Source organism: Camellia sinensis, chromosome 2 (genome assembly GCF_055761805.1).
Source record: "Camellia sinensis isolate YWXY chromosome 2, ASM5576180v1, whole genome shotgun sequence".
NCBI lineage: Eukaryota > Viridiplantae > Streptophyta > Magnoliopsida > Ericales > Theaceae > Camellia > Camellia sinensis.
Genome location: NC_138962.1, coordinates 203789422 through 203861510, shown reverse-complemented (window position 1 = coordinate 203861510; position 72089 = coordinate 203789422). Strand labels below are relative to the sequence as shown.

Sequence of the window (72089 nt, the reverse complement as noted above, 5' to 3'; positions counted from 1 at the left end):
ACACATTCCATTGATTAGTTTTCGTTTGCCTAATCATCACGCATTGTCTACAACAATTACGACTATCCTCCACCGATAGCCCAAAGCAGTTATTTCTAAACAAAAAATAAATGCACAAATGGATATTCAATCAACATTTCATTCCGGTGAGTGATAAATAATTCAACTACACCCTTTAACCCTTTGCATTCCCAATCTCAACAATCTCATTTCATTTCCTCATTTTTCACAGTTAATTATCCCAATTAACCAAACAATATAATTAGGTCATTTTCCATAATTAACATTTCTACCCTTAGGTCCCATTTTCATCAATGATTCAACATTTATTCCAATTCTCTATGCCAAACATACATCTAGGTTTATTATGAATAAAACCCCAATTTTTGTAAAATAACACAAAAGCCCCAAACTTTCACCAAATTACCAAACCAACCTCAACATCTCAAAATACTAAAATTTAAAGACAAAATCCATAGAGAGGAGTAGGATATCCCTACCTCGAAGTTTGAGCCACAAAGGAGATGAAGACTCGAAGATCAACATGCTCCAAATCCAAACTTTTTCAGATTAAGTCGGAGCTCTCAACGCCCTCTATCTTTTTAACAAAGGCCCTAGGCTAGATTCACACTCTAGAGAGATCAAATCTTAGAGAGAGTGTAAGTTTAGAGAGAGAGGGTCTCGGATCTAGGGTTGGAAAGAAAAAGAAAGTGAAAAACTGATGTTCAAAAACGCTACTGTCCGCTGATATAAAACACGCTCGCTCGAGCGAAGACTTTGTCGCTCGAGCGACCAGACACAGAAAACTCTCGCTCGAGCCGAAAACTCAGAAGTGCGCTCGAGCCAACAACTCAAACCCTCAGGTCTGCAACCAGAAGCACACTCGAGTGACAGACTTCTCGCTCGAGCGAAGAACAAACCAGACCGCTCGAGCGAAGAAAGCTCGCTCGAGCCAAGAAATGCAGTTCTCAGGTCCAGAACCAGATGCAATCGCTCGCTCGAGCAAAGCCACTCTGGCTCGATCCACCAGACACGAACTCAACTCTCGCTCGAGCGACCAACTCCTCGCTCGAGCGAAGGTCCAAAAATCTGGACAGCAGCACTAGGCTCCCAAACACAACCAACCTGTAACAAACCTGCCCAGCACATCCTATAACTCAATATACAAAGTAAAAAGGATGCAAACAAGATAATAAACAACTACCAACATCCGCGGACACATGTCCGGATCACTGTACAACAAGGGTAAACTCGAGATCGCTATAACCTCCCCCCCTTAAAGAATTTCGTCCCCGAAATTAAGCACAAGTTTTCAAAAACAGGTTTTCCTCCATTTTAAACAATGTTACATTTTAACATTCAACAATTCGACCCATTACCGGTCATCCCATCCCTTTAACAAGAGGCATCTCACAATATGTAAACAACATATGTACTTTTAACATGCATCAACATTACGCATTATCTTTCCAATTTCAACAATATATTCAACATATATAGTGTTACATTCAACTTCCATATGAGGCAAGTTCCAAAACATACTTCCAATAAACCAAAACATTTTCAATGTTTCACAACTTAAGACATATATAAAAGCTCTTAAGTTCAACAATAGTTCAAAATTTAAATACAAGATTACATATCAACAAACAAGTCCGGATATTTCTCACGGACTTCCAACTCACGTTCCCAAGTGGCTTCCTCCACTCCGTGATGTTTCCACAAGACTTTCACCAAAGGAATGGTCTTGCCACGCAGGACCTGATCCCGCCTATCCAAGACCCGAACCGGTCTCTCCTCATACGAGGCATCCTCATCTACCTCTAAATCGGTCCAATCCAATACATGTGATGGATCTGGCTCGTACTTCCGAAGCATACTCACATCAAACACGTCATGTACTCCGGACAACTGCGGCGGTAAGGCTAACCGATAAGCAACCTCGCCAATCCTCTCAAGGATCTCAAAAGGACCAATAAACCGAGGGGATAACTTCCCACTCTTCCCAAACCTCATCAAGCCTCGCCTAGGTGATATCTTCAGAAAGACATGATCACCTACCTCAAACGCCAAAGGCCTCCTTCTACGGTCAGCATACGATTTCTGACGACTCTGGGCTGTAACAAGCCTTCTACGGATAAGTTCAACCTTCTCCGTCGTCTCCCTAACCAACTCCGGACCCAACAAAGGTGCATCACCCACCTCGGCCCAACATACTGGAGACCTACACGGTCGGCCATACAAGGCCTCAAACGGTGCCATACCGATGCTAGACTGAAAACTGTTGTTATAGGCAAACTCTACCAATGGCAAGTGCCTCTCCCACGTCCCGCTAAAGTCAAGGACACAACCCCGAAGCATATCCTCAAGGATCTGAATAGTACGCTCGGACTGCCCATCAGTCTGAGGATGATAAGCCGTACTAAAGGTCAACTTAGTGCCCAAGGCACTCTGCAAACTCTGCCACAACCTAGCAGTAAAACGAGGATCTCTATCTGAGACGATCGTCACTGGGACCCCGTGCAATCTCACTATGTCCCGAATATACAAGTCGGCAAGATGATCTACCGAATCTCTCACGCGCATAGGAATAAAGTGCGCCGACTTAGTCAACCGGTCTACAACCACCCAAATAGCATCACTACCCCGTTGAGTCCTCGGAAGACCTACAACGAAGTCCATAGTGACATACTCCCACTTCCACTCGGCAATAGGCAAGGGTTGCAACAAACCCGCTGGCCTCTGATGCTCAGCCTTCACTTGCTGGCAAGTAAGGCACTTCGATACGAAAACAGCCACATCTCTCTTCATACCTCGCCACCAAAACTGGAGACCCAAATCCTAATACATCTTAGTACCTCCCGGATGCACCGCAAGGCGCGAATGGTGAAACTCTCGGAGTACTTCCTCTCGGCAAGACTCCGGTACAAACAAACGGTCTCGGTATCTCACACTCGAGTCGGGATACACCGTCAAACCCTTCTCAACTTTCCCACTGGAGATCTTCTCTCGAAGGGATTCTACCTCAAGGTCACCTCTCTGTGCCTCTAACACTCTAGTCACAAGTGTAGGCTGCGCAACAACAGAAAACAAGGCCGCAGCCTCAACAGATTCGCCCAGTAGCAAATCAAACTCGCCAAGTGCAGCCAACATCTCCCATTCCCAGATGGCTATACAAGCTACATCACTCATGGATTTCCTACTAAGGGCATCGGCCACAACATTGGCCTTTCCCGGATGATAATGCAACTCAAAATCATAATCCTCGATGAACTCCATCCACCTCCTCTGCCTCAAATTCAAGTCTCTCTGTGTAAACAGATACTTCAAACTCTTGTGGTCCGAGAATACCTCGAACCTCTCACCATAAAGGTAGTGCCTCCAAATCTTCAAGGCAAAGATCACTGCTGCTAACTCTAGGTCGTGTGTGGGGTAATTCTTCTCGTGTATTTTCAACTGACGTGAGCCATAAGCTACCACTTTCCCCTCTTGCATCAACACACAACCCAAACCCTCTCGTGAGGCATCACAATAAACCGCATAACCCAACCCTCTCTCCGGAATAATCAACACCGGAGCAGTGGTCAATCTAACCTTCAGCTCTTGGAACGACTTTTCACAAGTCTCACTCCACACAAACTTGACTCCCTTCCGAGTCAGTCGAGTCAACGGTGACGCTAACCTGGAGAAATCTTTCACAAACCGACGGTAATACCCAGCTAATCCCAGAAAACTGCGGATCTCAAACACACTCTTAGGCTGTGCCCAATCTTGCACTGCCTCAACCTTGGATGTATCAACAGACACCCCTTCCCCGGATACCACGTGGCCTAAGAATTTGACTCCCCTCAGCGAGAACTCACACTTTCCAAACTTGGCATACAGCCTATGGGCTCTAAGTAACTCAAGCACCACTCTCAAGTGTGTCTTGTGCTCCTCCTCAGAAGGCGAATAGATAAGGATGTCGTCCACAAAAATGACTACAAACCGATCCAAGAATTCCCGGAAGATCCGGTTCATCAAGTCCATAAAGACTGCCGGTGCATTGGTAAGCCCAAATGGCATCACCAGAAACTCGTAATGGCCATACCGCGTACGGAATGCCATCTTAGGAATATCCTCCTCCCTGACCCTCAACTGGTGGTAACCCGATCTCAAGTCTATCTTAGAGAAACAATGGGAACCCTTCAACTGGTCAAACAAATCATCTATACGGGGCATAGGGTACTTATTCTTGACCGTAGCCCGATTCAACTTCCAGTAGTCTATACACAATCTCAAGGCACCATCTTTCTTTTTAACAAAGAGGGTCGATGCTCCCCACGGCGAAACACTAGGGCGAACAAAGCCCTTATCTAGCAATTCCTGGAGCTGAACTTTCAACTCAACCAACTCTGCTGGAGCAAAACGGTAACGTGCCATAGAAATCGGCGCCGTGCCGGGCACTAGATCAATAGAGAACTCTATCTCTCGGTGAGGTGGCAAACTAACAAGATCTTCGGGGAAGACATCCGAATACTCACAAACCACCCTCGGCAACACAAGCTGGGTCTCACCACTCTCACCACTCTCAAAGCTGGCAAGTAGACTACTAAGCTCATTTCGCCCTCGCGAATCATACCCCGGTGGCAACACACAACCAACCCGGTCTCCCAAGAAATGGAACCACTCCCCGCTCAAGGTACATAACGTGACCCTCTGGCGGTAGCAATCGATAACAGCCCGGTATGACGATAGCCAGTCCATACCCAAAATAACATCAAAGCCCTTCATGGGCATGACAACAAACGGAAAAGGAAGCCTATAGTCGGCGACCTCTATATCACAACCTCTAACACCTTGTTTCAAGATCAACTCACCACCCAAAGGCGATACCACACAAATAGGGGATGCTAACTGTGCCAACTCCAATTCCAAAACAGATGCAAATGCAGTAGATACAAAAGAATGAGATGCACCCGTGTCTATCAACACATTAGCAACCGAGTTGCAAAACAGAAAAGTACCTCTCACTACCGATGGAGCCGGTACTAAATCCTGCGCGGTAACAGCATACACGCGCCCTGTAGGCCCTTGGTCTACCTGCTCACCTCTCGGAACAAAAGACTGCTGCACAGACTGGGATGACGAAGCTCCCGGATTGGCCCTCGAGGCCTGCACAGACTGAGCTGGCTGAAAACCCTGCGTCTGCCTAGAACCAGACGCTCCCGAAGTGGCACTCAACTGCGGGAAAAACCTCTTCAGGTGCCCAGGCTGTCCACACTGATAACAAGACAAGGGCTGCCCCCTGCCCAAACTCTGACTCTGCGGTCTAGCTGAAGAAGAAGCAGCTCTCTGACCCCCACCCTTCTGCGGGCAAACTGAAACCTTGTGACCCAGCTGGCCACACTTGTAACAAGCAAACTCCCCCTGATTGCCTCTCCCCGAGCCTGCACTCGGCACTGGAAAGGTTGATCTAGAAACTGCTCCCTGAGGCTGCTGAGGGTTATAACCCCTCTGCCTCCTGCCATCACTCTGACCATCCTGACTCCTCTTGGAGCCCCTCTGTTCTTCCTCCTCTTCCTGCATCATAATTTCCATATGAGCAGCAGCATCTACCAGGTGTCTATACTCTCGGATATAAGACCCACCAACTCTCAACTTGAGGCCCCGCCTCAACTTCCGCTCAAACTCATAGCAACGGCGTTCCTCAGACGCCACTAGTTCCGGTGCAAACCTGGACAGACTGGTAAAAGTAGCCTCAAACTCGGCCACTGACAAGCCCTGCTGTTTAAGCCGGCTAAACTGATCCCTCAACTTCTCCTTAGCTGCTGCAGACAAAAACCTCTCCTGAAAAGCATTCACAAACGCCTCCCAAGTACCACCAACACGAGCCTTCTCGTACTTCCACCATTGACCCGCATCTCCCTTCAGTTGGAAGGATGCCAAGGTCACTTTCAGTGCTCCGTCCTCGATGCCAAGCATCTCGAACGTCTTACTCATTTGCTGTAACCACTCATCAGCCTTCAGTGGCTCCTTCGGATCCTCGATAAACTCATCCGGATTAGACCGGAAAAACTCCCTCTTCAAGAAAGAAGGCCCTGCCTCAGCTGCCTAATTCCCAGCTCTAAGAATACCCAAAGCTCCAGCTATCTCTCTGGCCAAGGCACCCATAGCCTGCTGACCTGCTGGCTCGGCCACATTGGCCTGGCCAACTCCCTCCTGTACTGCCGGAATCTCACCCTGTAACGGTACTTCCTGCCTCGCAGGTCTACCACGCCTAGCACCTCTTCCTCGTCCTGACATCCTAATAAAGGTAACACAGAACATTAGCACATTCACAAATGTGCCAAAACTAAACACTCACGTCCTAATGCATGGACAACTGTAATTCACTCCACGTAAGCACGTACACATAAGCACTTACGAATTTCATTTCCGGATAAGGATAGTCCCGAGGCGTTACTAGAGTTCCGGTTAGAAACAGCATTGATCAAGTGCTTTTCCAACAAGACTCCCAGAAACCCAAGGATTCAATCAACATCCTAGAAATTAAATCTCATACCCACATAGTCACATAAGCATGTTATCAATTAAGCACAAAGCATAAGACACTACTTCTAAGTCTCTACCAAGCAAGACAAACCCATTGTGATACTAATCACTTCCCACGTACCCAAAGTATTCGAACCCGGTACGCTCTGATACCAAGTTGTAACGCCCTCAAAATAATAACATTAAACCCATCAAATAAGACATTCGTTGACATATGAAATAACCACATTCTTTTATTCATCAGAGTTTCATTACAAAAGTATTACATGTTAACAACAAAAGCAAAATGCCCTACAGGCTTACAGCTTTCCAAGTTAACACTTGGTTACAACAAAAGAGTACTAACTCGTTTACACATTAAGCCCTTGGCTTGAATTTACATATAATACATCAAAAATAAAACGACAAAAGTATGCCCGCCTCTAGCCTCCTAAGCTATGTCCTTGGAGGTGGCATGCTACCTGTACCTGAAAATGATATTCCCATATAGGGTGAGCCACAGCCCAGTAGAAATACACTAAACCAACCATGAACATTGACTAAAAGATTAGCAATTGATAGATGGCCAACACTAATACATTCACATAAATCACATATTTATGTCATCCGACTTATGAGTCCAAGATACTTTTTATTTTCCCTTTTTCAACAGATAAGCATGTTAGCTCTATCATCATTTCAACAGATATGTATAAAACTATATCCCACATTCACAGATAAGCATATAAGCTGTATCCACACTTCACAAAGATAAGCATATAAGCTCTATCTTCACTTCTCTAGACAAGCATATGAGCTGTATCTACGGAGTTCATCCCCTATCTTCTCCCAACACTATCCGGTTTAAAGGTACATCCCCTATCTTTCCCTAAACCGCGGAGTACATCCCTCATCTCCTCCTCTACACATAACGTATACAAACACATTGGTTCTATATACAATCACTCAATACATACAGTTAATGTATTCTATCAACCGTCAAATTCCATGGCACATTCCATTGATTAGTTTTCGTTTGCCTAATCATCACGCATTGTCTACAACAATTACGACTATCCTCCACCGATAGCCCAAAGCAGTTATTTCTAAACAGAAAATAAATGCACAAATGGATATTCAATCAACATTTCATTCCGGTGAGTGATAAATAATTCAACTACACCCTTTAACCCTTTGCATTCCCAATCTCAACAATCTCATTTCATTTCCTCATTTTTCACAGTTAATTATCCCAATTAACCAAACAATGTAATTAGGTCATTTTCCATAATTAACATTTCATCCCTTAGGTCCCATTTTCATCAATGATTCAACATTTATTCCAATTCTCTATGCCAAACATGCATCTAGGTTTATTATGAATAAAACCCTAATTTTTGTAAAATAACACAAAAGCCCCAAACTTTCACCAAATTACCAGACCAACCCCAACATCTCAAAATACTAAAATTTAAAGACAAAATCCATAGAGAGGAGTAGGATATCCCTACCTCGAAGTTTGAGCCACAAAGGAGATGAAGACTCGAAGATCAACGTGCTCCAAATCCAAACTTTTTCAGATCAAGTCGAAGCTCTCAACGCCCTCTATCTTTTTAACAAAAGCCCTAGGCTAGATTCACACTCTAGGGAGATCAAATCTTAGAGAGAGTGTAAGTTTAGAGAGAGAGGGTCTCGGATCTAGGGTTGGAAAGAAAAAGAAAGTGAAAAAACTGATGTTCAAAAACGCTATTGTCCGCTGATATAAAACACGCTCGCTCGAGCGAAGACTTTGTCGCTCAAGCGACCAGACACAGAAAACTCTCGCTCGAGCCAAGAAGTTCTCGCTCGAGCCGAAAACTCAGAAGTGCGCTCGAGCCAACAACTCAAACCCTCAGGTCTGCAACCAGAAGCACGCTCGAGCGACAGACTTCTCGCTCGAGCGAAGAACAAACCAGACCGCTCGAGCAAAGAAAGCTCGCTCGAGCCAAGAAATGCAGTTCTCAGGTCCAGAACCAGATGCAATCGCTCGCTCGAGCGAAGCCACTCTGGCTCGATCCACCAGACACGAACTCAACTCTCGCTCGATCGACCAACTCCTCACTCGAGCGAAGGTCCAAAAATCTGGGCAGCAGCACTAGGCTCCCAAACACAACCAACCTGTAACAAACCTTCCCAACACATCCTATAACTCAATATACAAAGTAAAAAGGATGCAAACAAGATAATAAACAACTACCAACATCCGCGGACACATGTCCGGATCACTGTACAACAAGGGTAAACCCGGGATCGCTATATTTTCTCTCTAGAACCTTGCCTTCTCTCTAGGTATTGATCTAGTTGGAGTTGTTTCCTCACCTTTGGCTTTTACATAAAAGTCGTTGATCGTCGAAGGCTATCTTTTGATCCGAGAAACTTGTGATTTGGAGCAACTTCGTTTTTTATCATCTTCTTCGTTGGGTGTCAACTTTTGAGGTAGGGATTCCTACTCACTCTTATGAGTTTTAACATAGATTTTGAGCTTATTGTTTAAATGGTTGATTTTGGGACTTAGGGTTTCAAAATGTGTTAAAGAGGGTTTTGTGATTTTGGGCTTGTAATATGTATTTTGGGTTTCAAAATGGTGTTATTGTCGTTGGTTGTTGAAATATAGACCATTGGGTCAATATTGGGAAATGGAGTAGAAAACCCTAATTGGTTGTATAAATTAATTGATATGACTAATTTGAGAAAATGGTGGTTGTACGGAATTAAGTTGGAAATAATGAAATTGACTCGTCATATGGTTGAATAGTGGAGTTAGATTTATTAATCGCTCACTTTTGAAAACATTGATATTTTATCTGTTGGAGCTTTTATTATCTATTTAGAAATAATTGCTTGGGCTACCGGTGTAGGGTAGTTTTGATTGTTGTAGACAATGTATGATGATTAGGCAAACTAAAACTAATCAATTGGATATGTCATAGAGTATGACAGTTGATGGAATACCTTAACATTATGTATTGATTGATTGTGTATATGACCCTTGTGTATATATGTTGTATGTGTGGGAGGAGATAGGGGATGTACTCCACGGTTTAGGGGAAGATAGGGGTGGACCTCTAAACCGGATGTTGTTTGGGAGGAGATAGGGAATGGACTCCACTGATACAGCTCATATGCTTGTCAGATAATGTGTTGATATAGCTCATATGCTTATCTTTGGAAGTGTTGATACAGCTCATATGCTTATCTATGGAAGTGTTCATATAGCTAATATGCATATCTGTTGAATTAAGGATACAGCTTGTATGCTTATCTGTTGAGATGTTGAGACAACTAATATGTTTATCTATTGTAAAATGGGAAGTGTTTAATATGAGTCATTGTCTCATATAAGTGGTTGGCCAGGTTCTGAGCCGTTGATGTAAATTGTGAAATTGATAAGATATGGAAATTGAAATGAAATGGAAATGGGTTATGAATTGATTTATGGAAATTGAACATTTATCAATTGCTAATGTCTTGGTTATTGCTCATACTGTGTTTAGCATACCTCTACTGGGCGTTGGCTCACCCTTTATGGGACATTATTTTCAAGTACAGGTAGTATGCCACCTCCAAGGACATAGCTTGGATGATGATGAGAGTGGAAGACTCTCTTTTTTTGTTTATTTTGATGTATTACATGTAAATTCAAGCCAAGGGCTTAATATGTATTTAGTTAGTACTCTTCTTTTGTGTAACCAAGTGTTAACTTGGAAAGCTGTAAGCCCATAGGGCATTTCCTTTTGTTGTTAACATGTAATACAGTTGTAAGAATTACTCTGATGAATAGAAATGGTTGATTTCTTTTATATCAATGCATGTCTAAAGTGATGGGTTTTGTGTATTATTTTGAGGGTGTTACAACTTGGTATCAAAGCGTACCGGGTTCGAATACTTTGGGTACGTGGGAAGTGATTAGGATCATAATGGGTTTGTCTCGCTTGATAGAGACTTAGATGTAGTGTCATATGCTATGTGCTTAATTGATAACATGCTTATGTGACTATGTGGGTATGGAATTTAGTTTCTAGGATGTTGATTGGATCCTTGGGTTTCTAGGAGTCTTGTTGGAAAAGCACCTGATCAATGCTGTTTCTAACCAGAACTCTAGTAACGCCTCGGGACTATCATTATCCAAAAATGAAATTCGTAAGTGTTTATGTGTTTATGTGCCTACGTGAAGTGAATTACAGTTGTCCATGCATTAGGATGCGAGTGTTTTAGATTCGGCACATTTGTGAATGTGCTAATAGTCTTGGTTACCTTTATTAGGATGTGAGGACGAAGGCGTGGTATACGTGGTAGGCAGGAGGTACCTTTACCGGAAGACGTTCCGACAATGCAGGAGGGAGTTGGTCAGGCCAACGTGGCTGAGCCAGCGGGTCAACAGGCTATGGGCGCCTTGGCCCGAGAGATAGCGGGAGCCTTGGGTATTCTCAGAGTTGAGAATCAGGTTGCTAAGGCAGGGCCTTCTTTCTTGAAAAGGGAATTCTTCCGGTCCAATCCGGACGAGTTTGTTGGGGATCCGAAAGAGCCACTTAAGGCTGACGAGTGGTTGGAACAAATGGAGAAGACGTTCGAGATGCTTGGCATCGAGGATGGGGCTTTAAAGGTGACCTCGACATCCTTCCAGCGGAAGGGAGATGCGGGTCAATGGTGGAAGTACGAGAAAGGCAGTGCTGGTGGTGCATGGGAGGCGTTTGTGAATGCTTTCCAGGAGAAGTTTCTATCTTCAGCTGTAAGGGAAAAGTTGAGGGAACAGTTTTGCCAGCTTAAATAGCAGGGCTTGTCAGTGGCCAAGTTTGAGGCTACTTTTACTAGTCTATCCAGGTTTGCACCTGAACTGGTGGCGTCCAAGGAACGCCGTTGCTTTGAGTTTGAGCGGAAGTTGAGGCGTGGACTCAAGCTGAGGATTGGAGGGTCGTTTATCTGGGAGTATAGACGTTTGGTGGATACTGCAGCTCATATGGAGCTCATGATGCAGGAGGAGGATGAAGGGCAGAGAGGCTCCAAGAGGAGCCAAGATGGTCAGGGTGACGGCAGGAGACAGAGGGGTTCTAACCCTCAGCAGTCTCAGGGTGGTGTGGCTAAATCGATCTTTCCAGTGCCGAGTACGGGCTCTGGGAGAGGTAGTCAGGGAGGCTTGACTTGTTTTGCGTGTGGCCAGCTGGGTCATAAGTCTTCGGTTTGCCCGCAGAAGGGAGGGGGTCAGCGAGCTGCTTCTTCTTCAACTAGACCTCAGGGCCAGAGTCAGGGCAGGGCCTTTGTCTTGCTATCAGTGTGATCAGCCTGGGCACATGAAGAGGTTTTGCCCACGGTTGAGTGCCACTTCGGGCACGTTTGGTTCCAGGCAGACGCAGGGTTATCAGCCAGCTCAGTCTATGCAGGCCTCGAGGGCCAATCAGGGAGCTTCGTTTTCCCAGTCAGTGCAGCAGTCTCTTGCTCCTAGAGGTGAGCAGGTGGCTCAGGGGCCTACAGGGCGCGTGTATGCTGTTACCGCGCAGGACCTAGTACCGGCTCCATCAGTAGTGAGAGGTACCTTTCTGTTTTGCAACTCGGTTGCTAGTGTATTGATTGATACGGGTGCATCTCATTCTTTTGTGTCTGCTGCATTTGCATCTGTTTTGGAATTGGAGTTGGCACAGTTAGCATCCCCCATATGTGTGGTATCGTCTGTTGGTGGTGAGTTGATCTTGAAACAAGGTGTTAGAGGTTGTGATATAGAGGTCGCCGACCATACGCTTTCTTTTCCTTTTGTTGTCATGTCCATGAAGGGTTTTGATGTTATTTTGGGTATGGACTAACTATCGTCATACCGGGCTGTTATTGATTGCTACCGCCAGAGGGTCACGGTTTGTACCTTGAGCGGGGAGTGTTTCTATTTCTTGGGAGATCGGGTTAGTAGTGTGTTGCCACCGATGTATGATCCGCAAGGGCGGAGTGAGCTTAGTGGTCTACTTGCTAGCGTTATGAGTGGTGAGTGTGATGAGACCCAGATTGTTTTGCCGAGGGTGGTTTACGAGTATTCGGATGTTTTTCCCGAGGATCTCGTTAGTTTTCCACCTCACCGAGAGATAGAGTTCTCTATTGATTTAGTGCCCGGCACAGCGCCGATTTCTATGGCACCTTATCGTTTTGCCCTAGCCAAATTGAGTGAGTTGAAGATCCAGCTCCAGGAATTGCTAGATAAAGGTTTTGTTCGCCCTAGTGTTTCGCCGTGGGGAGCACCGGCCCTCTTTGCTAAAAAGAAAGATGGTGCCTTGAGATTGTGTATAGACTACCGGAAGTTGAATCGGGCTACGGTCAAGAATAAGTACCCTATGCCTCGTATAGATGATCTGTTTGACCAGTTGAAGGGTTCCCGTTGTTTCTCTAAGATAGACTTGAGATCGGGTTACCACCAGTTGAGGGTCAGGGAGGAGGATATTCCTAAGACGGCATTCCGTACGCTGTATGGCCATTATGAGTTTCTGGTGATGCCATTCGGGCTTACCAATGCACCGGCAGTCTTTATGGATTTGATGAACCAGATCTTCTGGGAATTCTTAGACCGTTTTGTAGGCGTTTTCATGGACGAAATTCTTATCTATTCGCCTTCTGAGGAGGAGCACGAGGAACACTTGAGAGTGGTGCTTGAGTTGCTTAGAGCCCATAGGCTGTATGCCAAGTTTGGGAAGTGTGAGTTCTGGCTAGAAGAAGTGAAATTCTTAGGCCATGTGGTATCCGGGGAAGGGGTGTATGTTGATACATCCAAGGTTGAGGCAGTGTAAGATTGGGCACAGCCTAAGAGTGTGTTTGAGATCCGCAGTTTTCTGGGATTAGCTGGGTATTACCGTCGGTTTGTGAAAGATTTCTCCAGGCTAGCTTCGCCGTTGACTAGGTTGACGCGGAAAGGGGTCAAGTTTGTATGGAGTGAGACTTGTGAAAAGTCGTTCTAAAAGTTGAAGGTTAGATTGACCACCGCTCCGGTTTTGATTATTCCGGAGAGAGGGTTGGGTTACGCGGTTTATTGTGATGCCTCACGAGAGGGTTTGGGTTGTGTGATGATGCAAGGGGGAAAAGTGGTAGCTTATGGCTCACGTCAGTTGAAATTACATGAGAGAATTACCCTACACACGACCTAGAGTTAGCAGTAGTGATCTTTGCCTTGAAGATTTGAAGGCACTACCTTTATGGTGAGAGGTTCGAGGTGTTCTCGGACCACAAGAGTTTGAAGTATCTGTTTACACAGAGAGACTTGAATTTGAGGCAGAGGAGATGGATGGAGTTCATTGAGGACTATGATTTTGAGTTGCGCTATCACCCGGGAAGGGCCAATGTTGTGGCCGATGCCCTTAGTAGGAAATCCATTAGTGATGTAGCTTATATAGCCATCCAGGAATGGGAGATGTTGGGTGCGCTTGGCGAGTTTGATTTGCTTCTAGGCGAATCCGTTGGGGCTGCGGTCTTGTTTTCTGTTGTTGCGCAGCCTACACTTGTGACTCGAGTGTTAGAGGCACAGAGAGGTGACCTTGAGGTGGAGTCCTTCCGAGAGAAGATCTCCAGTGGAAAAGTTGAGAAGGGTTTGACGTTGTATCCCGACTAGAGTGTGAGATACCGAGACCGTTTATTTGTGCTGGAGTCTTGCCGAGAGGAAGTACTCCGAGAGTTCCATCATTCACGTCTTCCGGTGCATCCGGGAGGCACTAAGATGTATCAGGATTTGGGTCGCCAGTTTTGGTGGCGAGGTATGAAGAGAGATGTGGCTGTTTTCGTATCAAAGTGCCTTACTTGCCAGCAAGTGAAGGCCGAGCATCAGAGGCCAGCGGGTTTGTTGCAACCCTTGCCTATTGCCGAGTGGAAGTGGGAGCACGTCACTATGGACTTCGTTGTAGGTCTTCCGAGGACTCAGCGGGGTAGTGATGCCATTTGGGTGGTTGTAGACCGGTTGACTAAGTCGGCGCACTTCATTCCTATGCGCGTGAGAGATTCGGTAGATCATCTTGCCGACTTGTACATTCGGGACATAGTGAGATTGCACGGGGTCCCAGTGACGATCGTCTCAGATAGAGATCCTCGTTTTACTGCTAGGTGGTGGCAGAGTTTGCAGGGTGCCTTGGGCACTAAGTTGACATTTAGTACGGCTTATCATCCTCAGACTGACAGGCAGTCCGAGCGTACTATTCAAATCCTTGAGGATATGCTTCGAGGTTGTGTCCTTGACTTTAGTGGGACGTGGGAGAGGCACTTGCCCTTGGTGGAGTTTGCCTACAACAACAGTTTTCAGTCTAATATCGGTATGGCACCGTTTGAGGCCTTGTATGGCCGACCGTGTAGGTCTCCAGTGTGTTGGGCCGAGGTGGGTGATACACTTTTGTTGGGTCCAGAGTTGGTTAGGGAGACGACGGAAAAAGTTGAGCTTATCCGTAGGAGGCTTGTTACAGCCCAGAGTCGCCAAAAGAGTTATGCCGACCATAGGAGGAGGCCTTTGGCGTTTGAGGTAGATGATCATGTCTTCTTGAAAATATCACCTACGTGAGGTTTGATGAGGTTCGGGAAGAGTGGGAAGTTATCCCCTCGGTTTATTGGTCCCTTTGAAATCCTTAAGAGGGTAGGCGAGGTTGCTTATCGTTTAGCTTTACCGCCGCAGTTGTCCAGAGTGCATGACGTGTTTCATGTGAGTATGCTTCGGAAGTATGAGCCGGATCCATCCCATGTGTTAGATTGGACCGACTTGGAGGTAGATGAGGATGCCTCGTACGAGGAGAGACTGGTTCGGGTCTTGGATAGGCGGGATCAAGTCCTGCGTGGCAAGACCATTCCTTTGGTGAAGGTTTTGTGAAAACATCACGGAGTGGAGGAAGCCACTTAGGAACGTGAGGCGGATGTCCGTGAGAATTATTCGGACTTGTTTGTTGATGTGTAATTTTGTAATGAAATTCAGTAATATTGTTGAACTTTAAGAGCATTGTATATGTCTTAAGTTGTAAAACATTGTGAATGTTTTGGTTAATGGAAGTTTGTTTTAACATTGCGTATGTTAAGTATATTGTGGAAATGCAAGCATAATATTAATGTTGCATGTGTTAAGAAATTGTGAGAAACAGGTTGAAATTGGTAGATTTCAAAGGAATGCATGTTGATAATGCAGGTTGTTACGTGTAATGTGAAATGCCTCTTGAAAAGAGATGGGATTGACCGGTAATGGGTCGGGTTGTTTAATATTATGTTGTAATATTGTTGAGAATGGAGAAAACCTGTTTTTGAAAAACTTGTGTTTAATTTTGGGGACGAAATTCTTTAAGGGGGGAGGTCATAGCGATCCCGGTTGTCCCTTACTATTCTGTTGTATTCCGAACTCGGTTCCGTGAAGTTGGTAGTTGTATCTATCTTGTTGTCGTCCTTTAATTCCGCTTGATTGAGTTTTAGGATGTTTTGGGCAGGGTTGTTACAGGTTGGTTAGGCCTTGGTTTCAATTCCTTGTTGCCCAGTTTTTAGGCGGTCTGCTCGAACGGGTCTTCTTGCACTCGAGCGGGGATTGCACACCCCCAGTATTTCGTGTCCCTGCAAAACTTCTGCAGGTGTGATTTCTACGCTCGAGCAGGTTTCTTTACGCTCGAGCTGTGGCGCTCGAGCGGGTACTCTGGCGCTCGAGCGGGTAGTACCTTTTCAGTGTAAGTTCTGGGAGGGGGAAATCTACGCTCGAGCAGGCCGGTTTTCGTGCTCGAGCAGATGTGCTTTATTCTTGTGTCTTGGAGCTCAAGCGGGTCTTTTTGCACTCGAGCGTACCTAGTTTTTGTTCTTGACGCTCGAGCGTTGTGTTCTCCGCTCGAGCGGGAGTGTCGTATATCAGTTGGCAGCTGGGCATTTTAAAATCACTTTTTACATTCACACTCTCTCTCTTACTTTTCCAAAACGCCATTTGAGAGCTTCTCTCTCTAGAACCTTGCCTTCTCTCTAGGTATTGATCTAGTTGGAGTTGTTTCCTCACCTTTGGCCTTTACAAAAAAGTCGTTGATCGTCGAGGGCTATCTTTTGATCCGAGAAACTTGTGATTTGGAGCAACTTCGTTTTTTATCATCTTCTTCGTTGGGTGTCAACTTTTGAGGTAGGGATTCCTACTCACTCTTATGAGTTTTAACCTAGAATTTGAGCTTATTGTTTAAATGGTTGATTTTGAGACTTAGGGTTTCAAAATGTGTTAAAGAGGGTTTTGTGATTTTGGGCTCGTAATATGTATTTTGGGTTTCAAAATGGTGTTATTGTAGTTGGTTGTTGAAATATAGACCATTGGGTCAATATTGGGAAATAGGGTAGAAAACCCTAATTGGTTGTATAAATTAATTGGTATGATTAATTTGAGAAAATGGTGGTTGTACGGAATTGAGTTGGAAATAATGAAATTGACTCGTTACATGGTTGAATAGTGGAGTTAGATTTATTAATCGCTCACTTTTGAAAACATTGATATTTTATCTATTGGAGCTTTTATTATCTATTTAGAAATAATTGCTTGGGCTACCGGTGGAGGGTAGTTTTGATTATTGTAGACAATGCATGATAGTTAGGCAAACTAAAACTAATCAATTGGATATGTCATAGAGTATGACGGTTGATGGAATACATTAACATTATGTATTGATTGATTGTGTATATGACCCTTGTGTATATACGTTGTGTGTGTGGGAGGAGATAGGGGATGTACTCCACGGTTTAGGGGAAGATAGGGGATGGACCTCTAAACCGGATGTTGTTTGGGAGGAGATAGGGGATGGACTCCACTGATACAACTCATATGCTTATCTTTGGAAGTGTTGATACAGCTCATATGCTTATCTATGGAAGTGTTGATATAGCTAATATGCATATCTGTTGAATTGTGGATACCGCTTGTATGCTTATCTGTTGAGATGTTGAGACAACTAATATGTTTATCTATTGTAAAATGGGAAGTGTTTAATATGAGTCATTGTCTCATATAAGTGGTTGGCCAGGTTCTGAGTCGTTGATGTAAATTGTGAAATTGATAAGATATGGAAATTGAAATGAAATGGAAATGGGTTATGAATTGATTTATGGAAATTGAACATTTATCAATTGCTACTGTCTTAGTTATTGCTCATACTGTGTTTAGCATACCTCTACTGGGCGTTGGCTCACCCTTTATGGGACATTATTTTCAGGTACAGGTAGTATGCCACCTCCAAGAACATAGCTTGGATGATAATGAGAGTGGAAGACTCTCTTTTTTTGTTTATTTTGATGTATTACATATAAATTCAAGCCAAGGGCTTAATATGTATTGAGTTAGTACTCTTCTTTTGTGTAACCAAGTGTTAACTTGGAAAGCTATAAGCCCATAGGGCATTTCCTTTTGTTGTTAACATGTAATACAGTTGTAAGAATTACTCTGATGAATAGAAATGGTTGATTTCTTTTACATCAATGCATGTCTAAAGTGATGGTTTTTGTGTATTATTTTGAGGGCGTTACACTGAACCTATGGGCCGAACAGAAAATAGGCCGAGCCCATACAAAGATAGCCGAAGGGATCAGCCCATCTCCATGAATGATCCTGTAAAAGGCCGAGACAAGGCATAATGGTGCCGAGCTGAGGCACGGTGGTATCGAACTGAGGAAACCTCGCAAGGAAACGTGGAAGTTGTGAATGTGTGCATGTGCAAGTTGCCACCTCAGCTAGTCCCCTACACCTAGAATCACGGAAGTTGTTGAATCAAAGAAATGTGGTTTGTTATCAGCATGACTACAATGAATATATGCATTCAATGACAACTACCAGGTAATCCCCCACCTTGAGCAATGCTAAAAGGACACCTGGCAGCATCCAAGCTCCATGAACCCACCTTAAGAAGCAAGCAAGGAACACTATATATACAACATGAACTTCACATTGAAAGTAACTGAACTATTCCAAGCAAAATCACGCATAGAGATAGATTCAACTCCATATACACTTCTTCTCCGATCACTAATTCTCACACCGGAGGGGTTATCTGACCAACCCCGGCCGGGCAGCTCTAACGGTGCTTCTTGTGGCAGGAACCTCAGTCCCTGGATAGTCCAACCGAGTACGGGGCCCCGATCCACTTTCATCTAGTGCGAAATCCAGTATGCACAGGTCGCTACAAAAATGCTCTAACTTGTAATCACTTTTTGACTTTTTAATTAAAATCTTTAGTTCCCAAACATTGTCATATTATATTATTGTATTGCAATACATTGTAATTATAAAAATAAAAAAAAAATTAAAAAAAAAATTTCTAAGCAATAATTTGCTGTATAGGACAAATCCAAAGAGATGAAATTGTAAAAACTATCAAGAATTTTAATTTTTTATTTTTTTTCTGGATAAGTAAATTCAACAATTAATTAGTAATCATTACCATACTTATTCAATATGACACTTCAATTTACACAAAAATAAATCACAATTTTTTTAAAATAGGGTGAGTAGCATTCTCATATGACTTATCATCTGTAAGTGTTCCATGAATTATTTTGGGACTGTGCTACTTTCCAACTGGAGAGGGCTGTTTGATATTAGTAGGCCCTAATTTCAGCCTATGTCAATAATTTAAGGGGAACTTACTGATAAGTCTCATGTACCAAGTTTAAGATCCAGCTAATCCCAAAATAAAATACTTGCACCAATTAGTCCAATACATTTTTAATTGTTACCAAAAAATTCTTTTTTTTTTTTTTAATTTACAGACACTGTTCATATCTTACTACCGTCGGACTTCCATTTAACAGTCGCCGAAGACTCACCAGAATGTCTAGAATATTGCCGGGAAAAAAAATTAAAAAACATGTTATGAAACTGTAAAATTTTACAGTTCTAAAGAATGTTATAAAACTGCAAAATTTTACAGTTTTAAACCATGATTCATTCCAGCACCAAAAAAAATTTTTGAAACTGCAAAATTTTACAATTTTCACCGCCTGTAACTAAAACTCGAAAACTACTTGTTCAGAATTCGAAAATTTTCTCTATTAGAACAGAAAACAGAAGTGTATAGTAGAGGAAAAAAAAAGAGATCGAAGGAGAAAGGCGGATGTAGAGAGAGGATTATACTCCAACAACTATTTTTTGTTTGATGTAGATCTACTCAGATCTGATAGATCTGAGTAGATCTACATCAGATCTAAGTAGATCCACTCATCTTCTTCGTCAGAAATATATATCTTCGCTATCAGTGAGAGTGAAATCACGAGTTGATTTCGATGGTTGGCGGTTATCAGTGAACCCCGATCAATGGAGAAAGACATGAACACTTGCACCATCGTCTATGACGAAGAAGATGAGAGAAAAATGTAGAAAAAAAAGAGAAAGAAGAAAACGTAAAAAGGGAGGAAAAAACCAGAGAGATGGAGGAAAGGACTTTTGGGTGTATCCAAAAAGTTATGGGATTAAATGGTGTCCACATGTTCCACATGGGACCTGTGGGTAATTTCCCCATAATTTAAATTGTTCAATGTGTAAAATCCGTCAAGTACATCGTCTCTGTAAAAAATTACATTGATTTAATATCGATAGTCACTTAATCAGATTGCATTTTTGTTGCAATTTACTTTGAAAATTATATTTAAAAATTATTTTGAAAATGTGATCTAATCAAGTAGTTATCGATATTCAATCAACGTGATTTTTCACAGAAATAATATACTTAATGAGTTTTACATATTAACGGTTTAGATTATCGACATGAGCCTAGATTAGGGCCCACTAATGTCAAACAGCCATATGGAGAGAAGCCATGTCCATTATTTTGTGATTTATTTCTATCCAAGTATCTTTTTCCTATTCAACAACATAGCTAACAATTGTCTTCAACCACTCTCGAGACTTGCTATTGTCTTAATCCACACATTTTAAGAAAGCTTTCTGTCTATAAATTATTTATGTCAAAACCTGCCCAAAACGATGACACTAAAAAGGAAAATAAAACTTCCACAAACATTACAAACCCCATGCTTCTTTTGTTGGTTAAGAATCCATCCTAACATGGACTAAAGGAAACCCTTTTCTTTGCAACATAGAAATGCTTCATCAAACATTTCATCAAGACCATACTTGAACTTGAATCCAGAATCCAAGAGCTTCTTTGATGAGAGACTTGGGGTTTTAAATCCTTCAATTTTGTCTAAAACACTTCAAGAAGAAGAAAAGTTTTAGCCACTTCCCTGCTTGAACCAACAAAAAGCGCTCCATTTATTCCGGCAAAACATATATTTTGAAAAGTGTTTTTTTCCCCTTTTTTAACTTTTACCATTTGATACAATCAAAAAAAGAAAGTCACACAGTTTGTGTGGTCAATGGAAAATAAGTAATTTTGACAAAACAAGCTTTTATTTCTAAAAAGTAAAAGATATTTTTAAAACTTAATGAGACATACCAATTTTACCAACTACCATCACATGACCATTACTACTCCCACTCACCATGCCAGCCACCCCTTATTGTCTCCACCTTCACTACACAACCACCATCTTTCATCACTACCCTACAACCACCACCACTTCACCATGCCACCTTTGTGTCCGTCACCAATGTCATTGCCACTACCACACCACCATTGATTGTTGTTGCCATCACAACACAATCATCACATGTCATCCTCGCCCAACAACCATCAATATTAGTGACGGAGCTACTAAGCGATTAAGAGCACTGGCAGAGCTAGTGTATAGTGAGTGGTGTTACTTGACACCACTCAACTTTGAATTTTTTTAAAAATAACTATGAATTTATTCAAAATATTTCAGATTTTACAAATTGAACCCAGAGAAAAAATGGAGAATTGTTATTTCTTTTTAACTTTATTATAAATACACTCTAAAAATTTGTTTTTAGTGTTTAAAATTACACATATATGATTCTTAATTCACATTAGAATACAATTTTTGGAGAAAATTTATAAATAATTGTAGTGAAAATAACAACTATAATTGTCATAATCATCAATTCTAGCAATTACAACTACAATTGTGCAAAGATCTTTTGCTTAATGCGGAGTGATAATTTTTTAATTTATTCAAAGTGATGATTGAATCAATGATTATTTGGCCATATATTTGATACCATAAGTAATAAGGTTATTATATAGCAATTTTAAAAAATGAAAACTTGTGAACAATTATGCTAATGAAGATCTTTGCTTGATTTTGTTGATGAATTAATTTCTCAACTTTTGTTTTATATGTAATTTATTAAATTTGAATTATTTTGTCGATATGATTGAAAATATATAAGATTATAGAATAGAATTTGATTTTGATATAAGTTGTGTAGAAGATATATTGACATAATGATACTGATGATAGTCGTTAATGACTCCACTGACCTAAAATCCTAACTATGCCACTGATTAAGAGGGGCATGTGTCTCTCCTCAACTTTTAAGAAATTACATTTTATGCTAGAATTTTGAAAATAATTTCAATTTTTTTCTTCTAAAATTTATAGAGAGAGGGATCGACTAGACTCACTCAGCCTTTGGTATGGGAAATTCTGGGTAGTTAGCCGACAAAAATTCGGACAAACTATGGATTCCTGTCTCGTTTGATGAACAAATATACCTCCCTTTGGCATTAGGATGCTCAAATAGGAAGATATATGCATTCGCCACGTCATCAACATGCACCAAATTTGGTTTGGCGAGAGCCTTATACATCTCTTGTTTACCTGCATGGAGAGAGAATTAAAAATCAAAATTAATTATTTTCGAAATTAATATTGATGCATAAAAAATTACAACAAGTGTTAGTATAATTCACCCAAAATAAAAATATTACAAGATGTTGAAAGTTCCTTCCACTGTAAGGGTGGGTGTCGTCAAAATTACATTAATACTAATTTAGTTTATGTGATTTTCAATTCGTATTCGATTCGTATTGTGTTAATGTCAAAAAAATTCACCATTTAATAAAAATATCAAATTAATAAAAAAAATTAAAAAGAATTCTTCATAGGTTAAATTTAATGAGACTGGATGAAATTATTCATAATAATATTTGATTTCAATTCAATTTTATTTTCTTAATTTATAAAAAATTATATCCTATTATTAATGGAATAATTATAAATTTCAGCTATCGTTTCTGAAGTTGTGTTATTTTAATCTCTACATTTTTAATTTTATTAATTTTCTCTGTCAATATTATAAGTTTATGTTTTATCTTCTTCATCAATGTTTCGGGACTAAACTAATCATAAATGTAATTTATCCCAAATGAAATATCAAGGATGAAAATCAAATGTAAAAATACTTTGAGAACCGACAATATATTTAGAGCTGTTTGAGAACAAATAAAAAAGGCACATTTTTTTTTTCAATTTTTTAGTTTTTGTTTTTAGTGATCTTTTTTTTCAAATTATGCCAATTTTTTTTAATTTTTGTGCACTCTTGTGTAGATGAATCTAAAAAGTAAACTTATTTTTGAAAAATTCTAAAAAAAATTGAAAAAGTCAAAAAAATCCCACTATTTTTTTTTTACTTACTTTTGTCTTTTTTGGACATTTTTTAAAAATTTTTAATTCATCTTGTCAAGTAAAATCTAAAAGCCTAAAGTGTTTTGAAAAAAAAAAAAGCGAGGTCACTAGGGTGTTTGGGAACACTTTAAAAAAACTACCACTTTTCACTAAAAGAAATTTGAAAATTTCCAAAAAAACTGAAAATATAAAAAAAATGCAGTATACTATTTTTTGATTTTTTTCTTGCATATTTTTTGAATTATTTAGTTCGTTTCGTCAAGCAAAATCTAATGCCTAAAACCCATTTAATTTTTTTAAAAAAATTCACTAAAAACAACAAAAACAAGCTTTTAAAAAAATCACCAAATAATAAATAAACCTCAAACATCCACTAAAGACCAAATAAAAGCGAACAGAAAACCATAAAAAATAAAAAAATAAAAAGAGAAAATACAGGTGGGTGATACTTTGAAAAAAAATTAAAATTATTAATATTTATAAAATTTATAATTAATTTGCAACAAATTTTTAAAAATACCAATCCTGTGATATATTTTTCCAAAAAACAATCCAGAGAAAAATGAATTAAAAAATTAAATTTTTTAAAGGCACATTTTTTTTCAATTTTTTAATTTTTGTTTTTGTTTTTAGTGATCTTTTTTTTTTTAAATTCTGCCAATTTTTTTACTTTTTCTACACTCGTGTAGATGAATCTAAAAAGTAACATGTTTTTCAAAAATTCTATAAAAAATCGAAAAAGTCAAAAAATGCCCACTAATTTTTTTTTTAAAACTTATTTTTGTCTTTTTTGGACTTTTTTTTTAAAAAAAATTAAATTTTTTAATTCATCTTGTCAAGTAATATCTAAAAGCCTAAGTGTTTTGAAAAATTTTAAAAATAAAAAATAAAAGTTCATTAGGGTGTTTGGGAACACTTTAAAAAAACTACCACTTTTCACTAAAAGAAATTTGAAATTTTCCAAAAAAACTGAAAACATAAAAAAGCAGTATACTATTTTTTGATTTTTTTTTTCTTGTATATTTTTTGAATTTTTTAGTTCGTCTCATCGAGGAAAATCTAATGCCTAAAACCCATTTAATTTTTTTTAAAAAAAATTCACTAAAAACAACAAAAGTAAGCTTTAAAAAAAATCACCAAATAAATAAACCTCAAACATCCACTAAAGACAAGAATAAGCATAAAAAAACCATCAAAATAAGGAGAAAATACAGGTGGGTGATACTTTGAAAAGAAATTACAAATTCATGAAAAAAAATAAAATTATTAATATTTATAAAGTTTATAATTAATTTGAAATAAATTTTTAAAAATAGCAATCCCGTGATATATTTTCCGAAAGAGCTGTGATTAGGATCCCCTTATATTCCCACCTCCACCACCCCCCACACACGTGGGAGTTGGTGAGTGGGGGAGAAGGAAAAAAAAAAAAAAAAAAAAAAAAACAATTTCAACCAATCAAAAGGTAAAAAGGGTAAAGGTAAAGAGGTCGTGGGGTTCATTGGAAAGGGTCCCACTCTTTTTTGTTTCCCAAAAAACAATCCAGAGAAAAATGATTGTACGTACCGAAGATCATAGCCATGCCCATGAAAACCGAGCTAGGCAAATTAGGGCAAATGAATGGACCAACTACCAGAGAAGGAATCACACTCACAACATCCAATCCATGCTTGTCCGCGAATTCCAGCACCGCCATTTCCTTCTTCGTCTTCGAAATCACATACGAAGACAACATAAGCTTCTTCTCCTTATAAAACTCAACATCGCTCCAGAATCTCTCATCCGTCAATCCTTGATCCGTACCTCTGAACATGACTGTGGCGGCACTGGAAGTGTAAACCACGCGCTGCACTGTCTTCTAATCCACGCAGGCTTGCAAAATGCCTAGGGTTCCTTCCATGGCTCTTTTTGTGATGACTTCGTCGGATTCGAGGCCGCCGAGGTCGATTGGATGGGCCAAGTGGAAGACGCCGGAGCAGCCGGAGATGGCGGCTGAGAAGGTGTCGCGTTTGTTGAGGTCGGCGTTTATGATTTGGAGGTTTTTTGAAGCTCCTGGTAGGGTTATGAGGTAGCTGAGGTCTTTCTTATTTTCTGTTATCATGTGTTCATAATGAAAGTTGAGAGGGTGATTTATGATCCGGTGTTGGGCCGAGGTATCGACCGAGTAAGTTGAGGGCCCAGCAGTGCATTGGGCCGAGATGATCGACTGTTCACCCAGAGATGGGCTACCAGAACTTGGGCCGGGCAGAGTTTGGACTGAGCGTGTGCCGCCCCGGACCGTGCGGAAGCTGCTCGGCCAGGAAGTGACCAGTCAGACCAGGATGCTCGGTCCAATGATGGTCGAAACCAGACAGACCGAGAGATCGGCGCTCGGAAAGGCGCGGTCAGCCGAGGTAGTTGATTGACCGGCGAGAAGGCCGACCAAAGGAGGAGCCCGGGCTAGGCTTTGCCGAAATGCCGCCTAGCCCGGTCCTTCATGTGTTTGTCCGGCTAGGCGCATGGGTTTGAAGCATGACATGGCCGAGGTAGAACAGCTCGGCTGCCGAGCTCCAGCTGTGAAGTCAAGCAGTTGAGGTTAGGTGGTGAATGGCATGGTTTATGCTGACAGATGGGATAGCAGAGCCACGTGTCAGGAGATGACTGGGAGTGGATATGGGGTTCAGAAGGTATAAAAGCATGCCTGCGCCCCCCATACGCGGGACACGAACACATCTGTAAGGATTTCTTACACTAAAAGACTCTCCCCCTTCTCTCTATCCCCTCTAAGGTGTGTGCTAACTTGACCGTCGGAGGGTTTTTCCGGCCACACACCGCCGGGTAGCTCACCGTTATTTGCTCGCAGGTGATCGGACATCGACGGAGCTCGGAAGAAAGGAATACGGGCACGCTGAAATATTTGCTCCCCGTACAAAAGTGATCATTCACAAATAAATTTTTTATATTTTATGTAGTGACTAACAAATGTTCAATATTTCTTCATAAGTTTAAATTTTGAATGTTCATTAAAATGTAACTTTCAATAACAGTTTTTTGTGTAACTTCATATGGTTGTGTGTCCAATTAATGTAGTGTTTTATGATTTTTTAATTTCTCAATTATTATTTTTATTTTTCAGATCATGTGAGTATATAATTCTTGCTATTGGGTATGATTTAGAAAAGCTCAAGATTTGAGTTAATCAAGAATCATTAAACACCGCTTAGTAGTAATTTTATATACTAACCATGGAGAATCATTGAACACCCTTTAGTACTAATTTAATTTAACAGGTTAATCTCTCTATGTTTTTGTCACCATTAATATTGTAAATATATTTGTATGTATATATTCACACAAGATAGGGGTTAGTATGTTAATAATCAGATTACAATGTAAATTAATGTCTCGAATTTAAAATCTCTTTCACCTTGACACTTAAGTAGTCATTTCTCAGGATCATAAGAGATATAATTTATAAAGAGAATTTTCAAACATAAAATTTATCTAAATGAGGTGGGTTTAAAATATGAGATTAAAAAAATGGGCATTCTAATTTGAAATGAAAATAAATTACAAGAGAGATCACATCATTCAGCAGAAAAATTACATGGGTCTATCATTACTCATACAACAAACACAATAAATTTTTTATTTTAAATAAAAAAATGCATAGAATTGCATTACATACTCATTCATCATATTATTAAAGATATATATGGGTTTGTGAAAGGAGGGTAGTCTTGCCTGTCTCAAGTCTTACAGTGGCTCGGACAGTGTAACCTTGTTGAAGGAGATTCATGATCAGCCATGAAGCTATGTATCCTGTTCCACCTGTTACACATACTGTTCCTTTATCTCCTCCTCCTCCTTCCACCTCTCTCTCTCTCTCTCCTCCAAGAATTTGTGAGATTAATTAATCCTATATTAGTGAGACAAGAGGCTCTTAAATATATGTGCTTATGAGCGGCAAATACAAGAGTAATACATATACACCTCCATTAAATTTGACACTAATGATTTTTTGTGATTGTCCTCTTTAACATACTTTTGATTCTTTAAAGATTGTTTTTACGGTTCCTTTCATGCTTCATTATTGTTTTTTGTGATTGTGCTCTCATTTCTGTTTTGTATCTGAAGGTAAAGGTAAGAGAATACGGTAATTCCATTTTTATATATTATAATTTCTGTCAGTTCATGAATTTGTTTTTGATATAATTTTGTCTTGAGAAAAAATACCACAATACTCATATTTTCTTCGATCCAAATTATAATTCTAAAACACCACAACCATTCTTCATTGCCATATTCACTTTTCACCCAAAAAAATCCTCCATCGCCAATGATACGCCGCTCCCATCACATCTTTATCCCTCCGCCTTCAACCACTTTCCATAATAAATCATACATTCTCACAAACCTTCCACCACGAATTATACCGATTTTCAAGGTTAGCTGTGCCTAGGATGGAACGGGATAAGTTAGTGGTGGCGATGGAAGGCTGAGAGTGGCATACGGTGGCGAATAAGAGGTGGGTGAATGGAAAAAAAGAAAATTAAAATTTTAAAATTAAAGATAAGGGTATTATTAAATTAAAGATGTGTATTGAATTTTTACTTTTATTTTTTTAATATGTGTATTAAGAAGGTATTCATCAAGTATATGCATTGAAAAAAATTGGTGTGTGAAAATAGAGTTACATAAAAAAATTATTATATGTAATAATTTTTTAAATTTTAAGAAAAATAAATGTAATTATATTAAATTTGTGAAATTATATATATATATATATATATATATATGTTGGCTACATATTTTGTATAAGCTAATTACAATTCGACGCGTGGCAGAATAAGGGTAATACAGGAAGACTATTCAAGTCTTCGATCATGATCGTACACGTAGTAGTTAGTATTGGTTATTACGAGATCTGAATAGCATTGGATCAGCAAAGAGATGCAAAGTGATGTGGCTTCAACGGTTACTCACATTCAAATTCAAAATTATGAGGGAAACCTAACTGCAAGTGATGGCATAGTAGAGCTAATTATAAGGCAGCATGATCAGCGATCATGGAGGAGCAGTTCGACGGTTGGAAATGCAATTCGATGGTCATCCTTGAGAAGTATAAATAGCAGAGAAGGCCCCAGAAAAAAGCTCAGACTTATATCCAAAAAATCAGTCTTATTCTACTTATTTCCTTTCCAGTTTTACATTTCCTGTTCTTTACATTTCTGTACTTTAAAATTCATGCACTGCACTTCGTTCATAGGAGTAGTTTCAAGTAGATTGTTGCTGTAAACCTTTACGAAGCTGAGTTTGGATCATTATAAGTTTTTCATTTTAATGAAATGCTTCAATTGTTCTTCATTTAATTGTTATTTGCTTAATTCTCCTAAATCAAGCCACCAGTAAAAGTTCTCTTCATTGAGGCTGAAAGAACTAAAACACAATCGTCTGATAATTGGTTGGCAATTAATTTTCTGTAAGGACTGATTGATCCTTGCTGGCACACTCATAATTACAAAAGTAACCTTCGAAAGCCAAAAAGCCAACACATATTTTTGGCACGCCCAGTGGGACTAATTGAAATGGCTAGACGTAGGAGATAAGGAGAAAATGAACGCTTGGAAGAAGGCGTAGAAGGAGAGGTAGAAATACCTAATCTAGAGGATAATGTGATAACACATCCTGTGGAGACACCAATTCTATCAGAACCTATGGTTGAACAGACCAGCACTTCGGAACAAGTACCATATGTTCATAATATTGGACGAGACCAAGGAATTGGACTATCCACTGTTCCATCTACTCAGCCAATAAATCCATGGGGTGGCCTAGTAGATGCCATGGGACAGCAGTTAATGAACACGATGGAATGGTGGGCAACATCCTTTTTGGATCGAATGAATAACCACCAAACTAACAAACGCAAGACACATGGAGGAGGTTTCAAATGTCTCTCAGCGAAGATTGGCTAGAGATAAGCAGCCTATGCAAATTAATGGATATTCTAATGGTCAAACTAGTAATCAAAACTATGAAAGACCATCACCTCAGTCTTGGTACGAACCTATTTCAAGGCCTATAGCAGGTCAAAATGCTTCAGTACTTAACAGTAAAGCCATGCAAATTGGTGGATCTGGCCCAGTACAAGAAAATGGCATAAAAATGGCTCCAAATCCCATGTTTGAAGCCATACCCAGCACGAAGGGGTTCACTAATCCCTTATTCGAATTTATACCCGGGGGTTTGGAAGATTTTCCTACAAATGGAAGAGACACAATACCTGTTCCAGCACCTTTCGCAGGTCCTTGCGCAAGACAGGCTCAAAGGGGTTACCCACACCCCCAACAGCAACCTGCACCACAGGGACAACCAGTCCCAAATATACCACCTTATGGACCAAGAGGACTATAGGCACAAGGTTGTCCACCAAATCATGTGTTTGTCCCTCCAATAGCGGTTCAGCAGGCACAAAATATGGTCCCTAAGGACCAAATTGCTGATATTGTTAGAAAAATGTGTGGACCGATAGCTCAAGGGGTCCAGACTCCTGTGTATAGGAAACCGTACCTAAAATGGGTAGATAGGGTACATGAATACCCAAGAGGTTTCAGGATACCAGATTTTACCCTTTTTTATGGGAATGGAAACCAATCAACAGTGGAGCATATTGCTAGGTTTGCTACTCAATGCGGTGAATTCACTAATAATGACTATATGAAGTTAAGATTATTCCCAAATTCTCTAACTGGGGGAGTATTTGTATGGTATATTAACCTTACACTTGGCTCTATCCAAACTTGGCAACAAATGGAAGAGGCATTTCATGCCCAATTCTTCCAATCAGTGCTAGAGGTTTCCATGGCAGACTTGGTAAGATTGAGCCAAAGGCCTGATGAGAAGACTACTCAGTTTATTGTTAGATTTAAAAGAGCACAAAACAAATGTAGGGTCATCCTACCAGAGCCAGAATTCGTGAGATTGGCTCAAAATGGCTTAGAGTTTAGGCTTCGAAAAAAGTTTGACTCGACTGAGTTCAGAGACTTAGTGGAACTAACTTATAAGGTGTCTAGGTATGAAACATTACTAGAGGAAGAACAAGATCAAAATAATGCATCGTACAAGACATATTATAGAGATCCTAATTATGAGATTGATGCAGCAGAGATTGTAGAGAAAGAACCTGTGATCTGTGAGGCATTAATTCATAAGGATACGATAATTGACCAGCAGTTTAAAAAGAAAGACCTTCATAGAAAATACTCTTTCGATTTAACTAAGGCAGATGACATTTTTTATCATTTGCTTACGGCCAACTTCCTTAAGTTACCAAAAGGAGTCAAAATTTCATCTCCAAATGAACTTAAAGGAAAAGTGTATTGTAAATGGCATAATTCTTGGTCTCACTTGACTAAAAACTGTATTGTTTTTTGAGACAAGATCTAAGAACAAATTCTGAAAGGAAGTTTAAAATTCTCAACTAAAGCAGATAAAGCCATGGGGATCGACATAAATCCATTTCCAAAAATTGGAGAGGTGGCAGCCAATGTCATTATGCCAGACTTCCAGAACTTGTCCTTAAAAGAATTGGAAGAAGTCAATGTGCAGATGAATGTTGCCAACCAGACAACTATCAAGAAAGACACTGGAAATCTACCAGCTCACACCAGAGGGAAAACTCTAATGAAGAAGCACTGGATAACGATTCTTTAGAGGCAACTATAATGCAAAGGATGTGTCCCAGGTGCAGATTGAGCTACAAGTGGTTGAAAGTGCTTCCAATTGATGGGAAGCAGTATTACAAGGATGTGCAGAGGCGTCCTAAACCAACCAATGCTTATAACAAAAGGTCATACCCAACTAGTGTTAGGCAGCAGCCATTAATGGTTGAGCCAACAGCCGATAGAATGCATTCTAAAGGCAAGAGGCCTTTATATGAGTCCAGGCCACCTAATTATTACAGAATGGAGAGCAGTCATCCTGAAAGGAGACTGCAGAAGGGTTCAGTTTATGGGATCAAAGCCAGAGATTGGCCCTCTAGACCAGCCTCACGCAGGACAGAAAGTGGCTACCTTCATCAAAGGCCTGAGTTAGGCCCAAAACATGAAGTCAGGGCCAAGCAGTGGCCTTCATAGCCAGCTTTGAAGATGGCTTTGAAATAGGAAAAAAAACAGTTCAACAGCTGAGTCAGTAAGTTCGTGGGTACCTGGAGTTCCAAATTAATTTGTGATGCAGAACAAACCTAGGGAAGTGTCTACCCAAAGAGATGTTGTTGGAAACCAAGGTAAGATGGTCAAACCTCCTTTGGTGGCTCCAAACAATTGGGTATTTCTTAAACACCCAAAAATAAAGGAACCAGATATGGTCCCCGTAATTTCTAGATCACAAAGAAAGAAGATTCAGCATAGGTACACTCAGTACCAGAAAGACCTGAAAGAAAGTGGAAAAAGCTCTTCATTGGTCCAGACATAAGGAAAGAAGAATCCAAAGTTAGACCATACTCCAAAACCAACTCTACAAGACAAAATGGGTTATAGCAAAGAACAATTGGCCAAAGTTCACTCTGAACTAAAAGCTAGAGAGAAGTCCAGTCTAGCAGGATTGAAGAAGGCTTTGATGGAGAGTGATAGCGAGACAGAAGAAGAAGTTGGCTTAGGCCAAAAGAAAGAAATGGTTGAGGAAGAAATGTTCGAAGCTTTCATGGCTAAACAGACGTTTTTGGTTAAAAAGCCAGTCAAAAAAGACTATTCGAAGGAATTGGTTAGTAATGAAGTGCCAGAATGCAGCATGGAAGATGCTTCTGAAGTAACTGAACAAGGTGGCCAAGAGGAGAAACAGACACAACCAGCCATCCAATTTGGCTCGTTTCCTCCAGTATCAGTGAATATGGTACACATACTACCGCATGAATTCCAAGCTGAAGATGAGAACCAAGAGAGTCAAGAAATTGACCCAATTCCAGTCTCTAGTGAAGACTCACAAGTGAGTATGGTGCAAGATGAATTCGGAATGGCTAACCCAATGGAAACTGAATACGAGAGTGAAGAAGAGGTGAGTATTAACCTCTCATATCCTTTTGAGTATCCCTTGAACTCTATGACACAGCATGTCAAACCTTTGTATATCAAGGCCTTCTTCGATGGGATACAATTGAACTGAGTCTTGGTGGATAATGGGGCAGCAGTGAACTTACTACCGAAATCTTCCTTGAAGAGACTAGGGAAAAGGAACCCCAGGTTAATCCCAATCAGCACAACCATTGCTGGCTTTGCTGGAGACAAACAGATAGCTCAGGGAATTCTGCCCATCAACCTAAGTGTAGGAACCAGGGACTGCATGATGGCATTGTTCGTTATCGACAGCAATGCTAAGTACAATGCTTTACTTGGTAGAGATTGGATTCACGCTAACAAGTGTGTGCCTTCCTCTTTGCATCAGAAAATAATGATGGCCTTGGGCAATGGAGAGATAGAGGAAATTGATGCAGATCCTCAACCCTTCATAGCCTGTGCAGACTTTGCAGAGGCCAAATTGTATATTGAGGGAGTGACACCACTCAGTATACTGAGAAAACCTGATGGCTCAGCCGAAGTGATGGCTGATGGGGAAGTGACACACCTGAAGCACTTACTCCATGAGAGTGCTGATGAAGAGGTTGTCGTTAAGGATGACAATGATACCTGGTTGTAGGCAAAGAAATGAAGCCCAAGAAGCCAAGTCTTTAGCTCTAATTAAGTTCTCAATATTTGATGTAAAATCAATAGTCCAGAAAGTGCAAGAGCAAGAGAAAGAAACCATGATAATTGGCTACAAACAGGAGCAGCAACAAGCCAGAGTTTTGGTCTTTGATAAATACTGTGCATTGGACATTGAAACAAAAGTCCAGGAGATATAGGAAGAAGAAGCCTTATGGACAGACTTTTTCTATGAGGAGGAGGGTAAAGATGTTGAATCAAAGAACTTGGGAGCAGAACAAAGCAAGGAGATTGTTTCGAAGGTAGAAAGAATCAAAGAAGGAGCTTCAGTAAGTTCTCAGATACAAGACCCCTTAGAAAAAGTAAATTTAGGGGAAGGTTCTATACAACAACCCATCTGTATAAGTGCTTGGTTGAATGCTCTTGACAGGAACCAGTTGTTGGTTGTTCTGAAGAAATATAAAGATTGTTTTGCATGGTCTTATAATGAACTACCAGGATTGAATAGGTCATTAGTAGAACATAAGCTCCCTATGAGGCCTATTTTCAAGCCATACAAGCAAAAATCAAGAAGAATGAGTCCAGAAGTGATTCAGAAAGTTAAAGAGGAAATTCTTAGACTACTCAAGGCAGGTTTTATTAGGACAGCCAGGTATGTTGAATGGCTATCCAATATTGTGCTTGCAGTTAAGAAAAATGGTAAAATGAGGGTATGCATTGATTTCAAAAACTTAAATCTAGCAACTCTAAAAGATGAGTATCCTATGCCTATAGTAGATTTGTTGGTAGACAGTTCAGCAGGGCATCAAATTTTATCAATGATGGATGGGCACTCTGGTTATAACCAAATCTGCATTGCAGAGGAGGATGTTCACAAGACAACATTCAGATGTCCTGGGAATATTGGCACATTCGAATGAGTTAAAATGCCGTTTGGCCTGAAGAATGTTGGGGCTACATATTAGAGGGCTATGAATACTATCTTTCATGACCTTATTGGAAGGTATTTAGAGTGTTATATTGATGATATTATAGTGAAATTCCAATCCATGGAGGAGCATTTGTTTCACTTAGAAGCAACTTTTGAAAGAATAAGAAAGTTCAAGTTGAAACTCAATCCTCTTAAGTGTGCTTTTGGCGTATCATCTGGAAATTTCTTGGGCTATGTAGTACACAAGAAAGGAATACAGATTGACCAGAATAAAGCCAAAGCCATCATTGAAACCAGACCTCCATCAAGTAAGAAAGAATTACAAAAGTTCCTTGGACAGGTTAATTTTCTTCAAAGATTCATTTCTAATACTGCAGGGAAAACTAAAGTATTTTCTTCCTTGTTAAGGCTAAAAGATGAAGAGAAACTTGTGTGGACAACAAAGCATCAAATTGCTTTCGAAGGAATCAAAGCCTACTTGGCCAACCCTCTAATGCTGATGCCACCAAAGGGTGATAAGCCCTTAAAGTTGTACATAGCTGCAGAAGAAGATTCATTGAGAGCTTTCTTAGCCCAAGACAGTGAAGAAGGCAAGGAGCAAGCTGTTTATTACCTTAGTAGGTTTCTAAATTCTTGTGAATGTAAATACTCAGCTGTTGAAAAGTTGTTCCTTGCATTGTATTTTGCTGCAATGAAATTAAGATACTATCTTTTGCCTACAACTGTCTTGGTAATTGCAACCAAAGATTTTGTTAAGTATATGTTATCTAAACCTATGTTGAGGGGAAGAATTGGCAAATGGATACTAGCCTTATCAGAATTTCATTTAGAATATGTTCCCCAAAAGACAGTAAAAGGACAAGTTTTAGCTAATTTTTTGGCAAACCATCCATCTCAAACAGAAAGCCAAGAGATAATGGAACTTGGTATGGCTAGTGTTGAACCATGGCAAATGTGGTTCGATGGATCAAAAGCCAATGGTCCAATTGGAATTAGTATGGTAATTAAGTCACCACAAGGAATAGAAACCACACATGGTTTCAGAGTGGATGAAATTACTTGCTCTAATAATCAAGCTGAATATGAAGCCTTAATAATGGGACTGAAAATTCTTATTGGATTACAAGTTCATGCAGTTGACATATTTGGAGATTCTCAATTGGTGGTTAACCAAGTGAAAGGGATTTTCAAATGTCAAAGTATAAGCATGTTGTCATACTATGTTGTTGCATTACATCTGCTTTCTCAATTTCAAATAGCAAATAGAACTCATGTCCCAAGATTCTTGAATAATAGAGCTAATGATGTGGCTCAGAAAGCTTCGAATTTCAAGAGAAGGGATAATGCTCAAAGGGACATAAGCCAAACAGCATATCAGAAATTAATACCACCCTTAAATAAAAGGAATGTGATCCTGGAAGTCAATCATAATGACTTGCAAGAACAAGATTGGAGGCATCCAATAATGCAGTATCTGGCTGGCCCATATTCAAAGGCCAGCAAAAAAATTAAATTGCAATATATGCAATACATGATGTATGGTAATGCTCTCTACAAAAGAGAGGGAGATGGTTTATTGCTGGAATGTTTAGGCCCAAAAGAAGCATTCACAGCTATGGCTAAGGTTCATGAAGACATCTGTGGTGCTCATCAGCCTGGTGTGAAGATGAGATGGTTATTTCGAAGGCATTCCTACTATTGGTCAATTATCCTTAAAGACTGCATAGAATATGCAAGAGGTTGCCAGGCATGTCAAAAGCATAGCACAATAAGGCATGTGCCTATAACTGACCTGCATACAGTAGTGAAGCCTTGGCCATTTAGAGGATGGGCCATGGATATGATGGGAAAAATACACACACCCTCTTCGAAGCATCATTGTTTCATTTTAGTGGCCACTGATTACTTCACTAAATGGGTCGAAGCTAAGCCATACAAGGCTGTAGACCAGACTGAGGTCATTGGATTCATTAAGGATTTAATCCATAGATTTGGTATCCCGCAGACTATAACTGTTGATAATGGGACTGTATTTGATGGGAAAATGGTAAAGTCTTTTGTGGCAGAGTTTGAAATTAGCCTTGTTAATTCCACCCCCTATTATGCACAAGCCAATGGTCAAGCTGAATCATCCAATAAGTCCTTGAAAAAAGGAATACAAAAGGTTGTGGAAGACAATCCTAGGGATTGGCATAACTTATTGCTGGATGTATTGTGGGCTTATAGAACTTTCCCAAGGTCAAGCACAGGAGTCACTCCTTATGCCTTAGTAGATGGGCATGATGCAGTGTTACCTGTGAAAATTAATGTTAAGTCCTTGAGGGTAAGATGCCAAGACCAGTTAGATCTTGAGCAATACCATCAGAGTATATGCTTGGACTTAGAAAGCATAGATGAAGCTAGAATTCTGGCATTTAATAGCATTCTTTTCCAAAAGAAGAAAGCAGCCAAAAACTATAATAAAAAAGTCAAACACATTGGCTTTGATGAAGGTGATTTGGTATGGAAAACAATACTCCCAATAGGGATTAAAAGCCATAAGTTTGGCAAATGGTCACTTAACTGGGAAGGACCATATCAAGTTCATAGAGTCCTGCCTTTTGGAGCATACCATTTGAGAAATTTGAATGGATATGTACATTACAAAAAAAATTAATGGCGGATATTTGAAGCCTTATTTTCCAACTATATGGGAAACACAAGGAATAGAATAAATGTTAAGTAAAAGAACATGAGAATATTCAAATGATAAATAAGAATTTGTTTTTCATAAAGAGTTGAATACATTCTTCCATAAATTGGCCCAAAAGTCATTACAATGTCTCAGTTGTTCTTTTACAATAGATGTTCTATTCTTAAATGATGAGAACAACTAGATAGTTGTGGTCATTTCTTGCTTTCGGTCAGCCAATCCTTGATTGGTAATCTGCAACTTGGTGTTAGTTCGGATTAAAGCCTGGTTAACTACAGATAGCTCCTCCTCAAGTTGAGCTTTCTTCTCCAGTAGTTGAGTTTGAAAATGGGAGACAGAGGAATGTTGTTCCTTTAACTCTGATACTTCAGTATGTACTGTGGAAACAAAGTTCTGGTCTCTAACCAATTTTTCCTCTGCAACCTTGGCAACATGGCAAATGTTGATGTAAAAGTTAATAGTGGCTGCTGCCTGAGATAAATGACTTGAGACAGTCATGCCGAATTGCTCAACGATTTTGCAGCTCTGAAGGAAGCCATTTCTTATTATAGGCCTCTGTAAGGCCTTAAAAGGGATCCTCAAAAAGGATGCCAACAGCTCCAGGTAGCTGTCCAAGTCTATCAGAGGCGAAGAAAGTTTACTACTGGTGGAAGAGCTATAAAAAATTTCTAGCAAGGAATCATCCAGAACTAATGGCTCAGTCTCATCATTAGCTATTGGAGAGGTGGAAGGTATGTCGAAAAGACTAGCTAGTCTCGCTTCGAAGATGCTTACCTCATCCATGGACATGAAAGGTGTAGAAAGAGCTTTAGTGGAAGGCACAAAGGACCGCATAGGGATAGGAGAAATGGGTGGAGCATCTTCAGCAGTTTCTATAGTTCTAGCCACCAATAGGTCGAGGGAAGAGGGGCTGGAACTAGGCAGAGATAATAAACTATAAGTTGGAGAGTTGCCAGAACCCTCTATTGGGGAATCAGCTACCATCAGAGAAGGAGCAACAGCTAGAATTCCTTCAGGAGGAAGAGGAAAAGCAAGGCTCGAAAGAGAATTAAATTGCGATAAATCAAAAGTCAAATGAAGGAGATATGGAGTTAAGCCAGAAGGGAAAGGAGCAGGAATACTGGGCCTCAAGAAGAATATAGAGAATGTAGGCCTAGGAAGTGGGAGTGTTATCTGAATAGACTTCACATTTTGCAATTAATCAACTGAAACTGAAACTGAAGGAGTCCTTATTGGAAGAATAGGCTCAGTAGTTGTTGCTGCAAAAGAAGAAGTACAAAATAATGTCAAGTCTTAATACCAATAATTTGACAAAAGAATAAAAGAGCAGAGGCATGAAAAAAATTACTTGTTTCAGAAGTGATAGCAACAATGGGAGAGCTACCAAGGGAATAGTGCTCAGCAATGTGTTGCCTTCTTGCAGTTTCCCTTTGGATTGCATCAGCAACAGCAGCTTCATCTCTTAATAATTGCTGCTACCATCTCTTCTCAGCTCTTTGAAAAACAATTATTTCTCTAGAATGTTCCTCATCTACTGCTTTGGTAGCTGCCTCATGAGAAAGGTCTTCGACCAAATCAGAAGAAGAGACAGTCATCTTCTTTCTTTTTCTTCTCGGTGATGGTATTTCCTGCTCTTTCTCAGTCTCTCTCTCTTCAATCTAGGATTCAGACTTTTCAGAAGTAAGTTCCTTTTCTGCTGCTTTGGCAGTTGTCTCATGAGAAGGGTCTTCGACCAAATTAGAAGGAGAGACAATCATATTTTTCCTTTTTGTTCTCTGTAATGGTATTTCTTGCTCTTCCTCTATCTCTTTCTCTTCAGTCTGAGATTCAGATTCTTCAGGAGAGAGTAATAGCTTCCTTTTCTTTTTCTGTTGTTGTTTGTCTTTGAGAGTAACTAAAGTTTCAGCTCTTTTAAGAGATTCCTCTTGTGGAGATCCTGAACCAAGAGATATGAATGTAAACGAAACAAACAAAAGAGTCTAAAAGAAAAGAAACCTAAAAGTACTTACCCATTTTTGAAGCATCTCTGGTAACTCTAGCAGGAGAGGGTGAGGCTGTAGGAGCAGTTTTGGCAGCTGTGGAAAGAGGGGAAATGTTCTCAACTGTTGTTGATTTAGCCTTCGAAGGCACTCCTAACCCTATCAGTAAATCATGAGGGCGTACGGATAGGCGCACTTCCATATTGGCTGTCTACCAGTTGTGAAATCTTTTCAAAGGCAAGCCAGAAAGAAGGAAGGGGACTAATTTGAACTCACTCAATTCTTTTAACAGTTTAAATGTTGCCTCTTCTAGTTTTGATTTGGGTATTCTCAGGTCCCTGGCTGTAAGATGGACATTCGAGAGGCTGCAAAGTGAAATGGGAATCCCCTGAGTAAATCCAAATTGCCTGGCAAATTGATAAGGGCAGTATACCTCAGCTATACACTTATAAGCTCGAGGGTTTAGAATGCCAATGAACAGCTCCTTCGGTAGCAAAATAGAAGCCCACATATCTTTGTGTGGTAGGGTGGAGCACTCCTTATCAACCAAGAATGTTTGCATCCAAGCAGGTCCTTTGTTTGCATCAAATGGGCAGAAGAAGGTGGCAGACAAAGAAATAGAAAGTTAGTGAAAAAAGGTGAGGTAATAGGCAAAGGAAGTAGGATAAAGAACAATTCTAGCATATTTCTCCCCATAAGTGCTAGGGTCCTGAACAAGGAATTTTAAGCATTTGGGATGCAAATCAGTGAAGTAAGCGAAGAGCCAGAGTTTGAGCACCCAAAAGGGGCCTCTTTGGTTGATGTCAAGAGGTTTCTCACAAAATTGGGAGCAAGCCCTATAAACATGGCCTAAGAGATACGGGGCCAAGGCTATGCATTTCTTTAAAACAAGGGCCTTCGCAAGTAGGGCGAATTCAGGCATAATCCGTTGAGATGATGTACAAAAGAGAAATTTACACAACCAGTATAAAATAAAGGAAAAAAGTTCTCTATCTCTCACGGGGCCTACCTGTAGAAGTCCCCGAACGTCCCGGGAGAAATCCCGTTTTGTTCATTTGGGTTCACTACAGTTCGGACTCAAATATCACGGTTCTTAATCTGATCTCACAATATGCGATGCGAGATTGATAAATCACCAAAGAGTCCAAATTCGGCAAATCATTTTGGAAAATTGATTTTTAGAAAGAAGTGCCAAACATGGACTGCTTTGCCAGATACAGAGTCGCCACCTAAATATTTTATTTTGGGAGAATTTTGGAAACCCTGACTCGTGCCTAAGGCCACGTGTCCGTCATCACCAAAGTTGCCTCGGCTCAGGAACTTAGGTACGATTGGAGAAGGTCAGCTATAAGCACCCCCGCTCGTCCGATCAAAGATCGGCCACTACTAAGCATGATATCGAGTTTTGAAAACATATGTGCTCTTATTCCGGTTATTAGCCTAGAATTACTACGTGATGCGCACAGCATACAAGTATAGACTGGGTCGCCTGAATTGGAACAAAACATCTCATGTTCGTTTTGAAAAACGGTTTGAAGGTGCTACACGCAAGTAGGCTAAAACACGGATTCCAATGAATTGTTCCAATTTAAGCAATCCAACCTTCACCCACAGGCATTCAGACAGTTATATCACATAAGCAATTAGCCTCATGGCAAGCATGTTGTCATATTAACATTCACATACATGCAAGATGCTAAAGCATAAACACTCACAGTATACTCCGAGCCAAATCAAGAAACTAGTTAGTAATCATGCACGATCCTAGTTCATGTTAGCAATGGCTAATGCAACGCATGCAAAATGCAACTAAGATAGGCTCGGCTACCCTAAGAATGGCATGTGAAATGCGACAACTCGATACACGTATTCAAGTTGGAATTGAAATACTATGCAATTAGTATGATGTGCCGAGCCCGGTGCATGCAATACGAATGAATGTATGCAAACATGCTATCATAAGTATGCTAATTGAAACGTGCCCTAAGACTAACCATTGAAAGCAGGTAAGTAAAAGGGAGAAAGACGTGGGGTTGGAAGACATGTATCACACACACGCACGCTTATTACAAAATTCGCCCTCTTTCAAAGAGGCCAAAAGAATAATACAAACCAAATAAATAATTAACTACTCTAGCTAATTAAATATTACAAAACCTTAATTAATTAACGAATTAATTAAGCTATTAAAGCAACATAGCTGCCTCAGGAAGAGGGTCAAATGCATGCATGCTCGATTTGCCTCGCTCGGAAACCCGTTGCCATGCCACATATTGCCTCTATTTGCACTGTTCTGCACCTCTGAGAACTGTGAAAATCCTTGAGATGCCTCTGAATTACTCCCTGAGCATTATGAGATGTCACCGACCAAAAGATAGGACCATCGGCCACTAGGAAGTGGTCACCGACCAAAAGTGGGGCCATTGGCTAGACTTTGGTAGCTGGCCAGCATTGAAGAGGGCCGACTGGCCATCTGTTCCTGCAGAACTCTGTTTTTGCTGCAGCAGAGGACAGACAGTGCATGGCAAGGAATTTACAAGACAATGTATGCACGACCACCCTCCCTATCATGCTATGAACTCAAGGGGGTTTGGTTCTCGACCCTCGGGCCACCAATCACGTATTTCAATGCATGATGGCCAAAGACGCCAAGTGTGCAATTTGATATCAAATGAAATGCACAAAAACACATAAGGGCCCCAACCTCTATCATGATTGATTCAAGAGGCAAGGGATGCGCACACAATGCTATACAACCTAAGCATGCAAGCAAACTAATGTAACATGAGCATGCAAGCAACAATGCTATACAAGGCAACTAACATATAACAATATGCAAAGACAAGCATGCAAACAAGCATGTAACTTAACAAGTATGCAAGATGGATGAACATGCAACAACATGTCAATAGGCTAACATTTAATAACATGCAAAGGCAAGTATACTTAGACCAATGTAATACATGCATGATGAACTTAACAAAGCAACACAAGCATGCAATAGGCAATAGGCAATAGGCATACAACCTAAACATGTGAACATGTATAGCATGCAACAACATGTAAAATGAAACAAGCATGCAACAACATGGTGAGATGGACTTACAGTAACATGGGTAGCTCTCAAGCATGCCAAAATCAGTGGCCAAAGTGCATGGAAATGATGGACAAAACACCTTCAAACATGCACATGCAAAGATCCAACGCTTAGGCATAAAAAAGAGTCGACTCTTAAACACATTAAGAAGAGGCAAACATAGACAAATCACAAGCATGACAAGCTCTGAAAATGTATGAAGGATGATGCCCAATCAACCTAACCATGTAAGTAAGGCATGCAACAAAGCCTAAATCCCAAAACTAACAAAGGGGTTCGAACCATGGCCGTACCAACCAAGCCTCAAAGGGTCAAAATGACTTAAAACAGTCCCCGAGCAAACCAAAACAAGGCTAGAGCACGTATGGATCATGGCCAAAACATACTAAGAAAATAGGCAAAACGAAGGGCATTCTAGGCCATAAAGAGAGCACTTGAACTACAACTACCCCAACCACGCATGGCATGGATTATTCAAAGAAAAACAGAGCTATAATATGACAAAAAGACCCCTAAAACCCACTGATATGACAGCCCAAGGACTTAAACAGATAGGCATGCACGATGACCCATTTTAAGGCAACAAAGATCAACTCTTCAAAGCATTGCAAGAATGGTAAATGCAAGTATACAAGCATGGATTGTGGCCTGAAATATGATCTCAAGTGATGCCAAATCATGAGAAAGGTTAAAGTAAAGCATGCTAAAGACTCACACACCCGAGGCTAACAAACTAGAATGCATGGTGGTTATACAAAGCGATGTAAGCATGACCAAAAGGACACCAAACAGACCTTAAGTATGGCAAAACAGAGCTAAAATGTTCTTGGAACCAAACCAAAATCATGCTAAAATGCCACCTTACAACATGATGCATTTTAGGTCAAAACATGGGATTACAAGACAAGCATATGATGCATGTAAGAGGCCATTAAACCAACTTAAAATAGAGGTATAACATGACAAAATATCACTAAATACCCACTGAGATGGAGCCAAAATCGACTAAGCATGCATGCTACCTTTGTGAGCCAAAAACACAAGCAAAAGAGACACAAAGGAAGAGGGGTGTCCCTCCCCTATACATGACCTCAAAACCACTTATCCACCACTGAAAATCCTCTAGATTTCAGTGGTGAAAAGGTCGAAATAAAGGGGTCCCAAAGCTCAAAGAGAAAGGCACAAAAAAAGGCCAAACAAGGCCTAAGAGGGGGTGGACAACCCCAAACACAAAAGAGACCTTAATGAAACATCTTAAACATGAAAAATCAGAACTTTTATCAATTATATATAAAGCTCAAAACAGCATGCAAGATAGGTTAAAAGCTTGTACAAAAATGGAGAATATAAAGCAATAATGCTCACTCTTGAAGAACACTTCAAGAACACCAACCCCAGCCCCTTTCTCTGATCAAAACCAACTTAAAAACTCTGAAACCAATCCCTCAACACCTTAGTAACCGAAGTATAGTGTAACACTAGGTGTTTTAGTGCAAAACTAAGAACAAAAGCACCTTTTGAACACTATTTCACACACAAATGGAGAGAGAGAGAGAGGAAGATATAGAGAGAGAGTGATATATATGTGATATATATCTTTGATTTGCTCAACCCCTCTAAAAGAGAAGGGAGGCCCTCTTTTATAGAACAAAACAAGGGCCTAAGCTTCTTGGAGAAGCTAAGACAAATGGGTCAAGCTTCCTCAAGAAGCTAGAACAAAGGTTCAAGTTTCTTGGGTAAGCTAAAACAAAGGTTCAAGCTTCTTGAGGCAGCTAGAGCAAAGGGTTCAAGCTTCCTCAAGAAGCTAGAGCAAAAGGTGCAAAGGGTGCAAATCCTCCATACATGTGTATGGAGGACAGGTATGTGTGCTCCAGCTGGCACAGATGGCTTGCACAATGCCTAAAAAAAGGCAAAAAAGAAGCCCTAGCCAGAAAATATGGCCGATTGACCAAACAAACGGCCGGCCGACCAAAAACAATGCCGACCGGCCATCACCAATGGCCGGTAGCAATAAAACAGGGCCGGTGGCCTCAAGCCAAGGCCGGTGAGGTGTGGGGATGGCCAACAAGCCATTCCCTGCCCTCAGAAGCAAAAACACAAGTGTTTGGTATACAACCAAGCACAAAACAAACAAGTCGAGAGGTCTTGAGGCAAAACGTGCAACCGAAGCCTCCTAGAACTCAAGACGAACACGAACATGGATGATCATCGAGTGTTCAAGTGATGACGTCCAAGTCTTGAGGACGGTCAAAAATGGGGTGTCTACACTACCCTTTTGTTTTCATCCTTTACAAAGTCACTGTAGGAGGAATTTAAGGGTGGAAGAGGAAACTTAACAGAGAGATCTGGGTAGCTGGGAATAAAAGGAGTGTCAAGGGGTGAAAGCCCTAAGAGATGGAAAATATCAAGAACAGTAGGAGCCATCATGCCACACCGAAACTGAAAAAAATTAAAAGCCATGTTCCAAAAGCAAATAGCAGCAGGAATCAAGAAAGGGTCTTCAGGAATGATAAACTTGGAAAGACGGAGGACATCGAGAATACAGAGCTCTTGCAGGTCATCTTCTCTTGTAGGCACAACTCTGTCATACCATTCCTTCCATTCAGCTCTCAATGTCGGCCAGCAACGGTAAGGTCGGGTCATTCTCCAATTTCCCCAGTCGAGCCCCCCTTTATAGAGAAGAAAGTGGTCCTCCAAGCGAGGGTATAAAGCTGGAAGTTTAGCAGAAGCTTCTCGAAAGATGGGACCTAAGACATATTCTTGTTTGTTGCTATGGCGAGGAACAAAAAGACGTCCATCTATGGCACTTGACCCATCAGGTGTTAACTTAGCGATCTCTTCACCAATACGTTTTTTCAAAGCCATGGTTGGGCTTATACAATCGCCAGCGAGTACTTTCAAAGAGGAAGAATCCATTGGTAGCAAGCAGCAACGAAGAGAGGGTTAACAGAAGGGAAGGGTTTGTGTGTTGAGCGAGCGAGTGATTTCAGAACACAAAATAAAAGGGTTTTAAAAACATTTGTGTCTGGAAAATATATCGCGTAATTCATTAAGTACTAAAAGTACAGATACGAAGAGTTTCCTTCAATATTGATACTTTTGGAGGGAAAAACACATCCCAGGTGTTGATGCCAGCTTCGAAGTAAAATATTTGGCTTCGAAACCAGATTTTGGCGCCAAAAGTCAAATAACAACGGCTTCGAAACACATTCCATACCTAAAGATGTAAGAATGCTCAAGTATTTGTTTACTTTAAAGGGATTAAAGACCTGTTTTAGGTTTCTTAATGAAAGTAATGTCCTTCGAAGCAAAACTTGACACCACTTAAGGATGGGAATTGGTGTTCGAAACATCAAAACCAATAGTTAGTTTATATATATACAGAAAGAGATTATTTTTTCGGACTAAAACAATGCAGCCCTTAAAAGGAGTTTCCATATTTTTGAAAGTATGGACTGTTGTTCGAAGCAAAAATGGTCAATTTAAAACTGATTGATCATACTAACCATGACCATATGTTGGTTATGATTAAAACAAGCTTTAAGGGGTAAGATTGTTAAATTCGAAACACTTATTCTAAATGAAAATCAGCAAAAACTGTCAACTTTATTCCATAAATTGGAAAGTTCATGTTGGTTTTTTTAGTGTTTCATTTAAAACGATTGAGTCCAGATTTGAATGATAAAATTGTTCAGTTCAAAGCCCCAAATTTGCTTTTAAAGACAAACGGGGACAGGATCAAACAATGCCAAACAAAGAGAAAAGTCTTAATTGTATTAAAGCAAAAGCAATTACATCGAATGGCCCTCTTTGGGTACAAATTCAAGTTTATAAAAGTAAGGAATCGAATAAATAACAAGATCATGAAAGTTGGTCCAACTATGATCAATGAATTTCTGTTCTTTCTTTATTCTATCCTCTATTTCTTCTAGGATTGGCTGCTGAAGTTGATGTGCTCTCACTTCATAAAAGAGCTCTTCAGCCTTTATTTTGAACGTTGTTTCTCTCAATCCTTGTTCCAACCCGTCCATATCCAAGTCATCCCAGTGCGCAGAGTCTTTATTCTTGAAGTTATCGAATTCTTTAATGAAGTTCTCTGCTTCGTACTAGGCATGAACTCGAAGGGATGAGAGTTGGTCCAAAGATTGAGTGGTGGCCACAGAAGTTCGATGCCAATGAAGAACCAATGGGATTTGGTCCAAAAACATGTGAAGCTCTGCTTGGGCGAGAGGGTTGAGGACGTGACCCCGAGTCAGAATATCACAAGCCCATCGAAGGTTCTTAAGAGGAACACCGTCCTCAAGAACATTGAAACGCAAGTGAGAGAAGGCCGCAAGCAGAAGTTGGGCATGCTTCTGCTCAGCTGGAGTAGGAGAAGGTGGAGGCTTGTAAGGAGGAAAAACCTTATCCGCAGAAAGGGCAAGCCTCAGTCTCTCTGTCCAGCAAGGATTTGGCGGAGGAGGAGGTATGGAAGTTTCCATTTCGGGAGAAAGAGCAAAGGTAGAAGGAACAAGGGCATTAATATAATCGAGCCAATCAGAAGAGCAAAGCTTCGCCCTCTGGGCTAAGAACGATGGGTTGCACCCTTGTGCCTCTTCTGGGCATCGGGTACCATGCACTATCTTTGTAGGCATGGAGGATGTGTACCATATTACAAGCAGATTGTCCTCTAAACTGCGTCGACGGTCGATGGGCACGTAAGGATAAACCATCGAGCTTCGCGCATAGGAAGGAAACTCTAAAGGGTTAGTGAACTCGACAAAGTAATGGTTAATTCGCTCCCTTAAATCACTAGCCTCAGGTTCCGACCAGCTTGCCCAGTCAGAAGCCCCAAAGGAAGAAGAAGCCACAGCCTTATCCTATGTAGAGGGTTATGAAGAAGAACTTCCCATGTTCATATTTGTAACTTTCTGAATCAAAGGATTGAAGGTAGTTTGTTCGTAGTCCAAGGGTGAATCAGAAGAAGAACTTCCCATGTCCATATTTGTAACTTTCTGAATCAAAGGATTAAGGGCAATGTGTTCGTAGTCTAAGGGTTGATAATTTGCAAAGGCTTCCATGACTTGAATATAGAAAGGTTGGTAAAGGTGGCTAATTAATGTATGGAGGTTCTTTCAAGGAGGAACAGCATCATCAGATGACTCTTCATGTGCTCGAACAATAGAGGAGAAAATTGATTTGGCCATAAAAATGTATCAGTCTGTTCGAATACTAAGGTGGTGGGGGTGTTCAAAAGATTGAAAGAGAGTTTAATGCAAATGATGAATGACGGTTGCATTTTTGGAAGAATGCAAAACCCATGCACATTCTAAGACGTGGATAAAAGACCTTGATCCACTAATATCACCAAGTATTGGGTATATTAGTGCGGAGGGTAATGTTGGCTACATATTTTGTATAAGCCAATTACAATTCGACGCATGACAGAATAACGGTAATACAGGAAGACTATTCAAGTTTTCAATCATGATCGTACACGTGGCAGTTAGTATTGGTTATTACGAGATCTGAGTAGCATTGGATCAGCAAAGAGATGCAAAGTGATGTGACATCAACGGTTACTCACATTCAAATTTAAAATTAGGAGGGAAGCCTAACTGCAAGTGATGGCATAGTGGAGCTAATTATAAGGCAACATGATCAGCGATCATAGAGGAACAGTTCGACGGTTAGAAATGCAATTCGATGGTCATTCTTGAGAAGTATAAATAGTAGAGAAAGCCCTAGAAAAAAGCCCAGACTCGAATCCAAAAAAATAGTCTTATTCTACTTTATTTCCTTTCCAGTTTTACATTTCCTGTTCTTTACATTTCTGTACTTTAAAATTTCTGCACTGCACTGCACTTCGTTCATAGGAGTAGTTTCAAGTAGATTGTTGCTGTAAACCTCTACGAGGCTGAGTTTGGATCATTGTAAGTTTTTCATTTTAATGAAATACTTCAATTGTTCTTCATTTAATTGTTATTTGCTTAATTCTCCTAAATCAAGCCACCGGTAAAAGTTCTCTTCATTGAGGCTGAAAGAACTAAAACACAATCGTCTGATAATTGGTTGACAATTAATTTTCTGTAAGAACTGATTGATCCTTACTAGTACGCTCATAATTACAAAAGTAACATTGGAAAGTCAAAAAGCTAACAATATGTATATATATATATATTAAAAATTTTGAAGAAGATTAATGTAATTTAATTAATTATTTGTTTTTCGGTGTGGTAGTTATGTCATTGATTACGTCCTTGCCAAGTTGCCATCGTTCTCAAATGTGTGTTACAATCACACGCACCACCTACGCGGATTGATTAACATTCGTCTGAATGGAAGAGTTTGGTGGGGGGAAAAAAATGATAAAAATATATTAAAAAAAAATTACTTGTTTAAATAGTTAAAGAGGTAAAAAATAATAGTCTGTTTGGTAAGACTTTTATTTCTAACTTATTTCAATTTTTAACTTAATTTAAATTATTTTGACATGTTTAGTTCAGCTTAATAATACAGTCTATAACTTTTTGTAAGTCAAAAATCAATTTATTCTTTAAGTGGGGTAGGAGAAACTTAATTTATAAGTAAAAAATCAACTTATATTCACGGTTATAAGTTATAAGCTGTTAGGTTATAAGTTATAATTATTTTCCCACAGCTCTACCAAACGAGGCTAATAAGAGATAGTGAGAAGTAAAATGAGAAATTTTATTTCTACACATTTAATTATCTTAGTACATGTCTTTTTTCAGTATACATTTATTAATTTGATTATTAATTAATTCTCTCAATCTATACACTACTACAAGTTATAATTATACTTTTTACTCACAATTATTGTACACATACTACTTAATCCTCCTTTCCACACTATTTTTTTTTTTTTTTGAGATTTCGGTACTAGTTTTCCAAAATTGCATATTTAATTCGAAACTTAGCTTCTGAATAAAAGTGATTAGTTCGACAAATTTGTTCCGAAAAAAATAAAAAAAAAACTTTCAACAGTTGATGTCTGAATATAATAAAATAATTCGATACTAGTTATCCGATTGAAAACCGCGAAAGAAGAAAAAAAAAAAAAAGGTTGTGTACGAAAAAACTAACATTTTCATCACTAATAAAGTATAAACAATGTGAGAGTTGTTATGAGAATATTGATTTACAAGCAATAGAGGAGTCTAAAGTATGTAGCAAGTATAGTGATAACAATAAAAAAAAATTAATGTTTAGTTTTTTTTCACTCAAAAGATATATATTGAGATTTTTTTTTTCTAAATATGTGTATAAAGAATATTTTCATATAATATTAAGGTGCTAGTGGATGTCTATTATGATAATTTTAATTTAAAATATAATTGTTATTAAAATAATATTTCATTAAATGTATACATTGAATTAATTAGATATGTGAAAATAGCATTTTCAAAGAAAGATGAGTGGTCAAAACTCATTTCAACCCTTTTATTTATTTATTTATTATTACTTAAATCGATAGTAGTATTTATAATATAATATTAATGAAATTTTAAATAAAAAAGTTGACAATTGTTAACCAGTGTTTCATATCCAAATTGGGTTAAAAAAATATTTTTTTTAAAGTGAAAAGATTAAAAAAAGATTTCAAATTTATGAAAAATATTTTGAAATTGTAATTTATTTATTTTTTATTTTTTTATATTTTGGTTTTTGCAACTTAGATGACACAACTTGAGCTCCGTTCAAAATGAAAAATGTCTCGTATCTCAAATTTTGTGGCTCAAAAGTGGCTCAAATGGCCAAAACGACGTCGTTTTGGCCATTTTTATGTTGTTCTATACTCAAAACGACGTCGTTTTGGCCATTTGAGCCACTTTTGAACCACAAAATTTGAGCTACGTAGCATTGTCGGTTCAAAATTGACACAAGCATAGAGAGAGAGTCACCAATGATAAAAAAAAAATAAAAATAAATAAATAAATAAAATGTGGCATTTTTTTGAATTTAAAAAGTGTTTTTTTTTTTTTGGGAGGGGGGTTTAACTTTTTGTTTGCCAAAAGCTAAATGGGGTACTTACATGTAGATCCTAATAAGTAAACTTATTGTCTAATAGGCCTTATAAAAAAAATTTGTCATAAAAAAAAGTTACTAATTGTAAGTTTTAGCAGTAATTTATAAAAATCATGACAAAAAAAGTCACTAATTGCCAATTTTTAGCGACATATATAAAAAATTGTCACAAAAAAATTATTTTTAGTGACAATTTTATCAAGACTATTTTCAATAGGACTTTAGAGGAATTAAGTCCAACTATTATGACATATTAAAAGTCCTATTGAAAATAACTCTTGATAAAATTGTCACTAAAAATAATTTTTTTGTGACAATTTTTTATATATGTCGCTAAAAATTAATAATTAGTGACTTTTTTTGTCATAATTTTTATAAATTGTCGCTAAAACTTATAATTAGTAACCTTTTTTTATGACAAATTTTTTTCATACGACCTATTAGACAATAAGTTTACTTATTAGGACCTATACGTAAGTACATGTAAGTCCTAATAACTAAATTTATTGTCTAATAGATATTATGGAAAAAATTTGTCATAAAAAAGTCACTAATTGTAAGTTTTAGCGACGATTTATAAAAATCATGACAAAAAAAGTCACTAATTGTCAATTTTTAGCGACGTATGTAAAAAATTGTCACAAAAATTATTTTTAACGACAATTTTATCAATGCTTATTTTCAATAGGACTTGATGGGAGTTAAATCTAACTATTAGGACTTATTGGTAGTTTAACCTTAATATAAAATGTGTCTTTTTTAATTTTTTACTTTTTATTTGGTAAAAACTAAAAAATCGTTTTTTTAAAACTTTTTGCTTTTGATTTTTTTTATATTTTATTTTAAGTTTGTGTCAAAAAAATTTACTTTTTAAACTCCTCTAGTTTAGAAAAATCTAAAATGTAAATATTCAAAAGAAATAAAAATTTCACTATTAAATTAGTTTAAAATAAAAATAAAATTTTCACTATTAAATTATTTTATTTTTATCTTTACCTTTTCAATTCTTTCTAATCCTTATTTTTAAATTTTTTTTTCATTCATCTCTTTAATAATTTTGAAACATTTCCCCACCGACATAATATTATTTTCCATATTTTTTTAAAATTTTCTCTATAGTATTTGTATAAACAATTTCTTCACCTTCTAGATGTTCATACATGACAATCTTCATTGACCTAAAGTATTTGGAGTAGTTGGACAAAGTCCGTTCTTTAATAATCTAAAAATAATTTTTCATTCTAATCCGAACCGTATTTAATTTTAAATTTTTAAGACATATTTGGGTACAATTTATCCGAATTATATTTTTTTTACATTTATTTTGATAATTTGTGCCAATAATTTTTTCTTATAATATATTAGACAAAAATAATTAAATAAATTTTTAAAAAAGTTATATGAAAGGAAAGAAATGTTTTGACTCGTGCGTTGTTGCAAATCAATAATAAAATATTAAAACTCAAAGCATATATGTTTTTAAAATAATTAAAATTTTTAATTTACTTAGGTTATTTGTACTAAACTATTATAAAAAATTGAAAATTTTATTAAATATTTTTTTAAAAAAATAAGTATTGTAATAAAATAAACTCCAAAGTTTTAATTTTATTAATTTAAATCTTAATATTTTGTTTTATTTTAAATCTAAATCATCTATTTGTTTTCGTTAAGTAAAACTATTAAAAAAGTTATTATATTTTAATTATTAAATTCAATTAAAACAATTATTTTAAATATACTTTGTTACAAATAATTTTATTTGTCAAAAATAAGCAAGTGATTTAAATTAAAAATAAATAAAAAAATTAGTATTTTAATTGACAAAATTAAAATTTTAATATTTATTTTGTTACTAGACTTAAATATTAAATTGTTTAAAATATTTTTTTAAAATATTACACCAAATAATTTGACACAATTAATGATAGTTATATTAGTTGGCTATTTTAGGCCTCTTTTGGGAAGGTCAAAAAACAACCAATTTATTAATTTATTGGTTTATTTAAATCATATTACTTCTTTACTTTTTTTTTTTTGGGCAAATTACAAACACCCCCTCGAGGTTTGGTGAAAATACAGATTCTCCCCTGAGGTTTGAGAAATTACATTCCGCCTCCTGTGGTTTATATTTTCATAACAAATTGCCCCCTGAGGTTTTTATTTTCATATAGATTCCCCCCTAATTTTTCTTAATTTGTTATGAAAATTTGACCATCAGGGAGCAATTTGTAATTTTTCAAACCTCAGGGGGAATTTGTATTTTTACCAAACCTTGAGGGGGTGTTTGTAATTTGCCCTTTTTTTTTGCATTTTTTTTCATAATAAACTAATAAGCCAAAAAAAAAATTACTTTTCAAAATAAGACTTAATTTAGGAATTTTAATTGATATTTTAGTTGGCTAGAGAGAATTATAGGCTCCATTTAATATAATTTTAGAATTATGTAGGATTACATTTTGAATTAAAAGTTTTAAATTGAGTTTTGAAAAGAAATATTACAAAATAAAGGGGATAATATTATTTTAATTTGCTAATAACTTTTATAAACTCCACCAAACAGTCCCTAACCTTGTTCTTCACTTTTGTTTTCAATCTCTGGACTTTGCCTTCTGCCCTTTTTCTCCTCCTTTCTGTATATGGATTCCATACCCATCTCTGGAATCCGTAACACAACAAACCCACAACAATGGCTTTTGATTCATACATAACAATAACTTAAAAACCCAAAAAAATAAAAACAAAAACTCAAGAAACCCTTTTGCTTGTTCTTGCAATTTTGGGTGTTTTGAATTGTCATGTATAGATCTGGAGCTGTGATGGCTGTGATGGCTTGGAATGTGTTCAAGTTCTGCACCGCCCTTCGTGGCCTCGGCTCGATCATGATCTTGTTGGTCCTCGGCGTTGTCGGTGTCACCTATTACGCCGTCGTTTTTTCCAATTACGGCCCTGCTTTGTACGATGGTGGTCTCGACTCTCTCATTGCACTCGCTGTCTTGATCTTGTTTCATGTTCTTGTAAGTTTCTCAAAAACATTTCATCTTTTTTTTTTTTTCTGGGTTTGAGTTTCTAGGGGTTTGTTGTAGTTTTTTTGGGTTTTGAATTTGTGGATTTTGCTTTTGGGTTTGTTAATTTAAGTAAGATTGTATGTGATTTGATGAAATTGGATTTTCAGAAGTGTCTTGTTGGTTGTAGATGGAAATTCAGCTCTTTGAATGCTGTCAAACAAAAATAAACTATTTTTTGTTGTTGAATTGGTTTTAGGCATTATTTCAGTTATGTATAAAATTTATCAGAATATTTATCCCAAAAAAAAAAAAATTTATCAGAATATTGTAAGAATTTGCCAAAGATGAGGATTTTGGGTTTTGTTATAGTTTTTCTGGGTTTTAAATTTGGGAATTTTGCGTGAGGGCTAGTTAATTTAAGTAAGATTGATAATTAGATTTTTCAGAGGTGTCTTGTTTGGCTGTAAATGCAAATTCAGCTCTTTGAATACTGTAAAACAAAAATAACCTCTTTTGTTCTTGAATTGTTTTTAGGCATTATTTCATTTATGTATAAAATTGATCAGAATGTTAAGAACTTGGAAAAGGAGTATAATTTTTCTTTCTTCTCGTGTTTTTTTTTTTTTTTTTGAACAGCTACTTGTGTTTGCTATCAGGATTTTGTTATAGGTTTCTAAGCTTTGAGTATTGTTCATATACGTCAAGAAAATTATTGTTTGCAATTGGACTGGTGGAAGGGCCTTAGCTGTCAATTTTCACCATCTTTCTTTTTGTTTTGCTTAATAAATTGAGATTCAGACAATTGTAGTAATATTTTAGCTGGATAAATGTCATTAGGATGTACCATTTTCTTCTTGTTATCTGCATTTTTTTTTTCCAATTAATTGAGATTCGGTTGTCTTATTATGCTGTTTCGGCTTTTATTTCAAGAAAATGAAAAGTGGCAACTGATATATTATGCTCAAATGGTAGCTGAAAAACATGTAACTGTAATAATTGTGCAGTTAGTGATGCTATTGTGGAGCTACTTCAATGTTGTCTTTACGGATCCGGGTGGTGTGCCACCCAATTGGAGGCCTCTTGTGGATGAGGAGAGAGGTGACACTGATTCCTTGACGGGGCCAGAATTCAGTGATATGCCAGCAGACCCAACAAACCAAAGGATCCGGTATTGTCGGAAGTGCAACCAACCGAAACCACCTCGGTGCCATCATTGTTCTGTTTGTGAGTTCATATACTCGAGTCTTCTCAAGACTGACTTTCCTTTTCCCATTGTTCATAGACTGAATTCAGATTTATTTATTGTTTCAGGTGGGCGGTGTGTGCTGAAAATGGATCATCATTGTGTGTGGGTTGTCAATTGTGTTGGGGCATTAAACTATAAGTATTTCCTTCTTTTCCTGGTATGTTGTCGTACTGTCAAAGCATTAATTCTCTCATTAATATACTATACTGGTTGCAGTTTGCAAATATTAAATGTGTTGTGTTATTAATCTTAATATGGTTATTTATACCTTTGGGGAATCTTATTATCAAATTCTTGGAATTCTGAACTGAGCATTCTTCCAGATGAATTACATTTATTTTGATGATCAAAGGGCCTTTATATATTATTCCTTTTTTACACTTCTAGGATGCAGATGGCAAACAAGGTAATCAGGTAGCATAGATATGCTATGATTTGGTGCAGTTCTAGATTGCTAATTTTATTAGCACATTAACTGGCCCAGATATGTTTTGGTTTGCTCATTCAATTGGAAAGCATTAGCTCCGCAATATATATATATATTTAGCTACGAGAGATTCTGGCATGTTTTTACTTTCATGGAAAGTGCAGAAATGTCTAGACTAGTTTCAATTTTCGTGGATAGCATGAAGATGTGTGGAACGTGTTTGCTTGTTTCTTTTAAATTTCTTTCATTTTTAACTCCTATAAAATTTATTGATTTTTACTACAAATCGTTTCATGTTGAGTCACTGTTGGTCTCAATTAGGGCTGCAAATGAACAAATCGAACCATTTATCTAGCTGCAAGAGCTTGTTTTGGTTAAATTGAAGCCCATTCAGGTTCATCTTGGGCTGGAGTCATGCTAAAAAAGTATGTGTTTGAGCTCTGCTTGGTGGCTACATGCCAAGCTTGTGAGTTGGTTCTGGTTGTGCACTATAAAGTTCATAAAAATGGATTCTCAACTAACCACTTGTCAAGCAATTTAGAAGTCAAATGTCTAAGATGAAAAGCTGACATGTGATGTTATGAACTTGGCCATTCACGTTGCATGGATATGGGCACGTGAATTCCTAAAGACATGACACGGAGATGCTGATGCTGCAAATTCCAAAATAGCAGGGCACAAAAATGGCAAGGACACCAGTTTATTGTTCATACATTATACACACATATTGTATAGTCATGTTTGAAAGTATACATATATAGATATAATTATGTGGCAAACTAATAATCTCGATAAATTTCTAATTACTGCCTTCAACAATTGCATAAGGAAGAGGGAATTAGAGTCATATTGTATAAATCACATGCAGCTATCACATATAATAATTTTGATAAATAGGATTTCACATCCTATTTCAAGCGTTAAGCAATGCTTCGATGAAGTGTTGGCTAAAATCAGTGGCGGAGGCACGTGAGGCCGGGGGGGTCATGTGCCCCCCTCAACCTCAACTTTTGGAAAATTATGCTTTGCCTCTTGTAAAAAAAAAAATTATTTCAATTTAAACCTTTCAAGTAATGTTGTGAAATTTTTATATCATTATTTTTTTACCTTTTATATATATATATATATGTTTAATTTGTCACTTTAAATGTTTAATTATGTTAAAAAGGTCTTAGAAGTTTTATATTAGAGAAATGTTATATACCACTGATTTTCTATCACCGCTTGTATGAATACTCATAATTAGTTCATTTGTTTATAAATAATTATTACATAATTAATAATAACTAATAATATATTGCTCATGTGATTCCCTATATATTATTTATTCACCCTTTCTTTTATTTCTTTCTCTATCCCTCTCTATATCTCTTTTTGTGTGTGCATCTTTATATAATTTCATTGGTTAACTTAAGCTTATATTTAAATATAACTTTTGCATCACACTAATTTTTAGTTCTGCCATCAAATAAAAATTAAGTTAAATTTTTTGTTAAGATTTTAATTCAGTGGTGCCTCTTCTGAGTTAAAATCCTGGCTCCGCCACTGGCTAAAATTTTGGGATGTCTCATTTAAGAAGTTAGACCAACATTAGAGAAGTGTCAACCTAGTGTGTAAAATTTTGAAATATCACTTAAAATTATAGACATGTTTGACCAATTTTGAATGTGTCTAGGAGGACATTAGGAACGATGACTTGGGCTTCATAAGAACAGTCATATTTTATAAATTCTATTGTTGCACAAGTACAAGTTGACAAAGCTGTCAAGATCATAGTTTTCAATTACAATAAACAACCCTTGTAAAGTAGTCTAAATTATGAAAAATGTGTCTCCTATGTTCATGAGCGCAATGGTTGAGTTTGGGCTTGTTTGGAATTAGCTCATCAATGAGTCTAAAAGATTGGGTGTGGGCTTGTTTGGGATTAGCCCATTAACTGAATGAGTCAAAGATTGGTTTGAGCATGATTCATTTCATGAATAAATGAGCTTGGAAGAGCCAATTACAAATTTGAGCTTGAGGTGTTTGTGCAGGGTTTAGTTATTTTGTAGCGCCCTTCTCAATTCCTTACATCATGTGGTGTGGTTTAAGGTACTTTGTTCTGTATGCCTTAATCATCTTCAGCAACAAATGGTGTTTTGTTTCATAATTGGTTACATATTGAAAATTATTGTTTCATAATTGGTTTTATAATTTGGGTTTGCAAGTTGAGTTGGTTGTAAATGGGTTTAACTTAAACACATTCATATAGGAAAGTCAATATAAACCTAGCCATTTTTTTTTAGTAAATAAGAGTTTCAATCCTAAAACAGAAAAGAAATACAATGAGGCTCAATACACCAGCTAATCGGGCACACAAGAACACATTGAGTAAGCTGATTGCCACACAAGGAAAGAACACAAAGCCTAGCCTAAAAGATAAAATCACTCACAAGACCAAGAGGTTAGGTCAAAGGGATAAAATCGTCTCACATTCTGAGAGGTATAGACTACCTTACCAATTTTAGTATATTAATGTTTCTTAAAAATATTTGCAATTGATTTGGTAGATTGTATAAAATCATGAACATAGACATGTGACACGACATGGATGGGAAATTGAGTTAGGGTTTCCTAAGAAACGTGGACACAGACATGTCATAAAAATAGAACATGGCATGAAGGGGACACGCAAAATATTTGATTTTATATATTTATTATATATCATATATATGAATATTTCATTCAAAGTCACTAAATATGTACAACATAACATGAAAAGTGTAATGTTTAAAGGAGAATACATTAATTGGTATAAATTTATATTATTTTTCCTTTACTATTAGTTCCTAATTTATTTGTTCAAATTATTAATATGTTTCATGTTTGTTTAAGCGATAGACACGCATGTCCTTTAATATTCAAAGTGCGTTTGAGTCTAAAAAAATAAATAATAGAACATGTTTGAACGTGTGTCCGACACGTGTTGGAAGTGTTCAATGAGTGTTGGGAAGTGTCTGTTGGTGTTCAACACTTGCTAGATATGGACACATTACCTTCTTTGAAGTGTCCACACTTCTTAGAGGGTTAAAGATGTAACAGAGGTCAACATGGTTGAGGACTGAAGATGCTTATATTTTATGTCTCAATCTAAAGGAGACAACTTGTTGGGTTTCCCGGGTTATGAACAAAATTTAAAGTTTTTGGACACTAGGGACATTTATTGTTTTTAGAGAGAGAATACTAGGGTAAATGTACTAGTTTATGAAACGGAATGTTATGTTGTGTGACAATTTACCCCGTCTCTAACTAAATGTACTAGTTTGTGGCATTATTTTCTGTCGTTGTATTTGTGGAACATCAAAATATCATTAAAAAGTTCATCTTGCTATCCACTTTGTATGCTTCTGAATGCACAACTATGCTAATGAGGACATTTACTTAATTTGTCTCTTGGTGGTGGGGCTACTAATGTCTTGTCAACATCCTATTGATATATTCAGTATGCTGATTCAATTCTTTTTTTGATGCAGTTCTACACGTTTCTTGAAACAAGTGTTGTGGCTTTATCATTATTACCGCATTTTATAGCGTTCTTTAGTGATGAAGAATTACCTGGGACACCGGGCATGCTTGCAACAACTTTTCTTGCCTTTGGTAAGGTCCAATGAGGCTCTTTTTCTATTTTCTTTTTGTTGGTTTTTGCTACCACTTCTTTCTTCTAAATGACTATTCCTGCTATATATCCCAGTGTTAAACCTAGCTTTTGCATTGAGCGTTATGGGTTTTCTGATTATGCACATATCACTGGTGTCTGGTAATACCACAACTATTGAGGTATTGTTTCTCCTTACCACTACATGTTAACTTCACACGTAAAAAAGTGATAGTATTTATAGCTCAAAAAGAAAGAAGAAAAGAAAAAAGAGCATTATCTGCACTAATCACTTTCATCATAAGAAAGAAAATAGTGGTTATATTTTCAATTGTAATGATGTCATTTAAAGCCTTTTATTTTCTTCTAAAAAGGAGAAACTCTCAATAAAGCACTTCCACCTAGAGGGGTTAACAATGTTGATTTTTCTAGTTAATTGATTTTCTCATCTCCAGGCATATGAAAAGAAGACAACTCCAAAATGGCGATATGACCTTGGTCGAAGGAGGAACTTTGAACAGGTTGGTGCTTATACAATTGATTGCCATTTTGATACCTTCATTTTAGTGGCACTCCTCAGGAAACCCATTTGGCACATTTCTACTTTGTTTTATTCATTAAATGCACATGTTATCAAATATTAAATTTATTTGGACCTATTAATTCGTAAACTCTATTTGGACCTATGAAGCATAGAGACAGGTCATGAACACGACATAATGCTAATACAAACACAACAAGTTCTGATGGAACAGGATATAATTTATAAACAGTGAGGAGAGGGCAACAACAGAATATAGACATATATTTCTGTATGTAAAAAAATCTAAAGAAATAATTCTTCTTCATAATATCCATATTTATTTATGAATAACTTGTGAATTTATCTGCTATTCTAAGTTTTGAAGTTATAATTTTAAATTTACATGAGAAAACTGAGGGTGGTGTTGAGTGGATGTGGATTTGAGGATAAATTTAACAAAATTCAGCCTTTTTCTGTCCAATCCTTCTTCCTAAGGAAATAGTGCTGGTATTTGAGACTCCAATTTTGTTTTCCCAACAAATTGACACTTGGGTAAGCATATGAGATATGTGGCCAGCATGTGCAGATGCACATTCACCCAGAAAGCATGTCTTGCAATTCGAGTTTTCCACATAACTATGCATAGAACTCCCATAGCATGAAATGCTCCATGTCATCTTCTAAACATAGTTTTACTGTATAATATAAAAGAAGAATATTAATAGACATAAATATTGTTTGTGCCCCCTTGTCTGTGGGACATGAAAATTAGATGAATCTGACAGGTGGGCATGTACTTGTATCCGACACGCCATATATTATCATTTCAAAGATTTCATTGGTTTGAAGCTATACAATTGAATTGCATCGGTAAAGTTGGAGGTCCAAAATTTTTGACATGCTTGGAATTATCGGAAGTGGTAGATTGTTAGCAATGGCAGTTTTGCATTGTTTTTCATGTTACATTTTTTTCGTGTAATGTGGTTTACTATCATCACTCGAATGACCAATTGGATCCAACTTATCAATTTGTGCAATGCTCACAATTATCGGAATCACTATGTTTGACATTTTATCCTAATCCATTGTTCATGTCATGTGACTATTACTGAGCATTTCATCTTATCGATGTTGAAATGGTAGAATAGCAGTGAAGAATGGTTATTAATTGTTTTTTTCTGTTCGTTAAAACTATGAAAAGTCAAAACTAATTTTCTTGTTTACTCCTAAGAAATCCATTTTTGACACAAAGCATTCTCATGGCACTGTAGGATGTGTGTGTTTGGATTTGTTCATAACTATCAAATTATAGCTGGTCTTGTTTCCACCTTTCCAGTCATTCTAGATACAATTTTAAAATTTTGGATTTTCCGTTATTTAAACCATGTATCTGTAGTGATTTATAGGGTGGTGAGATTGATATCTTGAGCAGTTACATATTCATCCAAACGCGTCACAAGTTCCATATAAATGACTTCTGAATGCAATTTTTTTTAAATTCAGTAAAATTTCGTGTAATTATTTCATGGATTGAATTTCCCTTGACTGTATTGTTCGATTGTGTCTTTTTTTTTTTTTTTCCTCATGTATTAGGTGTTTGGGATGGACATGCGATATTGGTTCATCCCAGCTTATTCAGAAGAAGATTTACGAAGGATGCCTGCACTTCAGGGTCTTGAATATCCATCAAAACCCGACTTGGATGCTCAAGAGTTCTAAGGACCATCGACTTTGCCTCCCAAGACCCCATAACTTGTTCTTTACCCACCAAATTAATTGAGTTGGCTGTAACTGAATTTGGGGTCCAAACCATCTGTCTCAATTGCATTTCGCAGAATAGCATTTTCGTTAGACACAAAGATCAATGTGCGCAATGGAGCAGCTCAGGTGTAACAACACGTGGATCGCTGGGAATTGGGGGCTTGATGGCTAATGCTGATGTTCTTGTAGATTCTATGTATTTCACGAGAAATGTAGAATTAATGCAAAAAATGGTGTTGGTTGTGATGTTTTTTCGTTGGAAAATTGTTTATACAGGCTAAATTTGCTTCTGAGATTGGGATTATGTACAAATTAGATTGTCAGCCCAGTGTAAGCGGCATTTTTTTTTTGTCAATGCAATTAGCATTTTGTTTTGGAAGATGGGTAAGGGATCACATTCCTTGTTGAATGAGTTATGGTGAGTCATGGTTATAGTTAGGTTTACAATAGAGTTAGTTTTACAATAGAGTTAGTTTTATAATTTTGACATTATTACAATAATTTTTCTTATTATAAGAAGGGGAAAGTTAATAAAATTAATAGACAATATATAAAATCCTAACAAGTTTGTCAATTGTGCCAATTTGAAGCAGTTGTTCGAATTCTTTATTATGTGCAATTGAAGTAAGTCTTTTTTTTTTGGCCTAGCTTCCCTCCCGTTCCAGATCAGATTGGAAGGTATTATTGGGCTTGTGAGGATCTATTACGGATTTCGTTTTGATAATCTGTACTGTTTACTATGTAGAACTCGTTGAGTACTATATGCTTATAAAAAATTACGTTGATCGGATATCGATAACTAGATGATCAAATCAGTTTTGTATAAAAAAAATAGACGGTCCAACAATAAATGGTTGACAGAAAATTGATCCGATGAGATAGCTATCAATATCTGATCAACGTGAGTTTTTACAAATATATAGTACCCGGCTAGTTGTACATATTAAACGGTTCGAATTATTGAAACAGGACTTGTGGTGGGTCCCTACGGATCCAATAGCACCCTCCAATCATTGAAACAGGACTTGTGGTGGGTCCCTACGGATCCAATAGCACCCTCCAATCTGATCGGGGATGGAAGAGAAGCCATTGCCTTTTTTCTTTTTAATGGATGTTTGGCAAGTTAGGATTTTAATCAAAAAAGTTATTAAAAAAATAAAAAATGTCAAAAAATTATATTAAAAAAATTAAAATTCTTTCTTTCTTTACTTCTCTGTAACTCTGAGTGCACAATTTTTGTGACATTTTTTATATTTGTGTTCCTAATTGTTGCTTCTTTTTTTTTATATTTTTTTGAAAAAAATTTTAAATTTATTTTTAATTACTTTAATTTTTTTTCATCTTATATTTTAGCGAACAATTATTAAAAAGTCACTTTTCAAACCAATCTTTAGGCCCCATTTGTTTAGCTGCTCCATCAATTGGACTGGAGTAGTATTGTTGTGGGTCCCACCCACAGTATGTTTGGTGTTGTTTAGGAAGGTCAGCATCACTGATTGGGCGGCTTAATAATCCCCTTAGTAAGGAGATTAGCTTGGTTGGGAAACAAGTGGAATTTAAGAAAATAGATAACGACTTCAGTCTATCGGCATTTGCCTGAATGTCAGCCCGGACATCCGACCGGTTAACCGGAATAGTGCAATTTATTTATTTATGACATGACCTTGGATAGAGTCGAGTGGAGAAGAAAGATTTATACAGGTGAACCCATTTGATAGAACTTAAGGCTTGGTTTGGTTAGTTGGTTCGTAGAAATTATTATTTTTAGATTGTTTATAAAAATAATTTAACAATCTCATCACTAACTGTGGGAGAGTTCTAGGTTAGAGAGGTGATTAGAGAGGCAAAACTATGCTAATGGTCCAATAATGGCAAAAGTGACTGAAGAATGAGTAACAACAACTATCTAGGAGTTGGAGAGTGTGTAGTTGGGTGAGGGTGAAGCAAGTGGCTCAAGAAGAAGTGTATGGCAGTACCAAATTGGGCAGCATCTCCCCCAGATCCCCAAAATTCTTCCTTCTGAACCTTAGGAAATGGGTCATATTTATAGGCTTTTCCTTGGTGCCAAGAGGACACCAAGTGGCCAAATGAAGAGAAGACATGTGTCCTAAGGGATCACATGGAATATTCTGCCTTGAGCCACTAGGCTGGAGGTGCCACGTGTCCCTCTGCATGTACTGTGTACTATCTGTTTGCCTCCGCAACAATCCTTTTGAGTCTCAGCAAGTGTAGTTATGAGGAGAGTGTTTGGCGCTGCAACTCCCTTTCGAGCCTCAGCAAGCGCAGTTGCAGCGGGAGTGTTTGCCTCTGCACTTGCCTTCTCAGCCTAAACCTCAGCAAGTGCACTTGTAGCGGTAAACCTTGCCGCTGCACCTGCCTTCTCAGTTCTATTTGACCAATACATGCATTCTCAAGACTCTATTAGTCTGCTATCGACTATACTCGTGCCCACCTCAGCGAAGCTTCTACCGTTAGCCACCTAACCACAAACTCCCTAGCTTCTCAGGACGAAGGTTACAATGAAGCCTGCTATCAGCTATGCTACGCCTTAGTACCAAGCCCAAGGGGGCTTCTTTTGTCCTGCCTGTGCGACTAAGGCAAGTCCATGACTTGGGTAATGGGAAGGGAGTCCCTCATGTTTGGGCTACCCTGCTCCCATCTTCGTGGGGTTGCCGCGGTAAATTGGTATTTCTGGGCCTGCTATCAGCTCCAACCAGTAAGTCTTGGGGTCTACTATCAGCGCCAAGTTAATAAACCGTGGGGCCTGCTATCAACCCTAGGCTAGTAATGCCTTGGGACCTATTATCAGCGCCAAGCATCAGCCTCTATTTGTAGAGGGAAGTCTCTCCCAAAGGCTGCTATCACCTTGGTAGGATATTCCCTCTGCAACTTAGTTGCTGCGGTAGTAGTTGTTGCGACAGTCATTACCCGTGGCAAGTTCAGACGGCATGACCGAAGATATTAGAGACGGTGGCACTGACAGAATGCCTCCGCAACTTAGTTGCCTCGGTCTTCTCTTTTCCTCGGCAACTTCAAATGATCGTGACACCGACATTACTTGGAATGACGGCAGCACCAAAGATACTTAGAATGGCGGCACTGAGACAAAGTGCCTCAGCAACTGTGCTGCTGCACATGTCCCCTGGGCAACTTCACCGCTGCAGTTGTTGTCTCTGCAACTTGACTTGGGCATTTCTCCTCGCTAAGTCCATCTGGAGCCTTGGTGGGTCGGACCTGCCTCGGCCTACTTATTGGGCCACTTCCTTTGGGCTTTGGCCCACGCTCATTTTTTATCCCTGGTCGCTTTCTCAGGGTGATCTTGGTGCTTGGGTCCATACTTAGTTTGGGGTTTAATTTCTAACCCTCTACATTTTGCCCCCTGCGCGCATAGGAGACACACTCCTTGTCTTTCGCACGTGCATGACGTCAGCGGGCAGCCCAAGGGTTGTGTCAGTTGGGTCAGAAGTTACGTTGGCTCTACAAAGGTACCCTTTTGACTGCCAGGTCATAATGGACCTAGGGAAGTGGGCTAGCGCCCTTTGCTGATTTTCTTTATAAATAATGCCTTTGGGTCCACTGGTCCCCTACTTCTTCCCAACACACTTTTCTGTCTCATTTGCCTTCTTCTCTCCTTTGTCCCCTCTTTCCAAAGCTTTTTTGACTTTCTTTACTCTCTTTCATGGCCAGCACGAGGTTTCTTGTTGACAGAGCTGCCCCATCCCCTACTGAGTGGAGGTGGGCCCCTTACTTTGGAGGGTTGGCCAACCTCTTCTGGAAGGCAGTTGATTCCTTTATTCCTGACGCCCCTTCGCTAGAGGAGCCTCTGCTTCCTTTTGAGAAGGCCACTTTGGAAGACGCGAACATAGTGAACCCGGTTTCTGTGCTGCGGTTTTGTGTGAAGCGTGGCAACTTTCCACATTCTTACATCTACTATTGTACTCATTCAGGCCCTCCAACAGATTGGTCCCTTTGGGTCGATAATGTCATGGCGAATGGCGACTTCGAGCAGCGTCTGTGTGATGTTCGCCTTTTTAATGCCATTTTAATTTCGAGAAAGTTATTAGTGAGTAAGGTGCAGACCAACACTAATATGATTATCTTCCATTGGAGTCGTGACATCCACACTTTTGCCTTAGCATGGGGGGAGATAACCCTGACCCTGGAAGATGTTGCCGTCCTCTTGCGCCTTAGCACCCGTGGAGATCTCCCCTTTAACCCAGCGTCTCTGACCCCTGCAGAGCAAGTCGTTGTCACTGCTCTTTAGACTTCCTTTCGGGAGGCACGGAAGTTTGGTTCCTGGTATGATCTTGGAACCGGGGAACTGCTCCAGGAGAGGCCCAAAAAAGATAAGACTTCCTATTTTTCTTCGCTGAAGCATTTTTTTAAGGACTTGCAACCAGTCGTAGGGGACATCACTGAGGAGAGCCGTGACTTCGTAGCTAGTCTGGGCTACCGGGGTGACTTGTACTTGGCGGCGTTCATCAACTATTTTATCTTATTCTTCGTCCTACCCAGTAACCCTGCCGAAAGCATCAATCCCCTGGTATTTCCTTTAGCTGTAAAGCTTTGCAGCGGTAATCAAATTCCTCTAGCTCCCCTCTTTTTGGGTAACTTATATTTTCGTCTTGACCTCATCCATTCAAACATGGAGCGATCCATGGGCTACTATGACGTGTGGAGCTTTGTGCATATCCAGTTCCTGACTGCCTTTTTCTATAAGAAATTTTCTACTATAGGCCTCACCCCTAAGAAACACGAGCCCTTCTTTACTGATGAAGTCTTTGATGCAGAGGGCCACTATGTCCTAGATGCAGAGGGTCGGCCTGTCATGAGACAAGTGCGTCAGTCCTTCCTTCGCATCTCTCGGTGGTCTAGCCTTGGTACCAACAGGCCCTTTTCAGACTATGTTGACCATATGGAAGAGTGCGTCTTCCGCACTTTCACTCAGCCTCTTGCAGGCATTTCTGTTGTCCCCTTTTATTTTTCAGAGGCCCGCCACGTTGATTTTTCTCTCGATAATATCCAGGCTAATTCTCTCCTTATTGCCACTATGATTCGCCCTGGATTTCTGCCCGTGTGGAATGAAAAAGGCATGTCCAGTGTCGACTACTGACCGGACGGGGTCCTTATGCAATTCAGGATGGATCATGGCGTCGTACATGCTCCCTTGCCTCAGACTGATTTCCACAGGAGTTTTCAACGATTTACCCACGACTACATCGCTCTACTTGTGAAGGGCTTAGGAGTCATGGAGCTTCCTTCACTCGGGAGAGATGGCGCATGTACTCCCGACAATAGGCTAGTCTGGCACCGCAATCTCAGTTCCTTCTTCAATTTTTGTAACAGTGCCTCGGTCGTCCCAGCAATGGAACCTATCCCGCAGCCTGACCTATTCCTTCATCTGCCTTCTGGCTGAGGGAAACAATCCATCATATTCTGTCGCTTTAAGCTTTTATCTGTGCTTGCTGTAGAGGAGCCTCACCCGTCTGGGGCAATGTCTGTTCAACCCTTGCAGATTGCTCCCCCTGAAGTGAGTGCAACAGTACGCATGACCCATTCCAAGCTAAGGACAGCCCAAGCAGCAGCGGCATTGGTTCCCGAGGCACATGCCTCACCCAGTAGGAAGAGGCTCCGAAAGGTATCCATACTTATAAAATACTCTGTATTATTTTCTTATACTTATTGTGTTTACTGTAGTAACCGCATGATCTTTTTCTTCTTTTTAGGGACCACGGACCCTACCACCCTCTGGCCCAGGGAGTTCTTCTACTACCATTGGCATTTTTTCAGACTCAGACGATGATGACAACCTCCCTATTGCTACTAGGGTGACAAGATTCAAGACTCGCAAGACAGTTCTTCTAGACGTTGAAGAGGAACCAATTGTGGAAGGCGATCCGACCGCTGAGGCCGAGGCAGAGCTAGTCGTGGAGGCCGCAGACAATGTGCAAGTTTCCCCTGCCGTGGAAGTTGTAACAAGTGATATAGTCGCTGAGGGTTTAGAGCCTCTGTATCCTTCTGACTCTATGCACCTTGGCTGTTCCTCTGTTGGCGGGGATGACTTCGTACCTGAAACCCCTAGAGAAAATCGCGGCATGAGAGAGCTGTTGGAAGTTGTACCGCCTACCCTTGGGGCTGCATCTGACGGTTCCTTCCAATCTACTGAGTTCCCGCTAATTTAGCAAGTTCCACTTCAAAACATTCAAGTGGCTAAAGAGAGTGCAAGTGTAGCGGCCACTGCTACTGTCCCTGCTGTGACCCCTTTGAGCTTGGACACTTGCAGAGGTAGTTGTCACTTTAGCCGCCCACACTATTACTGCTGTTGCTGGGGCCTCTGATCCAGTTGCTTCGGCAACCTCTGAACAGCTGGCAGACTTGTATCTTACTCATTTTCCAGAGGTGCCAGCTGACCTTGGGATGTCCCATGATTTTTATACTAGGATCGATACTACTATGGTTCCGGATCTGAATATTGGAGATTGCCAGATAGACGACCTCTTTTTGGAGCGGCGCGATGGTGCAGGCAGTTTTGGCCTTTCTCGTGAGGCCAGTTCGCCAAGTCGCCAGCCAGCGTCTACCCACTCCGTTGCCGCGGGGCAGTCATCTTCAGGGGCAGTACGCTGCCCTCAGACTTTTGGTCGCTCCACCAATCTCCCTCTAGTGATTGAAGCTGAAGGTGGTGTGAGAGAGTTCCCCCGGCCCTCAAAGAAAGTATCCTTCCTAAGTTACTAGGTTTCCTCCGAAGCTACTCCAATCCTTGCTCGTATCTAAACACTACATCCGGATACCTTTACCGCCTTTAATGTCCCTGGGTCAATAGTTCAGATGGCACTGTTGGAGTCACTTGCTGGCTTTATTCGTGATCTTGCTAGCAAGCAGATCCTGACCACTCCCAGCAAGTTCGTGGAGAGTGTTGATGCCAATCTGAGCAGCTTTGAGAGGAGTGGTTTTAACCTATCATGGATGAGGGCCAGGCTTCAGACGGTTGACGGCTTCCTCGAGCACGCTGACAATGTGGCAATTATCGCGTCCCTGGAGGAGACTATTAAGGAGTGTGAGGGTGCCCTGGAGCAGCACCAGCAGAACGTGGCTCGGCTCAAAGAGAAAGACTTTGCATTGGTTGCACAATTGCCTCAAGATGTGACTCCAATGGACTCCCTCTCGAAGGGTTTGATTTGATGTAACTTTGTGACTTTGTTATGATTTCTTCCGTTTTCTTTATTTTGTTGTTGCATCGCACTTGATGTGCCTTTTTTTTTCTTTTTCTCTGTCATAACTTCTTTTTCAAACACTGTAATCATGTTCTGGAAGCTTGACTTTGATGAAAAGTATGGATGCTTGGTAGTACTTTTGAGTTTCATTTCATCGCCCTCCTTACATTGCTTTAATACAGCTTCTAAAGATAAGCAAAACTCTTGCAGTGAACAAAACTTCATTATGATTAAGCTTTTACAAGGATAAAATTTCACAAAGTATGGAAAACTTTCCTCAAACTAAGTGTATATGAGAGCAAAATGTTTACTAAGTGTACGACACTTTCTTTACAATTTGCTTTGGAAGTATTCATCAAAGAAAACTTTACAACTCTTTTCCTGAACAAAAGAAACTAAGGAAAATATTCTTTGACATACTTGGCATTGACAAGGCCAGTCTTGAATCCGTTATCTACTCTTGTCAATTTGTAGTACCCGCTGCTGCTTGCCTCAGCAACTTTGTAGGGGCCTTCCTATCTGGGTGAGAACTTAGGAATTGGCTGCCCCCGCATGATTGCGTCCACCGTTTTCCATACTACGTCCCCCTCCTTGAACTTTCTATGTTAAACAGATTGATTGTAGGCACGGGCTATGGATTGATGATACTTTTCCATTGCCCGCGAAGCTCGATCTCTTCTTTTTTCAGCTGCCTCCATGTCATTCTTCCTACCGTCTGGAACTAGATGCGCTAACATAGCCATTCTTGTTAAGGGTACTGCCAACTTAACTGGTAACACAGCTTCGGACCCATATACTTAGGAAAATGGGGTTGCCTGAGTTGACTTTCTCTTTGACGTTCTATATGCCTAGAGTGCTACGGGGAGTTACTCAGACCATGTGCCCCTTGCTTCATCCATCATTTTACTCAGTATTCGAATGAGGGTTTTGTTGGTCGCCCCAGCTTGCCCGTTCCCTTAGGGATAGTATAGACTAGACTTGTGATGCTTGATCCGGTAGGCATCCAGCAGCCTTCCAATATGGCGGTTTACAAAAGGAGTTTCGTTGTCAGACAACATCACTTTAGGTATTCCAAACCTGCAGATTATATTCTCTCTAATGAAGTTGGCCACTCCTGCCCCATCTACCTTCCTCATTGGTATAGCCTCTACCCACTTGGTGCTAACTTCGGTTATTACAAGTATCCATCTGTAGCCTTTTAACTGCTGCGCTATAGGACCTACCAAGTCTAATGCCCAAGTATGGAACGGATAAGGAGTCTTGATGTTGTGCAGTTCAACTGTCGGTGCATGTATCGAATTTCCAAACTTCTGGCAAGATTGGCATCTCCTCACAAAGTTTTTAGCATCTTCTTGCATTGTTGGCCAGTAGTAACTGAGGTGAATGAGATGTTCGTATAATCGCTGCCCTCCTTGATGCTCTGTCTTGTGGGCTTCCCTCAGCACCTCATTTGCCTCATCTTTTGATAAGCACGCTAAAGGTTCCCCCTCGAAGCTTCTTCGGTACAACTTGCCTTGGTCAATGAAAAAACAGAGGGCTCGCCTTTTAACTCTGATTACATCAGCTTTGTTCTCGGGTAGTATGCCATTTCTAAGATAGTCGATATATGGCTGCCTCCATTCTTCATTGCTTAAAAAATGGGCTTCCTCTTCCTTAGGATGGGATTGACACTTTGCACATTGCCTCTGTAACTGAGTACTTTTCTTCTCCATCTCTGGCCAGTAATACCCTTGCCTATGTATTCGTCGGTATAGACTGATATCTTCATCTCCACAGGACTTAGCATGGATTGCTTAAGTATATAAGTTGCTTCTTATCTACTGACGTATCTTGCTAGTAAGTTGTTGGGACCGTGAAAATACAACTCTCCTCTGAGGAGGAGAAATGATGCAAGTTCTGCTGGTCTGATTTTTCCCTAGCCTGTTTTCAGCTACTGGATTATATCTGCTTTCCACCCCTCAGCATCTTGCTCTTCATGTTCTTCAGTTAGCACTGCGGGTGTTGTTCTTTTCTCGATGACGATAGCTATATTATCATCTGGTATCTTCACTTTTGCCCTCAGTGTAGCCAAGGCATCGGGGAAACGATTATGTGCTCGAGGGGTATGCTGAATTTGGACATCATCAAACTGAGCAAGCAACCTTTGGACTACAGTGCGATATGGGGCTAACAGAGGCTCTTTCAAGTCGAAATCACCCATTGTTTGTTTGACAACTAAATTGGAGTCGGCCCAGATTCTCAACTTGCAAAGGCCCTTTTTTTGGGCAGCTATCAGGCCCAATATCAACGCTTCATATTCATCCTCGTTGTTTGAACACTCAAAGTCAAGCTTATATGATAGATGGAACTTCTCTCTTTCTTGACTGGTTAGTGTGACACCAGCTCTACCTTTCCTAGCTCCGGAAGCTCCATCAAACTTTAAGTCCCAATAAGTCTCAATTGCAGTTGTTGAGACATGGAACTCACCCGGTAGAGGTACCTCTGTAGGTTCATGTTCACCAGATAGGAACTGGGCCAGTAGGTCTGCAAGTGCTTGGCTCTTAATAACCTTAGAAGTGACACAAGCGATATCATACTCCGCTAGAGCCAAGAGCCATCTTGTCATTCCCCCAGTCAGAGTGGGCTTGCTCAGCAAGTAGCAGACTGGATCACTCCGGGTCATAACCTGGATCGGGTGTGCCAAAAAGTAATGGTGCAACTTCTGCGCTGTGAAGATTAAGGCTAAACAATTCCTCTCAATTGGAGTATATCGCGACTCGGCACCATTGACTTTGCGACTGATGTAATAGATTGGCTTCTTAATTCCATCTACGTCTTCGACAAGTAGGGCTCCAATAGACGGAGGAGTAGAGGTTAGGTACAGTAGCAGAGGTTTTTTAGGCTGTAGGGCAATCATTGTAAGTAGGGAGGTAAATGTTTTCTTCACCGTATCAAATGCCCATTAGTGTTCTTGCAACCATTCAAACTTGTGATTCCCTTTCAACAGTGTCCTAAAGGAAAAGGTTATCTCAGCAAGGGTTGGAATAAACCTCCTGAGGTATAACACTTTGCTTAGAAATTTCTTCAAAGCCTTTTGAGAGTGTGGCGGTGGCATCTCTATGATTGACGTGACCTTATCCCCATCTACTTCGGTCCCCTACTGGTGTACAAGGAAGCCAAGGAACTTGCTAGCAGTAACTTCAAAGGCACACTTGAGAGGGTTCATCTTGAAGCAAAATTTACGACAACGCTGAAAAACTTTTTCTAAGTCGCAGAGGTGGCGATTTGCCTTAGTAGACTTGACCACCAGATCATCCACATATACTTCCACTTCGTGGTGCAACATGTCATGGAACATCGCAGTCATAGCCCGTTGGTAGGTTGCCTCCGCGTTTTTCAAACCGAAGGGCATCACCATATAGAAAAAATTTCCCAAGGGCATTCTGAAAGCTGTCTTTTCTACATTTTCTGGCGCCATTTTGGTCTGGTTATAACCACTAAACCCATCCATGAAAGAGAACATCTGATGGCCCGCAATTGAATCAAGAAGTGTATCGACATAGGGTAATGAAAACTCATCTTTTAGGTAAGCCTTATTCAGGTCACGAAAGTCTACGCAGACCCTAATCTGACCATTCTTCTTCTGCACAGGAACAATATTTGCTAGCTAAGTCAGATATTGTATAGGCTCAATGAACTTGGCCCTCTGCTACTTTTATATCTCTGCTTTATTCTTTTCTTCAAGATCAGGGTGATACTCTCGAGCGTGCTGCTTGATCGGTTTAGAGTTGGGAAAAGTGCCCAGATGATGAGTAATGAAGGATGGGTGAAGACCAGGCATCTCATCATATGTCCAAGCAAAGACATCACTGTATTGCTTTAGTAGTGCTATCAATTCTGCCTTAGCTGCTGGAGCCATTGTATCACTAATAAACACTGGCTTGCTCTACCTAGGTGTAATGACCCCGATCTCCGATTAATGCTAATTCATGATTAATTATGCTTAATAGTAATTTAGGAAGGATTTGGGATTTATTTGCATATGTATTGCATTATGTATGTGTTTCTATCTGTTCGGTGTAAAATGATCTGTTCATGTCACAACTTTAAATTGCGAATTGAAAGCCTTATCGACGCTCGATTTTGAAATTGATTAGTGTTTTAGACTAGTTAGATTTTATGTGATTTTATGGTATATTTAATTTAAATTCGATTTTGAATGTTTAAATCAGATTAAATAATGTTAAACTAATTGAACATAGGTATTTGCCCTTTTGCCATTGTGAGTGGGCTACTTGTTTCATCTTGTTAGGGACTTATTTCACACCACTTCATCATCTTTTGAAGAGACCAACCGTGGGTTAGAGCTAGAGATAGGAGAACATTTGATTTCAACAAAATTCCTTAGAGAATTGTTGAGTAGCTCAAGAATTTTGCTTAGTGGAGCTTAATTAAGGTGTTTAAGTAAGAACTCAATCCCTTGATCTTGTCTTTGAGCCATCTAAAACTTGTTTACACATGAAATAGGTGAGATTATGTGTTAATTGGGCTAGAATTCTAGGAACCTTAATTAATTCATGCATGCATGTGCATACCTTGAAGTTTAAAGTTGTTTTTATGGAAATTCTTGCATGCATGTTTACGTTTTGGTTGAAGTCTATGATTTCATCTTGTTTTTGAAAGAATTGGCTCTTAGGAGCATAAATTGGAAGCCTTGAGATTGATTAATTCATGCATGTTACATATTCTTCATGTTCTTGAAGTTTATTTGAAAATTGTGTTTAATTGAACTACCTTTGGGCTTTGATTTCTCAAATTGATCTTTGAAACATGTCATATTATGAGTTTACAAGTGTTTTCCA

At 39.1% G+C, this 72089-nt stretch overlaps 2 protein-coding genes and 1 pseudogene across 2 annotated transcripts; 1 reads left to right on the top strand and 2 right to left on the bottom strand.

Moving 5' to 3' along the window:
• Positions 1 to 20553: 20553 nt before the first annotated feature.
• On the bottom strand, positions 20554 to 37793 carry LOC114258429 (vestitone reductase-like; annotated as a pseudogene).
• Positions 37794 to 51899: 14106 nt separating this feature from the next.
• On the top strand, positions 51900 to 60418 carry LOC114258417 (putative protein S-acyltransferase 14). The gene is made up of 7 exons (XM_028198375.2): positions 51900 to 52455; positions 53451 to 53670; positions 53758 to 53849; positions 57632 to 57755; positions 57850 to 57935; positions 58209 to 58274; positions 59870 to 60418. The coding sequence occupies exons 1-7, from the start codon at positions 52237 to 52239 to the stop codon at positions 59993 to 59995; spliced, it is 933 nt and encodes a 310-aa protein (XP_028054176.2). The 5' UTR covers positions 51900 to 52236; the 3' UTR covers positions 59996 to 60418.
• An 8760-nt stretch (positions 60419 to 69178) lies between these two features.
• LOC145819378 (uncharacterized) lies at positions 69179 to 70144 on the bottom strand. Its single transcript, XM_082913362.1, has one exon. It carries the CDS (start codon positions 70142 to 70144, stop codon positions 69179 to 69181), a length of 966 nt encoding a protein of 321 aa, XP_082769488.1.
• Positions 70145 to 72089: the final 1945 nt, after the last annotated feature.

Excerpts from the sequence above, each read along its gene's own strand:
- LOC114258417 (XM_028198375.2), top strand. The coding sequence starts at position 52,237 with ATGTATAGATCTGGAGCTGTGATGGCTGTGATGGCTTGGAATGTGTTC. Across the intron at positions 57,756-57,849 it reads AACAACTTTTCTTGCCTTTG|TGTTAAACCTAGCTTTTGCA; the intron begins GTAAGGTCCAAT and ends TATATATCCCAG. Across the intron at positions 57,936-58,208 it reads GTAATACCACAACTATTGAG|GCATATGAAAAGAAGACAAC; the intron begins GTATTGTTTCTC and ends TCTCATCTCCAG.
- LOC145819378 (XM_082913362.1), bottom strand. The coding sequence starts at position 70,144 with ATGATTGCCCTACAGCCTAAAAAACCTCTGCTACTGTACCTAACCTCT.